At 34.7% G+C, this 72,089-nt stretch overlaps 6 protein-coding genes and 1 pseudogene across 6 annotated transcripts; all 7 read left to right on the forward strand.

The window, feature by feature from the left end:
- The first annotated feature begins 6,872 nt into the window (after positions 1-6,872).
- LOC118040812 (berberine bridge enzyme-like 14) lies at positions 6,873-8,712 on the forward strand. The gene has a single exon (XM_035047863.2). It carries the CDS (start codon positions 6,883-6,885, stop codon positions 8,485-8,487), a length of 1,605 nt encoding a protein of 534 aa, XP_034903754.1. The 5' UTR covers positions 6,873-6,882; the 3' UTR covers positions 8,488-8,712.
- Positions 8,713-14,354: 5,642 nt separating this feature from the next.
- LOC118040811 (berberine bridge enzyme-like 1) lies at positions 14,355-16,196 on the forward strand. Its single transcript, XM_035047861.2, has one exon. It carries the CDS (start codon positions 14,398-14,400, stop codon positions 16,003-16,005), a length of 1,608 nt encoding a protein of 535 aa, XP_034903752.1. The 5' UTR covers positions 14,355-14,397; the 3' UTR covers positions 16,006-16,196.
- Positions 16,197-18,780: 2,584 nt separating this feature from the next.
- Positions 18,781-20,493, forward strand: LOC118040831 (tetrahydroberberine oxidase-like). Its single transcript, XM_073412297.1, has 4 exons — positions 18,781-18,836; positions 19,493-19,658; positions 19,718-19,893; positions 20,034-20,493. Exons 1-4 carry the CDS (start codon positions 18,781-18,783, stop codon positions 20,491-20,493), a joined length of 858 nt encoding a protein of 285 aa, XP_073268398.1.
- A 10,672-nt stretch (positions 20,494-31,165) lies between these two features.
- LOC118040810 (monolignol oxidoreductase AtBBE-like 15) lies at positions 31,166-33,005 on the forward strand. Its single transcript, XM_035047860.2, has one exon. It carries the CDS (start codon positions 31,220-31,222, stop codon positions 32,855-32,857), a length of 1,638 nt encoding a protein of 545 aa, XP_034903751.1. The 5' UTR covers positions 31,166-31,219; the 3' UTR covers positions 32,858-33,005.
- A 3,888-nt stretch (positions 33,006-36,893) lies between these two features.
- LOC118040816 (monolignol oxidoreductase AtBBE-like 13) lies at positions 36,894-38,830 on the forward strand. Its single transcript, XM_035047867.2, has one exon. It carries the CDS (start codon positions 37,020-37,022, stop codon positions 38,619-38,621), a length of 1,602 nt encoding a protein of 533 aa, XP_034903758.1. The 5' UTR covers positions 36,894-37,019; the 3' UTR covers positions 38,622-38,830.
- An 8,921-nt stretch (positions 38,831-47,751) lies between these two features.
- LOC118040817 (probable polygalacturonase At1g80170) lies at positions 47,752-50,620 on the forward strand. The gene is made up of 9 exons (XM_035047868.2): positions 47,752-48,041; positions 48,241-48,369; positions 48,508-48,678; positions 48,772-48,792; positions 48,891-49,098; positions 49,238-49,319; positions 49,471-49,579; positions 49,723-49,839; positions 49,935-50,620. The coding sequence occupies exons 1-9, from the start codon at positions 47,802-47,804 to the stop codon at positions 50,286-50,288; spliced, it is 1,431 nt and encodes a 476-aa protein (XP_034903759.1). The 5' UTR covers positions 47,752-47,801; the 3' UTR covers positions 50,289-50,620.
- A 12,568-nt stretch (positions 50,621-63,188) lies between these two features.
- Positions 63,189-64,980, forward strand: LOC118040818 (monolignol oxidoreductase AtBBE-like 13; annotated as a pseudogene).
- Positions 64,981-72,089: the final 7,109 nt, after the last annotated feature.

Below are 72,089 nucleotides of genomic sequence, written 5' to 3' on the forward strand. Positions count from 1 at the left end.
TCGAAGTTGTTAACGGGACCTTTCAATTTTCTTCCGAAAAAACCCTTTGTCTCCGATGGTTCAATTATGCGTTCAGCTTTAATCCCTTGCTCTATTCTTTCCGCTATGCGTACAACATCATAGAAATGTTGAGATGAGCTACCCATTAAATGCTCATAGTAGGGTGCCTTGAATGTGTTGGCGAACAAAGTCACCATCTCCGTTTCTATCAAAGGGGGTTGCACATGTATGGCCTCGTCCCTCCACCTTTGCGCATAAGCCCTTACTGATTCTTGGCTTCTCTTTTCCATTGATATAAGACTCATTCGATCTGGAGCAATTTCCAAATTGAACTTGTATTGCTTAAGGAAAGCCTCAACTAAATCCTTCCATTTCTTGATCTTGGCATTATCCAATCTCATGTACCAACTTAGCGCCGACCCCGATAGACTATCTTGGAAAAAGTAGATCAGTAACTGATCGTCATGAATCACCTCAGCCATCTTATTGCAATAAGATCGAAGGTGAGTGTTTGGGCATTCCAACCCAGTGTACTTTATAAACTCTGGTATCCTAAATTTTTTTGGTACCGTGATGTTTGGTACCAAGCATATTTCAGATGCTCGCATGGGGTCAAACCAGTCATTTCCCTCGACTGCTCTTAACCTTTCTTCCAAGGCTGATATCTTGTCATCGTTCATAAATCTGGTGGACCTATTATCGGGAGGCCTTTCCACAGTGATGTGAGCTTGAGGGGGCTGAATGGGAATGGTAGGCGCAAAGTGCTGCCCTGTCACTGAATCTGCCCCCAAGTTTTGAGATGCCCCCGGAACATGAACTGATGGTGCTCCTATAGGTGGTTGGGTAGACGTTCCCTCCCCGTTTTTGGCTCTTAAAAGTTGCTCAAGCAGATTGGTCAGTCGAGAAACTTCATTTTTCACGGATTCGAACTCGGTCTGGTAGTGCGACTCTAAGTGAGCTCTTTCTTCGTTTTCCATTCTTGATCTGGATCGGGTTTGGTGGACTCTGGATGTGGGACCTATGTTTCACGATTTGGCGATGCATGCATAGATGTGTGAGAAAAATGTATGATTGCGATGGATACATGATTGAAAAATGCCATTTCGTGATGATTTAGTGATGATGGCCATTTCGTTCACAAGTCCTGCAATTCAAAATGCAATGGGGTTTAGATTTTGTTTGGATGCAAAAGATTGTTGGAACATACACCCTAAGGATAGGTTCTAATTTCTCTATGTGAGACATAGGGTAGGTTTACTAATGGGTCTCTAAAAGAGGGTCTCTTGCTGTTCCAGTGATCAGCCTTCGTAAAGGCGATATGGAGGTCTAGCAGATAGTGGGATGGTACATGTACCAATCACAATCAGTCTAAACACTCAGCAAAGAGTTGGGGTTTACACAAACTTAAACCTTGACTCAAGTCATAAGGCAAGCTGCTAGTCCCCCACTTAAACTTAAAGTTACATGTGTGTGCACTCCAAAATATAATAAAAATAATAAAGTGATGCATGACTATGCCATGTATGATAGAATGTAAAGATATATGCTAAAGCTTTTAAACAAAGTATCATAATAAATAATAATAAAATAAAAAAACAAAAACCAATAACACATAACACAAACAAACAAACAAATCAAGCTTAGTCCAAGGGTCCCCAGTGGAGTCGCCATCCTGTCGCACCCCAAAAAAATCAGGTCTTTGTTTTGCGACATTCGACTGGCGACTTTCGTTTTGTTCTGTTTGATTTGCTGATTTGGTTCTTTGGAGTCGCCACCTAGTATTTTGGTCACTAGGAAACCTAACTGGTCTTTCAGAGATTCTAAGGTAAGGGACTGGTTGCGTAAAGGGAAGGTATTAGCACCCCTAGTACGCCCTACCTAAGGTAAGCTGCTTGGTGTTTGGTTTGCTTTATAATTGCTATGGTGTAGGTATTTTCTAAACTTGTCAATTGATTTTGGATAGAAATCTAAGGAGATTCCATGTGCTTTGAAAGCTCATTTTTCCCTTAGTATTTCAAGAGTTTGCGACTCGTAAATCGTGAAATAAAAATTAAAATTTTGAAATGTCCTCGATTATAATCAAGGCTTCTTTCAAGCATGTGTGGATTTATTATTCCCAATAATATTTTGGATATTCATCCTTTTAAGGATTTCTTTATCCAAACATTAGTGGTGAATAATAAATAAATTCCCTCTCCAAAAATAAGATTTTTATAGTTTTTTGAATATTGGCCAATACCCTTTGGAATTTTACAAACACGTTGTAAAATCCAGAAATGCAAGAAAATAATTTGTGTTTAAGAAATCAATGCGAAAACACACTTTCAAAGCTTCCAATATATTTTTTTTTGTAAAAGGAATATTCAAAACATGTTAGAGTATTGGCCGTATGCAACACGCAAGAAAACACATTTTTTTTTTTATTACAACAATTTTTTTCTGATGAAATCGGGTATTTTTAATACTGAATTTGTATCTCCACAAAATAAAAATACAAACTAATATTAAGTCATTTTAAAAATGATGTAAAAAAAAATCAACAATATTTTTAAGGAATTTTAGAAATTTTTGAAAGTAAAAATAAATTTATCTTTGAAAATTTCGGATGTCTTGACGAAAATCAGATATTTTAAATACTGAATTTATACCTCCACAGTATATAAAAAAAATACAAACCCCCTTTAAAATATATATATATATATACATATGAAAGGAAAATAACAACATTTTTTTTTTTTTAGATTTTTCAGATTTTTTTAAAAAAATATTATATATATATATATATATATAACATATAAACACATATATATTATAATTTATAATAATATATAATATATTATAGGGCTGGGCCGGCCCACATGAATGGGCCAGACTCAGCCCCAGAAAGAAAGAAAAAAAAAGATTCGGGCCGATCTCGGCCCGAATGACATTGGGCCGACCTCGGCCCGAGAGACAAAATTTGGGCCGATATCGGCCCGAAAAACTCAAGTGGGCCGATCTCGGCCCGAAAACCCCTATGGTCTGGGCCAAGACCGGCCCAGACTTGCAAGGCTGGGCCAGCATCGGGCTGGCCCAGCAGCCCCAGGCCCAGCGGGGGAAGAATTAATTTTCTTCCCCCCGCCTCCTGCATGCAGAATGCATGCAGGAGGCAAACCTGCAGAAAACACAAAAATGGGGGGGGGGGAACGTACCTGGCGTGGAGGAGTCAGTCGCTGGCGGTGGTGTGGCTCGTGCACGGAGGCTCCTGGCGGCGGCGCTGCGGCTGTTCGGTTCGCTCTCTCTCTTCGGTCTCCTCTCTCTCTTCGGGTCTCCCGGTTTTTTCTTTCGGTTTTCTTCTCTTTTTATAGGGGCAGAACCGTGGGGGACCATCGGGTGTAACGGATGGTCGGCCAACATCTAAAGGTGGTGGGGGCGAGGAGAGAGAGAGGCGCGGGATGGTTTTTGAAAACGGTTTTCTTCTTCTGTTCCAGGTTCGGGGGGGAAAAGAAGAAGAGGAACAGTGTCGTTCAAAACGACACCGTTCCGGTCCTCTTTTTTTTTTTTTTTTTTTTTTTTTAATATATGAAACGGCGTCGTTTTGGATAAAACGCGCCGTTTCATTTAAATGGCCAAACTTCAAATCAGTCCCCCAAATTTGGTCCCCGCCCCTCTTGTTGGCCGCCTTTTTCACTTTGGTCCTTGGCCTCTGATTTAAGCAATTGAGCCCCTAATTGATCAATAAACTTTCAATTTCTTCAATTAAGCCCCTGAACCGAAAAATTGCAGCCCCTCCATTTACGCACCTCTTCCAATTTGGTCCCTGGTTTCGGATTTTCTTAATTAAATCCCTAATTGGCCCTTAAACTTCAATATTTATGCAATTGAGCCCCTGATTTGACCCAATAAATTCCTAAAAAAATATATTTTGGCCCAAGAACTTAAATTTCTCCAAATTAAAGCCCAAATTGACTTAAAAATCAATTTTTCTTGCCATCAAATCTTCTATAAATTCAATCAAAAAATCCAATTAAGTCCATAAACATTCAAATTTGGGCTTTTCTCCTCAAAATTCAAATTTTCCTTCTCAATAGGGCTTTCATCCTTCAAGAATATACTGTCAAAAATTCAATCCTTGTATTTTTAAATTCCTTGACCAATTTTCTGACTTTTTTTTCGGGCGCTTCTGCCTACGGTTATTTTCTAACCTCTTTTGGCTATTTATTTTATTTTTTTAGGGGGACCCAAAAATGGGTTACAACAATCTATATTCTTGTTTTGTTACCTCGAATTTATGAATACCAATTAGAGTATTATATCATAAAACTAGGGTTTGTTTTTTTTCTTCCTATTTTGCTTTTATCAATCCTATTATTTCATCTAGATGTCCCCTGCAATAAAAGTGATGTTGCTCGTACTACTATTTTGCATGGCAGTAAAGTGTTGACACTGACACCAGCATGAAATACAGGTATGAGAAGGTAGATGACTTCAAACACGACATAGTTTGGTTCGCCAGTTGTATCTTACTTGAAGATCAATCGAAAAAATAATAATTTGTTGTCTACTATAATTTGAATTTTTTTTTTAATACAGATAACATATTGGTAGCCTCTCAAAAAAAAAAAAGGCATATACGCCTTGTTTTTTTTTAACAAGCCCAATACTTTTTATTAAGGGCCCTTTTGATTTTTTTTTAATTTTTTAATATTGAGTTTTTTAGAACTTCATTATTTTGGGTTAATTATTAGTCAATTTTTTAAATTTTTATAATATAATAATAAGAAAAATCAATTTAGTTGAATCTATAATATGGATAGTGGGTTTGACAAATTAATTATGGTAAACCTAACATTTTTTTTTTCTTTGATTTGTTTCTTAGACCTCCCCGGTCAACAAGCTTATTTTGGAATAACTCTTACGCAATCAACAACGTGATAAATGAAGTAGTAATTCTCTACATTGTTTGGTTTTTCTTCTCGTATGAAATCATGAAATGGTAGGTGACGGGCCTAGATGTGGCACCCCTCTTTTGGGCTTAAACTGATTGTGTCATCAATGGACCCAAGACCGGGCCTAAAACATGTCCAGCCCATCACCATGAGGCCGAAGACAAGGCCTAATCTAAAACCCGGTGGGGCATCCATCCCATCCGGGCTTCTCATACATCTGTATGGAAAATAAAAAAAAATCAATTTATATGATAATAATAAATAAAAACAAGGAAATGTGCTTACTTTGTAATCACTCCGATAAAGGATGGTGGTAGCAAAGTCAAAAGGTGGCAGTTCCACAGCCGCAATAGTGCTCTTTGAAGTGAAGAAAGGAGTACCATTTCGCTTGCCTGAAAATCTCATCCACCACAGTCGCCTCTGATGTGATGCCCATATATAAATATACGCGCGCGCGCGTCTTTGTTCTATATAATTAGAAAAAGCTAGGAATATCATTATAACATAAATTAACAGTTAAATATTTAATGTTTTTTTAATTATCATGATTAATTCTTATTTATTTATTTTAAACACAAATCCAACAATAAATGAAACCTAATAAATACATTCAAATAATACTTAACGGATATTCTAAAGAATTAATCATGCTAATTAAATACATCAAATAATTTTTATTTTAAATTATAATATTTTAATTGTTTATAATAAACATAAATAAATAAATAAAAAACACGAGTTGATTAAGAACATTAAATGAATTTTAATAAGTAATCTAAGGGCACTTATTAGTCTAACCTCTTCTCTTTTTTTTATAAATATGATTTATTATTGTCTTTTTTTTCTTTTTCATAACTATAAGTCATATATCATGAAATCCCATCAAAATGGATGAAAATATATTTTATTTTTGTGAAGTTTTTTGGGTATTAATATTCTTTTAAAAATAAAAGAAAATTAAATCACTAAGAAGATCATGGGAGGACCGTATATGTAATGATTATAATTACATGGAGTTATGTGAGTCATGTGCTTAATTGGTTCATGGATGAAGAGAGTTGACTCAAATTAATTTTTTTTAAATAATTTAAATGATATAATTTTAATAAAAAAAATTAATAAATTGAGAATCGAGTTTTTTCTTAGGTTAATAGATCAATTCTAGTTTTAGCCAAGTTAATTAAATTTTTTTATTTTTTTATTTTTTTTTCAATCTAAAAAAGTGTAGATCTCGAGTCAATCGGTAATGTTCACGGTCTTGGAAAAGATTCAAGAAATATTAAGAAAAATAAATTCAATGTAATGTTGCTTTCTTTTTATATATGAATATTTTGAAGAATAATGCTAACATTTCCGAAATTTTCTTCTCAAATTCACTTGTAAAACTTCAACAATTATTAGAAGTATGCGATTCATTAGCCAAATTCACTTATCTAAAGCATAAAATTCCCATTTAATGCATAAACATTTTCGGGAACGTGAATTGGCTCAAAATATTGATAAATATAGACAAGATTAGCATCAATTACCCTATTTTGTAGTTGCTTGCACAGTTGAAAATATATTTTCCATTTTTTAGTATCAAGAGATTTTATAATCTTACAAACAATTCTAATAGAAACTAATTAATTCTCCTCTTGGTGGTTTGATTTATATAATTTTCCTTCGTATTTTATGAAAAATAATTCTAAATATTAAGAAAATAAGAAAAAATAAAAATACATATGAATAGGTGGATTAACCAGAGCTACAAGTTCCTTTTAAAAATCATAATCCAGTGGCTACTGTGTATTTTTTCTTCTTTTTTTATCATATATATATATTTTTTAATATTTAGCATTAAAAAGAATAGTTTTCTTTTTTGTTTTCCAATGAAGCCTTAATACCTTTTCCCCCCCTATAAATACACCTACAAGTACTCATATCTTGTGCTAAAATCTTAGACCAACAGAAAATGAAGAGTCCTTTTGTGTTCTTTTCAGTTCTTCTGATTTCAGTTTCATTACCAAACTCCATTGCACTTCCAGACAACTTTCTGCAATGTCTTACAGAAAATTCTCAGCCAACAAATCCCATTTCTGATGCTATCCATACTCCTGACAATCCTTCATTCACAACAGTTTTGCAGTCTTATGCCAGAAACCTCAGGTTCCTGACTCTTTCAACACCAAAACCCCTTGCTATCATAGCCGCGAAGCACGAATCCCATGTCCAAGCAACCATTATTTGCTCTAAAAAACTTGGCTTACAGATCAGAATTCGGAGTGGCGGTCACGATTACGATGGACTTTCGTATGTTTCTGATGTCCCTTTTATTATTCTTGATATGTTCAATCTTCGATCGATCAATATTGATATTGAAGATGAAAGTGCTTGGGTTCAGGCTGGAGCGACTCTTGGCGAAGTTTATTATAGAATTGCAGAGAAAAGCAATGTCCATGGATTTCCTGCAGGTGTCTGTCCTACACTAGGCGTTGGGGGACACTTTTCAGGTGGTGGATATGGCAATATGATGAGAAAATATGGCCTGTCAGTGGACAATATAGTTGATGCACAGATAATTGATGTCAGGGGCAGGATTCTTGATAGAAAATCTATGGGAGAAGATCTCTTTTGGGCCATTAGAGGAGGAGGTGCAGCAAGCTTCGGAGTCATCCTTTCCTGGAAAATAAAATTGGTTCCAGTCCCGGAAATTGTCACAGTTTTTAGTGTTGACAGAACTCTGGAGGAGGGTGTTAGTGACCTCGCTTGGAAGTGGCAACAGATTGCAGCTGATAAACTAGATAATGATCTCTTCATAAGATTGATGCTACAGCCTGTAAATGGAACTCAAGAAGGGAAGAAAACTATACAGGCATCCTTCGTCGCCATGTTTCTTGGCCGAGCAGAAAGACTCCTCTCGGTGATGAATGAAAGCTTCCCTGAATTAGGTTTACAGGCGGAGGACTGCGCTGAAATGAGATGGATCGAATCTGTCCTGTCTTGGGTCGGCACGCCTAATGGAACTCCTATTGAAGTTTTACTCGACAGGATTCCAAAGGGTGTGAGCTATCTGAAACGGAAATCAGACTATGTTAAAGAACCTATTTCAAAGGAAAGTTTGGAATCCATCTGGAAGGTTATGGCCGAGGTTGGAGAAGTGGCAATGCTCTGGAACCCTTATGGTGGAAAAATGAGTGAGATTTCGGAGACGGAAACTGCATTCCCGCATAGAGCTGGAAACATATTCAAGATCCAATATTCTGTGAACTGGAAGCAAGAAGGGATCGACACCACCAACCATTATGTCAATTTGACAAGAACTCTCTTTGAAGCCATGACTCCTTATGTCTCGAAGAACCCGAGGGAAGCATTCCTCAACTACCGTGATATCGACATTGGTAGCATTGGCAGCCATGGAAATGGGACGTTCCAGGAAGCAAGTGTTTATGGGCGTAAGTACTTCAAGGTTAACTTTGACAGATTAGTGCAAATTAAGACAAGGGTTGATCCTGATAACTTTTTCGGGTATGAGCAAAGTATTCCAACTCAATCATCATCTTACAGTAAGATCCTATGAAGATTGTAGAGAATTATTAAGAATTAGTTCATCTCCTGCTTGTCTGAGTAATGCTCAGTTTCAGGACAGAAATTGAAAGTCTCATACTCGGGAAAGAAAAAATAAAGATGTTAGTTTTTTCCCTGTAGTTTTTTAAAATGAATTTTCTAATTATGGTTTGTTGGATTTTGTTGTATACTGTGTTGAAGAATAATTAATTTGAACTTCAAGAAAAAAAAAAATCTTCGGTTGCAATTTCAATCTTTATATTTTTCTACTAATCAAGATCAGGAATGCTTATGTGACTTGACGAGAAAATTTGACCTTATTGATTTAAGAATAAATTAAAGCAAGAAGTGCATTTCACTCAAATGCACAGTTTATTTTTTTTTGCAAAAAATGATCTGATTTAATATTTCAATAAAAATATTGGATATAAACACGAACTATATAAAAAATATTTAAATGATTAAAAGAGAATTCATCACCCTAGATGAATTAAAAAAAATATTTCACATGTTTTTAAATATTATTGATTGTACATCGTTGTATAAGGCGGAATGAGATTTAAAAAGAATTTTAAATCTTAATCTATGAATCAATGATTATAAATTGAAAAAAAATATGATTTGACAAAGATAATAATTATATTGAGAAATTGATTATTAAAAGGTTAAATCAAGCTACTAATGACTTTTCTAATTTTGGAGAGATCATAACAAGTTGCTAGACATTGTACTTAATCTTTAAATATAAATCAATTAATTATTGAATTGATAATAAATTTATTTATTTAATTTCTTTAATCATATTTTATTTAGTATTACGATTTATATTTGGGTCAATTTATTAATTGAAGAACCTAATGGGCTACACACATGAAAAAACATTAGTCAGACATTGAATAAATAAATATGACGTAATTGTAAATAAAATTTAAAAATTAAGGATTAGAAAATAATTTATACACAAAATTACAATTCTAAATTTAGAAAAATCAAGTAGCGATTTATTAAATAAATTTATAAAATTATCCTAAAATAATATATGTGATATTATTATGAGAGAAAATTGATATTTTATTATTTATAACGTTTTCAGGTTTTCTTATAAATAGAATTTCATGCCTTTTATTTTTAAGTAGTACATAGTAAGTAGTATATACAATATAAAACACCTGAAAAACACCAAATAAAAAAGATAGTACTAAAAAAATATATCAATTCCTCTCTAATCCATCTCTCTTAAAGGATATAATAATTTTTATTATTAATAGTTCGTGAAAATCATAGTTAGAAATTGAACTTAAACAGCATATAATTTATAATAATTTAGTTTTGAAGTAATTATTTAAAGCTGAAAATAATTTGTGATTTTCGAGTAATATTTTTATAAGTACTAATCAACTCTTAACTCTATAGCGTGTGCGAGGCTGTATTCTCCCGTTGAAAATTGGTAACAGCACGCGTTATTGGACTCAATTATCACGTTTCTGCCATGTCCAGTTTGAAAAGGTATTTTTGGTCACGTGTTCTTAACTCTTTCTGGTGGATCGTGCAAGTGTGAATTGTTTCAATTGTCCAAAGATCCGTTTGGAAATTAAGGTTTTTTCTTTTGTTTCAATTGTGAATTTATATTTCCTGTCATTTTCTTCTTCTTTTTCTCCTTTTTATTTCTTATATTTTTTAAAACACTTGGTAATTTCAGTAACTCACGAAAATAGAACAAATCACTCCCACAATTAGTCACGCCTACACAAATTCACGCAATGAAACTCGATTTCTTTTAATGAAAAAACCATTAATTAGGTTGTATTTTTCATTAAGTTATGATTATGATTATGATGCAAATGAAAGTACAAACAAAAATATAAGAAAAAGAGATAGAATATTTGATTGAAATTCAAATTATTCTCCGCAAGATCGATGAAGCACAAACTTTTTAACGGGATGCTCCCCCGCCCAAGCGAGAAGTCACAAAGAGTAAACAAAAACAAAATATCAAAGCTAGTGAAGTAAATCAACACAAAAAATCAAATAAAAAAATATAACATTAATGTGCAAATTAATAAATATACCTTAACGTAAATGCAACAGTGAATTAGATAGTTGCTTTAATTAGTTTTTCTTAATTAATAATAATTAAAGCATCCCGTCCCCTTGATGCTGCTGGGAAGAATAGGATGGTAGTGTGGATACTGACTTTTATGTGATAGGGTCCTACGTGGTGCCTTGAAATTAATTAGTCTACTATATATTAGAAAAACTATATAAACGTCCGACGTGCTGCTTGGAAGGGAAAATATAATTGATTAAAAAAAAAAGAGAGAATATAATAAAGAGAGAATATTATGCATTGTCATGGCGACAATGCATCGTGTCCTGACAGTGGATACATGTGATTTCTTGGTGACTATGATATCAACTCAGGCCATGGATTCAATTCAAGAGCTAATTCAGTATAAAGCCTGTCTACCAGAGTGCGATGTCGCGGTGATTTTTTCTGAAGCAAGAAATTAATTTTGTGGTTTTTATTTTATAAAAAAATAAATTGTAATATAGTATTGATGGGTAAATTTGAAATAAAAAAATCAAAGCAATTTTTTTATTGATGGGTAAAATTAAAAAGAAAAATTAATTTAACAAAAAAAACCCAAGAAGAAAAAAGCAATACAAAAAAATAAGGATGCAATTGAAAACAAGTTAAAATTTCACAAATGATCAATAATAAAATTAAAAATAAAAAAAAATATGAATCAAAATTGAAATCTCAAAACACTAGGGGACAACTTTGAAATTCTACATGGCAACTTGATTTTATCGGGGAGGAGAGAGAAAAGTAAGGGAGAAGAAAAAAAACCACCGAAGATGAACCACACACCACCCTAACCACACAATTCGCTTCATAAGAAAGAAAACATGGCGGCATATCTAATGTCACGATGAAAGATGATTTCTAGTAAGCCGGAGGCATTGCACATGCTGTTTGAAAAGCATGGTCGCTTCCCACTTGCTAGCCAACCATTTTTTAATTATTTTAATATCTATATAAATATTAAATTGCCTCTTATCCCACTTTATTATAATGAAAAAAATCAATCTGAACAAATGAAAACTTTCCTAGATGTTAGTTTTTAAATTTTTTTTTTTGAAGGGTAGTTTGATTGTTTTACTGTTATTTTGAAATGAAAAAAGACTTTCTTACTTCCAAACTATATAATATTGACTAATTAATGGGTCTTCTGCAAAAATTAAGTCATAGTTATGAAATCAGCCCAAGGTTGATCCAAGACCCTAGTGACTCGATGTCTTAATTGGGTTACAAATCACAAAAACTAGGGCTTGCAATTGGCCTTGTAAAACTTGGGTGACTCGTCGGGTTAACCCAAAACCTGGGTTTTTTTTTATATAATTTTTTGTATTTTTAATAAACCCTAAAAATATAAAATTAATTTATGAATACTTAGTATTATATATCTTTTTTATATATATAATCTACATTCACATTGATTGTTTTTTAATTTTTTTATGTGGGATACTATACTACACTTCATTTTTTTTTTTTATAGCCTATACCCATATGAATTATATTTTAATTTTTTGATGTCGAATAATTATATACAATCTATATTCATATGTTCTTAATTATTATTTTTATATGAGATAGGTATACATCATATTATTTTTATATAGCTTACATTCATATTCATATGAATTATTTTTTTTTGTTTTTGATGTAGGATAATTATATTACACTTTATCTCTCATATTTTTTTTATAGCTTATATCAACAAGTATTTTTTCAAAAGTTTTTATTTTTCAATATTGACACAAGTAAATCCATGTAACTTGAGACCTAGGACTCAACCTTTAATCTAAATTAATTTTGGGGTCGAGTTTAATAAATATGGATTGTACAATTGGTAGTTTAAAAGTTTTTAATTAATTCTTTCTTTCTTTTTTTTCATTTCAAAAACAACTGTTATTATACTGTTGTAATAAACAATATTCCTGAGTATGGGTGAATATATATGAAGGGGTTTGAGTTTTTGTTAAAGCTATATTGGTATCGGAGATGCCGACTTTTACTTAGCAGAACGAAACTCCTTGCCGTGTGTTATTTGTCTTCTAATAGATAGTTGACAAAATAGATGCAGAAAACGATGGAAGGAGACTGTATAGTGTTAGATAGCCATACAAGCGCCCGTGCTTGGTAGCCAACAACCCTCATCCTCATGAAAAGTCAATCAAATATATATATATATATATATATATATATATATATATATATATATATATATATATATATATATAGAGAGAGAGAGAGAGAGAGAGAGAGAGAGGGAGAGGGAGAGGGAGTATAGGACCTATGGGATATTCTAGTATTGAGTAATCTTTTGACCAAAATATATATATAATTGAATCAAGGTACACCAACTTTATATTATTCTTTAATTATAAGTAAATTTTTATATATATTTTTCGTACTTAACACTCAGGTCAAAGATTTTGTTCTAATCTCCAAAATATTTTATTAATAATAATATATATAGTAAATGAGGTGTACATAATACTATGGACTCATTCATGGTCTTATCATTAACTGATCTTTAAGAAATCGTACCAACAACGTGCACTGAGGACCCGAAGGCCTGGGGACTCTCAAAAGAACAAAACACACAAAGATAAAGGGTTAGAAACTTCAAGTTGGTTTTTGTTTTTCTATATTCTTTTTTATATAAAAAAATATTAAATTAATAATTTTAAGTGTTTTTTTATGATTTTAATACGACAATGTTAATATATATATACCAGGCACTGAACAGTTTTTCATAACAATATAATTTTCTGTATATTTTTTTTTTTGAGGAAGAATATTGTGTTTTTTTTTCTTATGCTCTGTTTTCTTTTCCTTGAATATTTCCAAGTCAACCCTTGGCATGCTCCAAATAATTTGAATACATCCATCATTTTCTTCTCGAATATCATGTATAAGATCTTTCCCTTCTTGTTTTCCTAATCTCATCTTCAATTAAAAAACATTCCCTCTTTGATTTTTTTTAATCCATTCCTTGTTTTAATTTTTCAGTTCCTTACTTTTCTATCTTTATCTTGAGAAAAATCAATTCAAATATTCAACCATTTGTTATATACTCAATAATATATATCACATAGATCTCCACTTGTTAGATTTTAAATTTGTTTTTTAATAATTACAAGTTTGAGTCCTCTCAGCATTATTGAAGACTTACATGGTTATTAATTTTAAAACATGTAGAATTAGTCGATATACTCGTAAATTAATCCGAATACCCATGTTAATAAAATATATATATATATATATATATATATATTCTAAAATATTACAATATTTTCATAAAACACGCATTAATGCCATTAATTAGTGTCCCGTCATTGTATTTCCCATCTATTTATATACTCAAACAAAGAATTTTATAGTGGATAGAGGGTAATTAATGATATTTTAAATTTAGATTTTAAAACTAATGCTCCAATAAAATTTATTAATTTTTTTAAATGCAAAAACACAGTTTTAAAACTATCTAATATATTAATATATGAGTTAATATGAAGATCGATTATATAAAACAAAATACTTGTTTATCTTATTTATCAGGGTCAAAAGTCAGTGCACAAGATGCAATAAAATTCGGCTGCTTGCCAACATGCGCTTTGCAAAGTATTGTATAAATGATTTAACGCTAGATTAGAAAAATCCAAGCAGTGCTGACTTGCCAAACAGCACCACATGATTCTCTTTTTCTCCACCGAGTTTTCCATTTTGAATTTTCTCTGAAAAAGACGTTAATCCTTTCCAAGCATTGAAGAAGACAACATTTATTTTCATATAAATACTCTCTCTTTGCTCAACCAAAACCCACACAACGAGAATCATTCTCTTAATCTCACAATGGCAGAACCAACCCTTTTAGCCTTTCTTTTACTTCTGCTTGTCTTCAATGCACCGTCCGGTTCTTTCTCTGCCGCAACTAAAGATGAATCAGTGTATGAATCTTTCCTTCAGTGCCTAGAAAAAAATACAAATCCCCAAGACAAAATCTCGAACCTTGTTTACTCACAATCCAACGCAGCTTACACTTCAGTTTTAAGAGCTTACATAAGAAACGCACGTTACAATACTTCTGCAACACCGAAGCCACTTGTCATTGTGACTCCAACTCAAATATCCCATGTTCAAGCCACAGTTATTTGCACCAAAAAAGTTGGTTACCAGCTCAAAATCAGAAGTGGTGGGCATGATTATGATGGGATTTCTTACATTTCTGACACACCCTTTTTCATTCTTGACATGTTTAACCTAAGGTCCATTGAAGTGGATATCAAGGATGAGTCTGCTTCTGTTCAGGCAGGTGCTACTCTTGGTGAACTCTACTATAAAATCTGGGAAAGCAGCAAGGGTCATGGTTTTCCTGCTGGGGTTTGTCCTACAGTTGGTGTCGGTGGGCATTTAAGTGGTGGGGGTTATGGCAATATGTTGAGGAAATATGGGTTGGCTGTTGATAATGTGTTGGATGCACAGATTGTTGATGTTAATGGGAAACTCCTTGATAGGAAAGCAATGGGGGAGGATCTTTTCTGGGCGATTTGTGGAGGAGGCGGCGGAAGTTTCGGGGTTATAATTTCTTACAAGATCAAGCTTGTTCCGGTTCCTAAGACGGTTACTGTTTTCAGAGTTGAAAGAACACTTGATCAGAATGCTACTGATGTTGTTTACAAGTGGCAATTAGTTGCTCCTACAATAAGCAATGATCTTTTCATGAGGATGCTTTTGCAGCCTGTGACAAGGAAAGGTAAACAGACTATTAGAGCATCAATCGTGACATTGTATTTAGGGGATTCTGATAGTCTCGTGGCTTTACTGGGAAAAGAATTTCCTGAGTTGGGATTGAAGAAGGAGAACTGTAACGAAACAAGCTGGATCCAGTCTGTGTTATGGTGGGCTAATTTTGATCTTGGAACATCACCAGATATTCTTCTTGACAGGAATCCTAATGATGCCAATTTCTTGAAGAGGAAATCAGATTATGTTCAGAAACCAATTTCAAAAGATGGGTTAGAATGGTTGTGGAAAAAGATGATTGACGTAGGCAAGACTGGGTTGGTTTTCAATCCTTACGGTGGTAGAATGAGTGAAATCCCTGCGTCGGCAACGCCATTCCCTCACAGGGCAGGCAATTTGTACAAGATCCAGTACTCAGTGAACTGGCAAGAAGCTGGAAAGGAAGCAGACAAGAAATTCATGACTCAAATAAGGAGGCTTCACAGTTACATGACCTCATTTGTTTCCAAGAATCCAAGGAGTGCATTTTTGAACTACAGGGATCTTGACATTGGTGTTATGGAGCCTCATAAAGATAGTTTTGAGCAGGGTAGTGTTTATGGTTACAAGTACTTCAATGACAATTTTGATAGGTTGGTGAAGGTAAAGACCGCAGTGGATCCAGAAAATTTCTTCAGGAATGAACAGAGCATCCCTACTCTTCCAAGAAAGGCATAGAAGATTTCAATAGTGATTAACCGATCGGTTAGGTAAATGGTTTGTAATAGAAATAATTTATAGCTCTTTTGTTTTAATTTAAAGGCTACATCATTGCTTTTTGGTGGAATTATGCCCTTGTATCCTTGTTGTTCTTTTCTTTTTATTCCTATAATTTATAAAATAAATGTTCTGGGCTCCCTTTAGAGTAATGTAAATCTTGTGATCATTGCTTCACATAGTTGCCTGCTTGAAGGCTGAAAATTGAGAAATCCCTTGGTACCAAAGTGTTTGATTTTTCTTCGGTTGCTATCTCATGAATGAATGGTACTTGTTTTGCCATATAGCAACTTCATCTACGACCACAGAACACAGAAGATGAGAGAAGGTGCTTCAACCAACTCTAGAAATTCTCAAAGTCATACCCAACCTTCTCCCTTTTCACATGAGGGATGTGAAGGGAAGAGGAAACGAAGCTCATAACTTATCATTCATGTATGGAAGCTTCGAGGCTCTTGACACTCTGATTCTGATTAGAAAACTGTCGACTGCTTAAACCCCATGATTCTTGCCATGGTTTTAAGGAAGGAACATGTTCTAGCTTTATGTTCAATTCGGTACAAAAGGATTCCATATGTTCTTGCGCAAGAACTTGTCTCCGGTCTCCACATGGCTGACTAAGATAATACTCAAAAAACAATTGCTTGTGTCCACCTCCTTTAGATTCTTTTTACATCTCTTCACTTGTACAAAATTATTATTTAAGACGGTGATTATTTTTAAAGTTTTTTTTTTTTTTGGTTAAAATTTAGATAATGGATTGGTTGAGTTAATCTTATATATATATTTTAAAATCAGACAGTTTGGATGGAGTCAATAGAATCGTAACCTAACTTGGGGAGTTGATGAAATTAAATATTGTTTACAGGTAAATAAACTAATGTCACATGGCCATTACAATTATTGCCCTTCCAACTTTTCCTTTACAGATTTTTCACGATGATATTATCCTTGTTCATCAATGTTGTGTGCCCAGCCCCAGTTGCATCATCTGGCTTTATGACATCCACACGCGGCTTTTATTGATGTCGACTATAAGAGACCTCGGCCATAACTCGTGAATCAAACAAGGAGACTTTTTTATTTTTTATTTATTTATCTGTGTCCTCCTCATGCTCATTCTCTTCTTCCTGGTAGCTACCTTTGCTGGTTTATTGCAGGAGTAGACTGAGTTTAGAATGCAGGACTCGGGGGCGGCAATGAGTTCAGAATGTCTCTGGTTTTGGGCATAATAAAAATGGGTGAATAGTGGAGCATGGCTCCACTGTTTAGAAGAAAATGGATGCTCCACTGTTCATCTATTTTTCCATTTCAAGAAGCAGCCGAGAGCTACTTTTGAGACCTGTGGTTGCACCATAGTTTTTCAATGGTGGGGTCCACCACCCCACCATTGAAAAACTGTGGTGCAAAGGTTACCAAACAGAAAAAATTTGTGGTTACGGGTGAATCTCACTCACAGCCACAATACCAAACACCCACTAAGAAATAAATATAGTGGTATAGCTAGGTTATCAAATAAATAAGGATAATGAAATTTGAACTCATGACTATTTAGTTATCAAGATTTTAATACTATATCAAAGAATCATATCAACCCAAAAACTTAAACTATTAAAAAAGATTTCAGGATATAATTTATATTATTCTCTCACAGATTTGAAGATCCTAAATATAAAAATTATTAGTTATCACTAATAAATTGAGAATACAAAGGATATTATATATAATTATGAAATTTAATTTATTTAATTTTATTATCCTGATTTAAGATTCGAGATCAATTTAAACAATATTATTTTAAGATTTTTATTAAAAACAAAATTAAAACATCCCACCAATATGATTAGGCTGTGAGCTGATAAATTGTTTTAAGATTCATTTTAGTTTAGATTAGGCTATGAGCTGATAATTTTGAATCAACCGAGGTTTAAATAGATTAATTCTCTATCTAATCTAACATAAAACATAACCTAAACCGAGTTGGATCATCGAATTAACCTACATTCACTGAAATGAGTTTTACAACAATGAGAGAGACTCGTGCTATGAATTTCATCCTCCAAGTTTTCATGTATTGACTGGGCACATGGCCAGAAGTTGCCCATCTACAATTTGGTAGGTTTCCCAATACGATTGAATGTCTATTTAAATTTAATCATTCACATGTATTTTTCTTGGGATTTGTTCTTATTATATTTTCTTAATGCTTAATATTACTTTTGTTTAAATTACCCTAGCTTTTATAGAGAGCGGTATACGAGGAAAACCCAATTTATTAATGAAGATAATAACCCTTAATATAATAGCTAGTGGCTACATTATGGATCGGATCATGATGCTTAACCGCCTTGTTAGCCCAACTATGGCATAAGGATCTCGGGCTAACCCTAAAAGAGATAAGATGAGCTAGCTAGACCACCTAGGAAATCGGTCCAGTTGGGCTTGTCATTGGTGCGTTTAGTTTGTATCGAAAAAGGGAAAGCTAATTTATGATCATATAATTATTAAAATTTTAATATTATATTAAAAAAACTAATCTAATTCAAAAATTTAAATTATTATGTAAAATTTAAAATATAATTTTATATTATTTTTTAATAAAAACTTGACTATCTTAGATATTCTTTGAAGTCGAATCATCAGCATCCAAATCAAAATTCTGACTGGAATCCATTAACCCAATCGATGTTAAGTGTCAACCACGAAAGGGAAAAAAATTCGAAATTTGGATAGGCCATGGCTTTTCTTGAGGCTGACCAGAGCTCAGGACTTGTGGCTGGAATTTATACTGGGTCAGAACTACCAAGGAATCTCTAGAGCACAAAAGTTTGAAATAAGGTCCACCATTTAATTGATTTTTCCCAATACTAAGGGATATATTCAGATTTTTTAATCTATTTATTCAATTTTTTTATTAGAATTAACATTGGTTGTCATATAATCAATTTATAAGTTGCAGTCACAGATTCTGTGGCTGCATAAGGAGTTGCGGTTCAAGACATTAGCATCTCTTTCACCACTGTTGCAGCCTATTTTATACGATTCCTCTAAAATTGATCATATCTGGAATCCCATAACAACTGACTTATTTGCTACTGCATTCAAGAAAATTTAGTGTAATATATTCGACAGGACTATGATCTTTTCATTCTTTACAAGAAACGGGAGCCAACATTGGTTACTGGCTATAAATATGCAACTTCTGACCTGCTGTTAAATCTCAACCTGAAGGAAAAGAATGGAAAGAACAGTCTTCAATATGCGTTTTTTACTGCTTATATTTTTTAGCCCCGTCAGTTTGGCCTGCAAGTTCAAGTTCAGCTCATGAGAAGTTTTTGCAATGTTTTTCATCTCGTATACAGCCTTCCAATCCAGTTTCAGAAGTTATCCTTACCAAAAATAGCTCCGATTACTCGTCTGTTCTCCGGTCATCCATTCGAAACTACAGATTCTTGAACACTTCAATTGTGAAACCTCAATTTATCATCACTCCATTTGATGAGTCTCACATTGAAGCAGCCATTGTTTGTGCCAAGGAATATGGCATGCAAATAAGAGTCCGGAGTGGAGGTCACGACTACGAGGGCCTGTCTTTTGAGTCTTATCAAGAATTTGTACTTGTTGATCTAGCTAAACTTAGCAAACTGTTTTTAATATCAAAAGGACCTTGTAGCAAGGTGCAAGCAATCTTCTTCAGAAGTGGCAAAGCATTGGACATAAGTTCCATGAAGACCTTTTCCTCCATGCTGCCATAGAAGTTGCTACCTCTAGCCCCAATGGCAACAAGACTATTCGAGTTTCGTTTGTGTCGTTGTTTCTGGGAAGGGCTGAAGAACTTCTACCAATGATGCAAGATAGCTTTCCTGAGTTGGGCTTAATGCGTGAAAACTGCAGCGAAATGAGTTGGATCCAATCTGTCCTCTACTTTGGTGGTTTCTCACCAAGAGACTCCTTAGATGTTCTGCTTAGCCGGACAGCTCAATTTAAAGGATTCTTCAAAGGAAATCGGATTACGTGAAGGAGCCTATTTCAGAAACTGGTTTGGAAGGGTTGTACAGAAGGCTCCTTGAAGAGGAGGCATCAATGTTGATCCTGACACCTTATGGAGGAAGAATGAGTGAGATGTCGGACTCGGAGATACCTTTTCCCCATAGAAGTGGAAATATTTTCAAAATCCAGTACCTTATAACTTGGGATGTGGCGGGGGAAACAGAGAGACATCTAAAATGGATGAGAAGACTGTATGCCTACATGGCCCCCTATGTTTCAAACTCGCCAAGAGCTGCCTATCTCAACTATAGAGATCTTGATCTGGGAAGGAATAATAATGGAAATACCAGCTTTGCAAAGGCAAGTGTTTGGGGCCTGAAATATTTTAAGAACAACTTTAAGAGGCTAGTGCAGGTTAAGACCGCAACAGATCCTTCCAATTTCTTCAGGAATGAATAAAGCATTCCTGTGCTTCCATCATGGGGGCAAAGAAAGATGAACCTGATATAAATTTACCAGGATTTTGTGTAACAGCAGAATAAATATTTGTAATGGTCAAAAACCTCGAAGAACCACCAAATCTAAATCTATTTTTTGCTTCCAGTTGTAGTTTTGCCCTTTGAGCTAGAATTCTGTAATGGCCTGTTTTCAGCTTCCCAATTTAGGGTTAGGCTTAAGATTTTGCAAGTCCTTGTGCACAATTGGGCCTCTTTTAATATGCCTTAAAGAAAACATCCCAGGCTTTCTGCTAGATCCACAGCCGAAGTACAGAGTTTGGACTGGACCACCTGAAAGCCTATATTCCTTTGTTCAAGTTACTTGAACAAGAGTTCTTGGCAGAAAACCACCTTGGTAGCCATAGCTCACAGGACTGAATGCATTTACATACGATCTTATCTGCAATATTTCTTTGCTTGATTTGTCAAACAAGTGCATGAAATTCAAGAAACTAAAAACAATTCTTAACCAAAAACATTCATCAACCAAGAGCAGCAGAGTCAACTAAAATCCCATTGAAAAAGGCTGCTGTCTCAGACTCTTAGCTCGTATTTTCTAACCATTCTGAAATTCCTCGCCTACTTGAATTGGACAGACAAAACTTTGAAATTCAGAAATAAACCATGTGATTGCTTTATTTTTCTACTATTCAACTTCAGTTTTCAATCACTATCTGAATGCTACATGTTCCACTATTTATTGCATCAAATCAGGGACAATTACTGGGTACAACGATAAGAGTTTCAGTTTATTTCTCTCCTAGAGTGTGACATTTCATGGAAATATATCAAAAATGCCCCCCCCATGATTCCTTTTGGTGAGATATCTCATGATGGATTCACAGAACTTCGTATAAGTACTGCAATCTGCAGTTCAGACGACTGCATTTCACTATCTTGACTGCTACTGTTAAAAAAAAAAATAGAGAGTTGGTGAATATGATTGCTGGGGTTTCAAGAAAGAAAAATATGATAAAATATATATTTTCCAAAGACCTTGTGAGGGGAAAAAAATATTGTAGAAACAAGGAAAACGATATTGGTGAAAGATCTTACATGCAAGGATCCTCTCTTCCCCAAGAATTCGGCCCACAATACATGAAGACTAATTCAAAGTTGAAAAGGGAAATGGATGCTAACTTCAACGCACCACTAAAGCTCCAAAATGGACTTCTTCCACAATGACCTTTTTTTAGTTTTCCCATTGTTTAGGCTCCTCCTCTAGCGATAGCTAATCAAGCTAAGTGCTTTGTTAAATTCTCCGATCCTTTACACATTAGATTTGCCAAACCCGTGACAGTATGACTGCAGATGTGACATGGGAACTGGGCTAGGAGAACTAAACAATTTCTTTTGTATCTATTTTCTTTTTTATTAAGTAATTAAGAAACTAACATTAATAGTTGATAGTTGAACAGAGATGGAATTCAAATTTCTTTGACAAATTAATTAGGACATCAACGCTAATAATTAGGACATAAACGCTAAGATTGTCTTTCGGATTCGAGACGAACAGATTCGTCAACGCTACAGATAGAAAAAGAAACATGTTTGATTAAAGAGATAAATACAAAATCATAAAATAAATAATTATTTGGAACAGTTATTGCATCTTTAGCATCCATACTCTATATACCAGCTTATTATGACGTCTTTTTTTTGCTACAACTTGGTAAACCCAACGTAATCCAGGAGAAAAATTTAGTGAAAAGGATAAATACAAAATCATAAAATAAATAAATATTTGGAACAGTTATTGTATCTTTAGCATGCACACTCGATATACAATCTTATTATAATGTCTCTTTTTTGGGCTACAACTTGGTAAACCCAACGTAATCCGGGAGAAAAAACTTCTGAAGCGCACCATTGTATGCTCTTTGACAGCGTTATCTTGCTCGGCGAACATTCTTCTTAGTGGAATGGAAGCTATCAGCACTGAGAATTACAAGTAAAATAAGCAATCCACTGAGCATATACACAGCTCCTCGTATGTATCCGAAGTAGTGGCCATGATTTAAAGAGATCGAGCTTAGAAAAATATTCATCCTTGTAAAATTAATATAGGGTTGAATAAATGCACATACCGAGATGTTAGACTTTAAGTATAAAGAGTTTTGAACATTGACCACTAAATGCAATGGAAAGTGGCACACCAACCCTAGGGTGAAGTTATGGTGCGGTGTATTTCCCTGTATTTAATGCTTCCTGATAGGTAGTTTGAGTTGAAATATTTGACGCTCATTAATCACAAAGGTTGGCGAGGGATTTTTTTTTTTTTTTTGGAGATTAAACAATGATTTATTTTTTGTTTTTTTGTGCTTGTATTAAATGTATTTGATAACATGGTGTAGAGTATCTTTATAATATGGTGTAGAGTATTTCATATTAGCATATTAAAATTATAAATAAATGTCTAAAAAACATAAGTTTAATGTTTTTAGATGAAATAAAGTTTGAAAACCACGTTAAACGGTGAAAACAAACCGACAATTAATTAAAACCTAGCTAGCTAGTGCAATTAATATATGCCTCTAGCCCTAAAATAATCATCATTACTTCTAATATTAGAAGAATTATTGGAGTTGAGAGTTCTTATCAAATAAATGAATCTAGCCCTAAAATTCCATTTCTGTGATTATATTTATGAGAAATTTGACAAAAACCCATGGTAGATGTTGCCATTTTTTCAGAACTCAACCTAATTTTCTATAAGTGAATCAACATGTGATTTATTGATACTTCATTGATCTATTTGTGTCAGAACCCCTCACGTCTTATAAACTCTTAATGATATTAAGAATAATTTTTTAAAAAAATAATATTATTTTAAAAATCAACTTCGTCTTCCTACCACCTATAGAGAAGCTCGGAAGGAGCCGGGAGTAGACTAATTAAGCGTCGGCAATCTCCTTGTGAATGCACAGTTAAACAAATGGAAAGATAGCTTTGAAAAATCTGAATAAGAATGAAGGCAGATGATCCTGTTCCTATGAACATGGAACATATCTGTTCCTTTCAGCAAGGGAGACCAGATCTTCAATTTTCTAATCATGTCATTATCATCTTGATTGATGCTCCCATTTCTGATCAATTACTTCTTCAAGATCGTAATTTTTCAATGCCCTATGATTTTTTTTTCTCTTGGGTCACGCCATTTTTTTTAACTGTTATATGTGCGGTTTTTTTTTTTAAATTATTTTTTATTATTTTAATGTATTATATTAAAAATAATTTTTTAAAAATATATTATTTTAATATATTTTAAAATAAAAATTTATTATTTTATACTTTCAAATAAGCAATAAAATTTAAATTTTGGTAACTCATAAAAAAATTGTTTTTTTTTTCACTCAGATGTGTCATTCACTCATGAATGAGTGAAATTGCTAGGGATATTAGAATTTATTTGACAGTGTAGTTATGGTTGTTTTTTTTCAAATAATTTTTCGTATTAAAATACATGCTAATGATTTTTTTTTATTTTTTAAAAATTATTTTTAACATCAACACATCAAAAATGATTTGAAAACATTAAAAACATATTAATTTTAAGTTAATAAAAAAAAATTAATTATTTTAAAAATACTTTTAATATATAGAAAGAAAGAGTCATTCTGCTGAAGATGGGCTCCCTTTCTCTCTTTCTTTTATCTTTTTTGAATGGGGCATTATGTACAGGAATGTCAAAGAAGCTCTATAACAACATAAAATTTCAGCACGAGGCTCTAAATTATTGGACTAATGAAATAAAGGGCACAAATGTGTGAAGGATTAGGGTGTTTGGGAGTGTGGTAGTGGTTGCTTTTCAAATAGCTTTTCGTGCCGAAAAGCATGCCAATAATTTTTTTTTATTTTTTAAAAATTATTTTTGATATCAAACACATCAAAACGATCCAAAAAGTATAAATCACACTTAATTTTAATAAAAAATAAATTTAAAATTTTTAAAAAATCAGTTGCACCGCAGTGTCAAACAGGCATTTAAGGCTGACACTGCTGGGGACATTAGGAGCTGAAGATAGGCCCCCTTTCTTTTTCTTTTTTTCTTTTTCTTTTTTGAATGGGGCATTACAGAAATGTCGAAGAAGCTCTATAACAACATAAAATTTCAGCACGAGGCTCGAAATTATTGGACTAATGAAATAAAGGGCACGAATGTGTGAAGGATATTAAGGCTTACACTGTTAAAATATAAAATTTTCGAACTTATTTAAAAGTTTTGGTTATAATTGTTTTTAAAATAATTTTTATTTAATTAGAAATGTATTAAATAATATATTTTTTAAAATTTTAAAAAAATATTTTTGACACCAGCACATTAAAATGATCTGAAAATAAAAAATAATAATAATTTTAAAGTAAAAAAAAATAAAATTCAATTTTTTTTAAAACCACTTTTGAAACACAAAAATAAACATAGTCGAAAGCTTTAAAACCTAGTTATAAAACTTGTATATGCCTTTAGGTTGATTTAGAATTCACTTATATGAGGTCTGGACCGGTGTAGGTTAAAAGAAAAATAAAAAAAGACCTGATTCAATTAAAAATTCAAGTTAACATATGACCCAATCAATTTGAGTTAAAGTTCAATCAAAATGGGGTCATTAATTCATTGATATTTTAAAAAAAAATTGATTAAAATAATATTATTTTAATTATTTAAAAAAATAAAAAACAGAATCAATCTAGATTAATTCTCTCAACTTGTAATCAAAACCTTATCCTGGGTACCTTATTCTAGGTTGATTTTTAGATGAAGTTTTTATAATTTATAATTTTAATAAAATAATGTTAAAATATGAATGTTATAAGCAACATTCGCCAATAATTTCTTTTGTTACATTATATAGATGAATCTAGGCAGTTTAAAGTTTATCCACCTATGCTAAAAATATTTAAAAAAAATATTATGGTGCTTCATTGTTTATAAAAACAATAAAGAAGTTTAATTTTAAAAAAATATATCTAATTTTTTTTCTTCCAATTAGACATTTCTACAACTTAATTTGATGAAATTAGGCATGCAATTATGATAAAATTATCAAATTAAATACAAGATTCATCTTAAAATACAATATAATTAAATAAAATACGATCTCCTTTGATTTTTTTTTCTTTTTCATTTTCCCCCTTGTTTTTTATTTCATTTTTGTTCCTTTCAGCAAGGTAGACCAGAGCTTCAATTTTCTAGTCATATCATTCTCATCTTGATTGACGCTCCCATTTCTAATCAATCACTTCTTTAAGATCTTAATTTTCAATGCCCTAGGAACTTTTTTTTCTTTAGGGTCACGCCATTTTTTTAACTGTTAGATGCGTGGTATAAATATATATTTTTAAAAATTAATTTTTTTAATTATAAATTATTTTAATATACTACTATTAAAAAAAAATTAAAAATTACTTTCAAAAAAAATTATTTAAAAAAATAATATTAATCATACTTTTAAATAAACAAAATTTAAATCCTCTTACTCATTTAAAAAAAAACTGCATGCTACCACGGTGAAGTAGGTCCTTTCTTAACCCTTTTTCTTTTTTTATTTTATCTTTTTTATTATTTTTTTTATTTACGTAGGTGTCTGGGCTAGCTTGCGTGTACCACAACTAATCTCACGGCTCACTGAACATCCTGCAAACCCAGTGAGCATGTAAGGCACCGCGGGGGTGAGAGGCGTGCACGGTGAGATTTGAACCCAGGATGCAGAGGAAGGGAACAAGTCCCTTTAACCGCTAGACTAAGATCTCAAATGCATCTTTTCTATTTTTTTAATTTCACATGTGAATGTTGTTTTATATTTATAATTTCTTTTGGTTTCTCGTGTGGCTGAGGTTGATTGAATATATCAGTATTTTAATATTAAAAAAAATATTATATTTAATTTATTTTAAATTTATACCAAGTTTTTTTATTAGTTATTTAGGTTGATTTTAAACTTATCAAGTTAACTGGAATGCTTCATGATAATTTTTATATAATTTAATTTTAAATATAAACTAAATAAATAATTAAATTAGGATATTTTAAATTTTAAATATAAATTTAATAATAATTTCAAATAATTTTTTATAAGCTGATTGTTGATTTTTTTTTAAATCCAGATCATAGCTCGCCCTATAAACTAATATTACCTAGCTATCAAATAATAATAAAAAAACTAATAATCATAAGCTCAAATTTAATGCGAGATGTCCCAACTTGATATTTCTATTCAAATCAATTCTCAAAAGATTGATACTCAATTATGGTCTTATACATTAAATAAGAGTAAAGCATTATATATATTAATATAAAATTACAGGACAGAAGACTTGCGATGTCTACTTTTTCTCGATAAAGCTGATAACAACTACTTCTTTTGTTGTTTTGTTACGCTGCTGAACTCTTGATATCATTAAAACTAAAATAATAAAAATAAAAATAAAGAATATTAACTACATAAGGTTGACGTGTTGCTTACATAGTTATCATTCTACCAAAAATTTTAAATTTTTCTATAGAGTTCCTTGATTTAAATAAAACTTGAAATACCATCAATTTATTTTAATATTTTTTTTTAATTTTTATTCAAAATAATGTTTTGTTTTTCTAATTATTTTTCAGACGAATTCCTTCGTTTAAAAGAAACCTAAAACAATGTTTTTATTAAAATTAATATAGGTTAATTGTTGATTTAAAAAAATATTAAATTTTTATACAAAATTAAATTTTGTTTATTTTTTTAATTTTTTTTAAAGAATTCCTTTATTTAAACAAAACTTGAAATAGAGCCGAACTCTGATGGGATATGATTAGGTTATTTTTAATAATTTTTAATTTTTATTTTTCAAACGAGCTCATTTATTAAAAAACACCTTGAAATAGTATTATTTTAAAATTAACTTAAATTAATTCACTTATTTATTAGTTGGATCAACCAACCCATGATCCCAGCAATGGGTTAAGTTAGATAACTATGGTTTAATAGGATGGATAATTCCCTAAAGAAATTACGCAATCAATCATTCTGGTAGGTAGAGAGTTTTCTAAAATATAACTACTGAATCTCTTTTAGACCCATCCTTTTCCAGTCTTCAAGATGTTCACATAGCCAAAGTAATCTAATTAATAACAAAATTCACACTTTCTGTGACCACGCAATGTCATCCCTAATAAATAATTAACCATCTTTATCATGGAGGAGGTGTGCAAATTCCAGTTCTAGCCCCTCCTGCTCTCCATAGATAGATGCCATCATGCCACTGCTAATAATCTCACATGGTCCTCTTACTTTGTATATTTGTTAAATCAAATCTCTTACTCTGCATTTTATCAAATCAGTCCTTCTACTTCCGATCAAAGGCTATTTAAGAATCCTTCAGCCAATACACACGTAAAATCTGGCTGATCAGTTCGTAACGAGGTGGATACCATAGAGGGGCTCAGATAACCTTCAATTGAAAGTACAGGGGTAAATTTGAAAAACATAAAAGATAAGGGACCGAATTGACTGAGAGTTTAAAGTGGAGGTACCATAATGTGTTTATTCACTCACCAGTCTTACTTAAAATAGAGTCACTTTAATTAACTGATGGAGATTTCTTGCCTGGACATATCAGGCATAATGGAAGTGATTTTATATACATATTTATTGAGCATTAAATTCCCCTAATTAATGTTTTCTCCTTCAATTAAACATGTATAATCTGAAAGGATAAAAGAAATAAATAAAAATTGTGGCTAGAGGTGTTTTGTTTTTGCGTTTTAAAAATATTTTTCAAAAAAAAATATATTTTTTTATTTTTTTTCTTTGCTTCACATTAATATTTTTAATGTTTTTAGATCATTTTGATGTGCTAATATTAAAAATATTTTTTTAAAAAATAAAAAAATATATTATTTTAATGTATTTTCAAATAAAAAACATTTTAAAAAACAACTGTAACCACGTTCAAACAGGTTAACGAGTAGTTACTTTCCATGTTCATTTTTATAAGAGAGATAAATAAATAATAAAAAAAATTAAATCTGATAATAACAAAAAAATGATAAAAATATTTGCACTTAAATCGAGAAAAATATATATTTTATTATTATTTTTCTTGTCCTTTTTCTCCTTCTTGTTACTTACTCCTTGAATATTATAAAAATTTCTGATAGATCAAGTATAATCATTAAACAAAAAGAAAATTCACATTAGACACAAATATGCAAATCATCAAGGCAAGAATGAAGAGACTTCACCTTCCTCGCATGCTTTAGCTTTATTAATTAACATGTCTTTTTTTTCCTTCTTTCTTTGTAATATTTCTAATCTTTCTTTTCAACTGCGTGTCTTATAGCAATAATTTCTTATTCTTCTAGATGAACAGACCATGTTGCTAATGCCTTAAGTAAAAAGGCAATCAATTTGGTCCTAAGAAAATCTATAACCAGAAGTACTTCAAAGACAAAATAAATTAATAAATAAATGAAATAGTAATTTGCATATTGAAAATTATTATCGGAGTCTAAGACGGGTTTTTTTGGCTGCAAAAATTGGAGAAAAGTAGCCATTAAAAAATCAACTTGATTTTTTTTTTTTTTGGTGAGAAGTCAACTTGATTTTCTTTTTTGGCTGCTGCTGTAGTAAAGAGCATAGAAATCAAATGTTTCTTGAAGCAATCTTGGGCAGAATTGATTGGGTTATTTATTTATTTTTTATTATTTTTAATATTTTCAGTTCATGTCCACTCAGTGGATAAATAACAACTTGGGAGATGGGGCAATATTTTCTTCGCTAGCATGTTCAAGAAGTCTACATTTAACACAATACTCACTTAACTTTTTTGATTTCTACTTCAAATTGCAAATGGGACCAATTCTAAACCACTACAAATGTTAAGAGTATGGATTCATACAACTAATTGCTTCAAGCAACAAATGTTTAAGAGTGACAGCAACAAATTGCTTCAAGCTATAGAGGTTAAAGACTAAGCAATATGAAACAGTAATAGTTAAACTTTCGAAGAAAAAGAAAAGTACTTAAGTCTAACAAAATTTAATGCTTTAGTGTTTTTTTTCAACTAGAACATGAGAGAGAACCTGACCATTGAAGTTTGAACTGACTAGTATTAGTTGATTGCAAGATAAAACTCTTTTTAGGCACTGATGAAACACAGTGGAAGCTAAATCTCCCTTGTATAATCAGGCAAAGCTGTAGAAGATTAATCTAACAACTGGGCTCTACTTTGTCTTGATAGCAAGAAAAGACTAACCATGTGTAAATGCTTAGTTTAATTACTCAAATTGCTAGAGTTAAATTAGTAGACATTATCTGAGAAAAAGAAAATTGAGATGATGAATCTTAGGCTGCATAAACCAAAATCAAACAAGGGCTACGATAATTTATTCACATTCATAATTAAATTTTAATTAATCACTAATCAATTAGAAAAACAGAAAATATCATACAGCATTAACTGAAATCCAACATGGGCTAAGATATTTCCTTCAAATTTAAAGTCATCAATGAAAAGCATATCTACTTGTGCTCTGCATGTTGCCTTCCTGCATGCTTCGATAAATAGGGTATAGCCAAAATGGACCATATGGCAAACTCTTGTACTTTAATTTAGGTAGAGTTACATGTCGGTAGTTGATAATATCATAAAAATCTTTGTCAACATTAATTGTTCGATTCACATAGCCTTATGTTCAGGGTAAATTCAATGTATAGTCCCCTTGTATAATTCTTGCTTCTGAGATGTAAATCAATCCAGTATTTAGTTGAATTACATAGTGATATTAAACCCGACTTAGCCTAACAGATTACTTGAATATTATTAATTAATCAGATCTTGATTTAATTTGATTTTCAAATTAAATTAAATGAAAGTTGACTCAGTGTAATTGTATTGGCTTGACTGATTAACTTGTGATTTGATCTACCTAATCACAACTTAATCAAAACTTAATTTTATTTTTTTAATTTTTTTTAAGATAAAGTTATTTTAATTATTTTAAAAAATACTGAAACAATATCGTTTTAGATTAGTTTGGATCAACCTGCTTAACTTGTGATCGAGTCTTACATTGAGTCATGAAGTAATACTATATTTAATAACTTTAAAATTACCTATGATCTGGTTTTTAGATTGAATCATAGTTCTAACCGGGTTTAATAACTTTAGAATTAACTCATGTATTTTGATTTTTGACAAGCTAACTTTCATGTATCCATGCTTTCAAATCTAGTCACATTTACTCCACACAACTCCTGCTTATTAGATGTACATCACGCGTTGCCAAGTGTGTACACAGCCAAATGCATGAGATATCCACATTTGACCACATGGACTCAAAAGGTAAGGGTCGGCATGCTAAAAATCAAAGTAGAGGGGCTAATTTAACCAATTGTTGAGACTTGAGGGATCGCACAATGAATTTAACCTTAAATTTAATTGCCTCTTGACCAACCTATGCAAATTACATTACATTACCCCCCCTCTTCGTGTGGAAACCTGTAGTTGTGGCTACGGAATCTATGAGTCTGGTCAGGGGCATTTACCTATCAGTCCTAAGGCGCAATTGGAGCTTCTTTAACGTGACGTTAGGATTAGATCAAGGAGAGTCATCAACACGTTGTAACCCTTCTATAAGAGAGGTCTAGTGACTTTCAATTCTTGAACACAAGCCTAAGCAGCAGGGGAAAAAAGAAGGCAAAATGGTGCCTTCAAGTTTTTGTATTTTTTCAACTCTTGTAGTTCTGCTGCTATCTTCTTCAGTGGCAGTTTCACTTTCAATTAAAGATAATTTTGTCCAATGCTTCTTACAAAATTCAGAAATGGCCGTTCCTACCTCAAGTTTTTACACCCCAGACAATAGTTCTTCATTCAGTGCTGTTTTACAATCTACTGCTCAAAACCTGAGGTACTTGTTGCCTTCAGTGCCAAAACCTGTGTTTATCTTCACACCTTTGTATGAAGCCCATGTCCAAGCATCTGTTATCTGCTGCAGACAACTTGGACTTCACCTTAGAGTCCGTAGTGGAGGCCATGACTATGAGGGTCTCTCTTATGCTTCGGAAATTGAGTCACCTTTCATTGTTGTAGACCTTGCCAAGCTTCGAGCTATCCAAGTTAACATTGAAGATAACAGTGCTTGGGTTCAGGCAGGTGCTACAATCGGTGAGCTTTACTATAGAATTGCTGAAAAAAGCAAAACTCATGGCTTCCCAGCTGGCCTTTGCAGCAGTTTAGGCATTGGTGGGCACATTACAGGAGGTGCTTACGGTTCCATGATGAGAAAGTATGGCCTTGGTGCTGACAATGTCATTGATGCTCGTATAATTGATGCTAGTGGCAGGGTTCTTGAAAGACAGTCCATGGGAGAGGATGTTTTTTGGGCAATTAGAGGAGGTGGAGGAGCCAGCTTTGGTATCATTACTGCATGGAAAGTAAAACTGGTTCCAGTTCCATCAACTGTGACTGTTTTTACAGTCACTAAGACACTGGAACAGGGTGGCACTAAGCTTCTCTACAGATGGCAGCAAGTTGCTGATAAACTTGATGAGGATCTCTTCATCAGAGTCATCATACAAGCAGCTAATGGTACGAAAAAGGGTCAAAGAACTGTTACAACTTCTTACAATGCCTTGTTTCTTGGTGATGCCAGCAGATTACTCGATGTCATGAAGACTGGCTTCCCTGAATTGGGCTTGACACGAAACGATTGCGTCGAAACTACCTGGCTGAAATCTGTGTTATACATCGCAGGCTACCCAGCCAATACACCTCCTGAAGTTCTGCTTCAAGGAAAGTCAACATTCAAGAACTACTTCAAAGCCAAGTCAGATTTTGTCCAACATCCCATACCTGAAACCGCACTGGAGGGGATATGGAAAAGGTATTTTCAAGAAGTGACTCCTTTCATGATATGGAATCCTTACGGTGGAATGATGAGCAAGATTTCAGAGTCATCAATTCCTTTCCCACATAGAAAAGGTATCCTCTTCAAGATCCAGTACTTGACCAGCTGGCAAACTCCTTCAGAGGATGCTTCAAAGCATATAAATTGGATCAGGAAGCTTTACAAGTACATGGCACCTTATGTTTCCATGTTTCCAAGGCAAGCATATGTCAATTACAGGGACCTTGATCTGGGGATGAACAAGAAGAGGAACACAAGCGTTAAAGAAGCAAGTGTCTGGGGTACCAAGTACTTCAAGAACAACTTCAACAGGTTGGTACAAGCCAAGACCAAAGTTGATCCCGACAACTTCTTCAGGCATGAGCAGAGCATCCCACCTCTTCCACTCTCCTCGAGAAAAGGGAAAGGAAAGGGACACCATGGGATTAATTAGCTAGAGATATGTAATTGGTTTGAGCATCATATATCCATGTCTTTATTGGACCAATATTGTACTGAATTTGATTTTATTAAGAACTATGATAATGTTTTCTAGTTATTCATACAAGTTATGCAATAAAATAGCTTTTGTGTTTTCTAAATGTAGTAGAAAGTTGATGAAATGTTCCTTTCTATGCAAATGACATTTTGCTTAATGTTTTGATTAAAAGAAACCCAGCAAGTAATGTACTTGCTTCGATAGTTCATAATACAAAAGTAAATAAAAACATAATTATTTAAGCTAGAGTTTAGTGAGTACAAGATCATTCATTAAATCTAATTTAACATCAACAAATTATAATTAAAATCTTGAATTGAACACCCTCCATCACTTTTTTCTAGAAAAAACTAAATTAGCACACGTGTTGACAAGGCCAAAACGTTAGGTCGATCCTTTGTCGACATGTTAGAAATGCATGGACCTTCATCTGGCCACTGAAAAAAAAAACAAAACCAAGAATGGGACGTGATTTACGAGTCAAGACTAGGATAGTTAAGTTTCAATCAATTAATGGATTGAAGGGAGGAATAAGAGTGTGTTTGGTTGAGCCGTCAGGTTTGTATTCGAGGCCCAATAAAAAACGCAATAAAAGCATCAAAAAATATGTTTTTTTGCTGTTTGTGTTCTTGTGCTTATAGGGACAGCATCCAATAGCAAACGCAACCTTTAGATCAAACAGGGAAAATTTACTTGAATTGACAAGAATTTTACTTGGAGATTTGAAGATTAACCGTGAATGAATAGGACAATTGATGAACACTTGTAGACAATTGTTGTCCTTCAATTGTGCAATTTTTTGTTTTTTTTTGTTTTTGCCCTTCCTATCACGAGATTAACAGCTGTTGCAAAAGATAACATGGTGTTAATGAGAAGATGGTTTCGAGATTTTGACGTTCATCTTTCTAAGGTAATTATTTATTGATGAAGCGTTCATAAATTTAAATTTTAGTATTTTTATTTTATTTTATAAAAATTAAAAACAATATAATATGCAACCAAATTATGTGCTTGTAGTTTAGAATTTAAAAGATATTCTATCTTTATATATTTATACACTCTACATGATGCATGTTATTCTACGGTGCTAAATTATTATTTTCTTTTTAAAATATATATTAAGGTGTTGTAAACATATTTTTTTTAAATATAATTCATGAATCGAGTTATAAACCTAATTAGATCAACTAAGTTTGTTTTATTTTTAATTAGATGATATAAAAAGCAATAATAGTAAATAAATCATTTACAAAAAATAATCATGATAACTTGAAAAAAAATAATACATCTCAATTCTTAGTCAATAAATATGGAAGGACGTAATTGGGTAAAAAAATGATGCATCTCAATTCTTAATCAAAGCGAGTTAGTATAAAAAACTTGTAATTTAGATAACAAGAGGTGAGTTGAATAAGGTTCACCCGTCAAATATAAAGTCAACATTATGAAATTGGGATAATTTAATAAAAAAAATGAAAAAAAAAATCACAAAGCTTATTTTTTAAAAATGTAAATGAAATTGAAAAAAAATAAAGGCAAATAAAAATTGCACAAAAAGGTCAATAAAAAAATTAAAAGAATAAGCATCAAATTGAAAAAAAATATTACATAACAAATTAGAATTAAAGAATGAAACTTTATAAAAGGAACAAGACAAAAAATTAAAAAAAATAAATATTAATATTAAAATATAATAACTAAAAGGACAACTTTGAAAATTTTAATAACCAATATGATTTTTGACAGAGAAGAGAAAAAAAAAAAAAAAACTGTCTTGTGCCGCCTTCACCTTCATTTGTTGCTCTAATTGGTGAAAGGGAGTCTTTGGCCGCTAAAGGCATCATACAAGCTGTTAAAAAAGCATGAATGCTTTTTCACATGCTAACATATGAGTTGTACATATCAATAATTTTTTTATTAAAATATTATTTTATATTTATTAAAATAAAAAATTTCTTTTAATCAACTTTGTAATAAAAAAAAAGCCTATAATAAAAAGACAAAAAAGCTATAGTACTTAGGCTTTAAAAGAGAGACACCACATGTAGGAATGTCATAGGGCAGGGGTCTTCCTGTTTTTGTGTCCTAGATGCGACGAATTTGATTAGATTGATCAAGAAGCCCAGACTCATGAGATGCACGGCCTTGACTTTTCTAGGCCTTTTATCCTTGTCTTTTAGCCCAATTCTCAGTTCCTAATAGTTTATTCAAAATTCCCATGTTCACACTTCACAGTGCAAGAGGGGTGTGACCTAAATACCCTTGAAAAGTTTGGGAAGTTCTTCTCTCTTCTTCTTCTTCTTCTTTTTAAATGTAGTGTGGAATGGTGCCATATGTGTTTTATCCTAATTGTAGATTAAAAAAAATATAATTTACAATTTTTTAAATATATTCTTTTAAATTATAACCATAAAAATTATCACAGTGCCAATAACTATTTTAATTGAAGGGTATTTTTTTTATTCATTTAAAAATATATTTTTGTCCAATTAATCAAGTGTTGCACTGTGACTATATATCAAGTTTAATAAAATTATTGTTAGTGTACGTGAGAATAAAAACAATTAAAGGTTTCAATTCATTAATTATTTTTTATAAAATGGTATGATAGAGAAGTGATGTCATATACAATGATATATTGATTTAACGAAAAGCAATTAATATAAATAAAACGCAAATATGGAAAAATATCTTTTATTAGTTATTTATCAGTTAAGGGAAGAATTAAAACTTCTTAAGAACTATTAGGTAAAATTGAGAGGTTTTAACCATATGAGGACCGAAAGTGAACATTGTTTCAATTTTTTTCCCAGCACGAAATCGACCATACTTGAACTTGAGGTAGAATTCGGTAAAGCTGATCAAGGAGGCCAGGCTTCAGAGAGGCCTGGCCTGGTGAGGTGTCCCATTAATTGAACCTTGTGAAGCCCATTTTTCAAATTATGACTCCAATTTCGTCACTCAAATTTATATCCCGAGTCAAATCAACCCTTTAGAAGATTCAAACCAATTCCAAAAATACTATTTTGTATCCTTGGCTGTTTCTTCTCTGCCAAGTAGAGGATAGTAAAAGATTTAAAAAAACTGAAAAAATTAGAAAAAAAAAACAGAATTATATATAAAAAAACTTATTATTTTTTTTTTAAAAATCAACCGGTTTGGTTTGGTTTTATAAGCCTGAAACTAAAAAAATTGAATCGAGCCAAACTGGAAAAAAACCGAGCCAAACCAAAACAGGTCGGTTTAAACCAGTTTTGTTTTGTTTTTTTTTTTAAATGTAGTTTGATTTTTTTTTTATAAAAACTAAACTGAACCGAAAATAAACATTATTATCAAGATAGGTGTGGTTGCACACATTAAACTATTTCTGTTTTCTACTCTTTTTTCTTGGTTTTAAGCTAAGAAATTCTAAGGGTCAGGTTGTTTTTAGGGTTAAGTTCGGTGTAATTATGTTTTATTGAAAACTCTCTCTTGAATATGTTTTAAAAAAACACTCGTAGTTTTATTTTATAATTGTAAAATGTATCACAGTACCAAACAGGTATTAAGTAACATATTAAATAACATGGGAGGATGTAATATTCTATTACAAAACTGTCTGTTTGTTTTTTTTAAGGGTTTTATAGGCTCGATATACGTGGTATTTTCTAGCTAGTTTTCAAACATTAAGATTAAAAATATATCTATGATGAAATGGTCAAAGACGGGGATATCCAGACTGCGTCCAGGAGAGGAGTTATTTGAAGAGTGAATAATTAAATAATTTGATGACCCAAATGTCCTTAGAACGTATTAAATGTGAGTAAAAAATCTATCAATGACAATTATAATTATATTTTTAACAAGCTATTAGTCAACATTTTACAGTTATTATGCAGGAAAAAAGAAATCTAATTAAAGTTAATAAAATTATATATAGTCCTTGACAAACTCATCTGTATTCCCTAAAAACTGATTATTCAATAGATTTTTGAGCAAATGATGCAAGTTGTGCCAAGTAGAGACGTTAAGATAAGAATCCCAGCAGATCACAGCTCTCTATAAGAGAAATCTCGCTACACACGAATTCTTGAAAACACACACCTAAGCCTAAGCAGCTGGAAAAAAAAGAAGCAAAATGGCCTGTTCTGGCTCTTCTATTCTGTTATTTTTTGTTTTTCTATTTTTACATCCTTCATTTCTACTCTCACTTCCAGTTCAGGATAGCTTTCTGCAATGTCTCTCACAAAATTCTGAACTCTCCTTTCCCTTTTCCACCATACTGTACACTCCAAAAAACTCTTCATACACTACTATTCTGCAATCTTCTGCTCAAAACCCCAGATTCACAGCGCCTTCACTACCAAAACCAGAGTTTATATTCACTCCATTACAGGAATCTCACATCCAAGCTGCTGTTATTTGCTCCAAGCAGCTTGGAATTCATCTTAGAGTTCTTAGCGGAGGCCATGATTATGAGGGACTCTCTTATGTCTCTGAAATTGAAAAACCATTCATTGTTGTAAACCTTGCCAACCTTCGATCCATTAGTGTCGATATCGATGATAATAGCGCATGGGTTGAAGTGGGTGCCACGAATGGTGAGCTTTACTATAGAATTGCTGAGAAAAGCAAAACTCATGGTTTCCCAGCTGGTCTTTGCACCACCATAGGTATTGGTGGGCACATCACAGGAGGAGCTTATGGTTATCTGATGAGGAAATATGGCCTAGCAGCAGACAACGTGATCGACGTTCGCATAGTTGATGTTCATGGAAGGGTTCTTGACAGGAAAGCCATGGGGAGAGATCTTTTCTGGGCAATTAGAGGAGGTGGAGGAGGCAGCTTTGGAATCATTACTGCCTGGAAAGTAAAATTGGTTCCAGTTCCATCAACTGTGACTGTTTTTCGGATTACTAAGACCCTGGAACAAGGTGCTATCAAAATCCTTAATAGATGGCAACAAGTTGCTGATAAACTTGATGAGGATCTCTTCATCAGAGTCAGCTTACAATTGGCTGGTGCTGGTAACGGAGGAAAAAGAACAGTATCAACCACTTACATCTCCTTGTTTCTTGGTGATGCCACAAGACTCCTCCAAGTAATGCAAGACAGCTTCCCTGAATTGGGTTTGACAAGACAGGATTGTATTGAAACAAGCTGGATCAATTCTGTGCTCTTTGTAGCTGGATACTCCAATGATACAACACCTGAATTTCTACTTGAAAGGAAGAATTTATACAAGGGTTACTTCAAAGCCAAGTCAGACTATGCAAAAGAACCCATACCTGAAACCATACTCGAAGGTTTATGGGAAAGATTGTTAGAAGAAGAGATCCCTAATATAGCATTGACTCCTTATGGTGGAATGATGAGCAAAATTTCAGAAAATCAGACTCCTTTCCCTCATAGAAAGGGTACCCTGTTCATGATCCGCTACATGACCAGCTGGGATCATCCTTCAGAGAATGATGCAAAGCATCTAGATTGGATTAGGAACGTTTATGAGTACATGAAACCTTATGTTCAACCACGGACTGCATATGTCAATTATAGGGACCTTGATTTGGGCATGAACAAGAAGGCTAACACAAGCTTTAAGGAAGCAAGTGTTTGGGGCACCAAATACTTCAAGGATAACTTTAAGAGATTGGTACTGGTGAAGACCAAGGTTGATCCTGACAACTTCTTCAGGCATGAACAGAGCATCCCACCTCTCCAACTTTCCATGAGAAACTGAAGAAGAATTCATGGCTACAGATCATGTGTGGTAGGTGCACCATACTCGTCTCCATCAGATCACAGCCAGGAATATATAGTTTAAAGTTTGGTATAAACAGGAATAAGAAATTTTAAAGAAATGCACCAACATGTCTAAGGTGTTGTAGTAAAAAAATAGTGTTCCCTTATCAATTTTTACTTTTCAATAAATTTATATTTTATAGTATAGTTAGGGTTGCTTTTTAAAATATTTTTTATGTTGAATACATCAAAATAATATTTTTATATTTTTTAAAAATTATTTTCGAAATCAAAAGATTAAAATAATTCAAAACATTAAAAAAATTAATTTTTAACAAAAAAAAATAATATATTTTTTTTTTTGAAAACGTGCGGGTTGACACAATCCTAACAGCATCACAGGATTCGGTGCCGAAATAATTGACCAGTCAGCAAATTATTTCCTTGGCAAGATGTTAGAAATCTTGATGTCTTATGTCTATAGTTTTCTGGAATTCTTGACTTCGACACAGGGGTAATAAAAAGATTGCACGGCAAGTATTTTAACTGTCATGTTTTTCAAAGATAAATCCAACTCATTGATGCAAGTGAAGATAAAGTTCAACTATATATATATATATATATATATATATATATATATATATGTCTTTTTCTAAATTACGAAAGAAAAATTTACCACGTGGTTATAGATAGGTATGTGTCATTAATTCTAGCTATAAAATCTATACCGGTGGTTAGCTCGAGATCTAATTGATCCAAGGGATAGATTGGTTTAGGTTGAAGACTAAATAGACTCATCCTAACTCATTTAAAATCCGGGTAGACAAGCAATAACTAAATCGGGTTAAGTCTAATAAAAAAAAATTATTATTTTCTTTAGAAAGAATAAATTGTTTTAATAAAAACGATATTATTTTTACTTTTCATTTTTTTTTAGATGAACCTCTTTACTCGTGAACTAGACTTTGCTCTCGATCGATTCCATCTTGTTTTAAAACTATAATTTCAATTAGAAAAGTAGGGGAAAAAAAAAATTACACGTACGCGTAGCATCACTTTTCAAAGCAATGAGGATCTTTAGCGTGCACAACTTTTTGTTTTTTGAAACGCAGAGAATGTCTTATAGAAGAACACAGACATCAGATAGACAATTCCGAGATTAGCACATGAATTACTTATAAAATCTGCAAACCAATCCACTTGTTAGGTTTTCCATCGCACACGCATATATCGATGCCTAATAAACTCGACATTCAGAGTATTTCCGGACTAATTTTCATACATCCAGACTAAGCATATCTGGACTAAACTTAGCTAGATACATACCTTTGGTCAAGCTAAAGCTGCAACAGTCAGAATTCCATCTTTCATTCTCGAAAGAAGAAATTCCGACTTTGCTTGTTCATATCAATCAGAACCTATTCTTAGAACCTTGCTAGTTAAGGAATCCAAAGGGTTTATGCTCCTCTTCAGCCTTCTCAAAGAAAAACAAGCCAACAAAAAGTTAAAAGAGACTCTTGACTAAATGATACTGGCTGAGCTAAAGTGATGTTTGGATTCGTAGAAGTAGAGGAATGCTCAGACCAATTGTAAAATGCAAAGCAGAGAAGCAAGAAAGGCAACAGTATGGTTCCTTCTTTCTCTTTCATTACTCAATACTTCTGGTTCTTCTGTTATCACCATCGATAGTTTCATTGCTTTCAATCCAAAATAGTTTTCTACAATGTCTCTCAAGAAACTCTAACAATTCCATCTCATTTCCACTACTTCTTACACCCTAAACAACCCTTCATTCACCACTATTTTGCACTCTACTTCTCAAAACTTGAGGTTCACCTTGCCATTAGTTCCGAGACCTGAGTTTATCTTCCCACCTTTGCATTGTTAAGACCATCAAGTGAGCAGTAATCATGCACTGATTCCAGAATTACCAAATCTGCAGCAAACATAGCAAGGAGCACTTTCAAAGATTCTGCACTTTGACAGTGTTCCTCGCTATGTTTGCTCAGATTTGATTCTGGAATCAGTGCATGTTTGCTGCTCACTTGATGGTGTCTTAACATGCATCAATATCATGTGAAAGCTGTTGTTATTTTCTCAAAACAGCTTGGATATGCTGCAAATGTCAGCTGGTTTTCCAGAAGAGGAGAAAGATATCAGAATCTCATCTTCACTTCCCTCATAGGAAAGGTAATCTGTTTATGATCGGCTACTTCACCATCTGGCTTAATCCTTCTGAGGATAGGGAAAAGCATAAATAGATTTGACTAGGAAGCTTCGTTTACAAGTACATGACACCTTTCCGTGGGGACCTTGTTGTGAATGGAGATAAATTAGGCTCAATACCAGCTGCAAATCAAGCTGAAAAGGAATGGATTTTCAGGGAAGAGATTTAGGGGTATGTCTACCAAATAAAAGGGAAAGAATCCAGGTGTGTGCTCCCCATTTCAACTATAAATATAGGGGTTTGTAAGAGCCATAGACACCGAACAAGAAACACAGAGTGATAGAGATAAGTGAGGTGAAAGTTACAGAGGGCTTGTGAGCTGAGTTGAGATAGTCTCTTTCTCTATTGATGTAATTTTCTGTTTTATCTTTTGTGAGTAAAATTAATAGTTTTGTGGATGTAAGTAATCTGCCGTTACCTGTGTTTTCTTAAATGTAGGCATTGATCTTAGGTATAACATGCCTTGATTTGGGGATGAACAAGAAGACTAACACAAGCTTCATAGAAGCAAGCGTTTGGGGTGCCAATTTCTTCAAGTGTAACCTCAAAAGATTAGTAAAAGTGAAGACACAGCAGATCCTGAGAACTTCTTCAGGCATGAACAGAGCATTCCACCACTTCCACCTTCCATGAGAAATAGAGATTGAAGAGTAATTTTATATGCATGCCTAGGAAATATTTATAGCCAGAAGTAATTTGTAGGAAAGTGATACATATGATGCCATAGTTACGCCCTCTTGTGAGCTAAAATCTGCGTAGAAAGTTGATATTGTGGTCATATGCTGCAAATGTCAGCTGGTTTGCCTTTAGTTAATTAAGGCATGCTTGCTTCTGCAATATTGCATACACAATAACAAACCACATCACAATGTCAGGAATAATACGAAAAATTAACTGAAAATAGGACATGAAAGGTTAAGGCCAGAACCTAGAAGAACAAAAGATCAGGTCAGTAGTTGATGTCCTTTCGCAAGATGTTAGAAATGTATAGCTAATTATGTCTTCATCACAAGTCCATTTAAAGCACTAAGCATTTGGCTAGTACAGAGACAAACACAGCGGAGACAAAGGGTACATGCCCCTATATTATTTTCAAATGACAGAAATTCACTACAAAACTGTCTTAAAAACAGATTTATTTTATGTTTTTTATTTTTATCTTTGCAACTAAACATGTTTTTGTCTTTTCTATAACTATTCTTGGGCACTAACAAAAAACAAAAATTCTATAATGCTGTTGAGTCGGAATTAGTCAGAAAGAAATAAAAAATCCGCCTTCAAAGCCACCTTTTTGTTAGAGCCAGAATCCTTTTAAACACACAAATGAAAAGAATGAAATTGCTTGTATTATTCAATGAAGCAGATGTAGGGACTACAGACACCACCTATCTCCACATTGGTATGATATTGTCCACTTTGGGCCTAAGCCCTCATGGATTTGCTCTTGGGCTATACCCCAAAAGGCCTCATACCAATGGAGATATTTGTCCATCTTTATATACCCTTGATCCTCCCCATTTCTAGCCAATGTGGGACTTTGGTTGCATACCCAACAATCCTCCCCTCAAACAAAGGACCACCGAGCCTCCCCTCAAACGATCATTCATCCGTCCACTTTCTATCAACCATGATTCTTCATTCTCCACTTCACCGTGTTGGGGTCAGGACACGTCCATGAAGCATCCGGAGAGCACTACCTGATTTGAGAGTTTGCTCTTTCTAGGTCAACTCCTCTTCACCGTGTTGGAGCCAGGACACGTCCGTGAAGCACCTGGAGCACACCGCCTATCCAAGAGCTGATCCACGGATTACACGTGATTTGCTTGGGGGGCCCACCACCTTTTGTTCGGCATTCCGAGGATTCATCCATCATGGCTAACTCCCGGGCAAGGCTCTGATACCAATTGAAGGGAATTCCGACCGGTGATGTACTGATAATTGCTCATCGGAGGGCAAGCACACTGACACAATATTTAACGTGGTTCGGCAAACCGCCTACATCCACGGGAGAAGCCATTTGATTATATAGGGAGAGAACAAGATTTGCAACAATAGAGGAGGAGGAATCATCTCCTCTTTGGCAACTCTCAACCTCACTCTATTTCTCTCTTCTCAGTGCTGCAATGGCAGCTACTGCTGGCTGCCTTGGCAGCCCACTCTCTCCTACATTTCTCACATCTTTCTTTCTCTCAACTCTCTCTCATTTAGCTCTCTACACTTAGTGCCTATTTATAGCAGGAATGGTGGCTTCTCTTCTTCATTTTCCAGCAGCTGCAGCTGCAGTCAATGGTGGCTGCCATCTTCTTCAACAAAGGCTGCTGGTCAATGGTAATGTTAGGCACATTAAATGGCAACACACCTAACAAACCTAACAATCACCCCCTTTGACATTTATATGGGCAATTTTCCTCTTGCTTCTTCAGCACAATCTTGCATCCTGCAGCTCTTCCAAGCTTACCATTCCAAGAGCGTCTCCGGCCAAGTTTACAGGTACTCGCCAAACCTTTCAATCACCAGAGTCAACTAAGCACCCCTTTGCTCACTCCAAAGGATCACTTCAACCAGATGGTTTGTTACATCTCATCTGAAGAGTGTTTAATGTTTGTCTCTGGAACAACATTCCCTTCAAGCATATCAACCATGCTTGGCCCGGATCAAGCCTTACATCAAGGCTTACAACACCCCCTCAAACGGAAATTTCCATTTCCAAGTGCGACAGTCATTATCTGAGTATCTCAATATGATCACTAGCTCACCACTCTTCCAAGAGTCTACTCATCCAGGAGTTGCGTCTGCCCTCTGTTCCTCCTTAGGAACCACGCCTTACTTCTCCATGAGTCTCCCACTCTTAGTCTCAAGAGTCCGGGTAGCTATCCACCTTTAACCATGGGGGCAGCCCATTAAAGGTTGATCTATATTTGTCTTCATACTCTGAGTATTACAATGCCTTCACCGAGCTCACCACCTTGACAAGAGTCAACTTGTTCCTGGAACCTGCGCATGCCCTCTGCTCCTTCATAGCAGTCGCGTCTTAATGCTCCACAAGTCACCCACTTATTGTCAAGGCAAATGTCTTCTAGCTCATTGATCTTTAGCATGGGGGCAATATCCATGAAAATCAATCCTGCATTTGTCTTCATACTCATCATAGCCACTTCATTGGCTATACACTTGTCCACTCATATCTGGCCATCACATCGGCTCTGGGGCGTTCTGAATTGGGGCTTCTATCCTGGCCCCCACACCTTCTCCTCGGGTGTCTCCGCTCGTCGTCATGTGGCGGTCTAAATCTGGGCTCATATTGCGGCCCTCACACCTTCTCCTGAGGTGTCTCCGCTCGTCGTCATGCAACGGTCTAAATCTGGGCTCTTATTATGGCCCCCACACCTTCTTCTGAGGTGTCTCCGCTCGTCGTCATGCGGCGGTCTGAAATAGACACATATCATGGTCCTCACACCTTCTGTCTGAGGTGTCTCCGTCTGTCGTCATGAGACGGTCTAAATATGGACTCATATCATGGTCCTCACACCTTCTATCTGAGGTGTCTCCACTCGTCGTGGAGCGGTCTCATCCTCCTTCATCTAGGATGTCTCCAGTGGTTCCAAGATTCTCTACCACCATGTGGACTTGGGAGAGATCACTGCCACTGATCACATAGAAAGAGAAAGTTGCGGTGCACTCTTCGCAATTTTCCATCTTATTTTCTATGTTTGGAGCTTCTATGCCTTTCTGTTTGATAGCTCCACCCACACCAACTCTCTTTGGTGTCTTCGCCTTTCATCATAGGCGGTCGCCTTTTGTCACAGGCGTTTGCACCCCCTCAATTAGGTGCCTTTGCAACAGCTCATCTTTCCATCCTTGCATGCATTGGAAAGGTCCTCGCTTGTTGCCTTTATCAAGAGCACAAGAGACTTCCTGTTGTACAACTTTTTTCTCATAGTCTCTGCTCTAAGCTTCATCTGGGAACTCTTCTTCTCCTTGCACCTATTGTCTCATAACAGTACCTCGTTGGATCCTCCGGGTACTTCTGCACAATCTCCGTGTGCTCTCGTGCAATTTCAGTTCTCCAGATTTCTCCCTATTCTTTGCTTTTATGTTTGACAGCAGCTCATCCTGTCACAACATCTGTCCAAGTCAAAATAGGGTGCCAATCTTTATCCCCTTGCTGTATTTCTCTTCCATTATCAGGGTCTTCATCAATTCTCCCTTCAAGAAATCACAGTCACCAAATCTAACTTCTTTGGAGAAATCACCACTCCATCAGATCCTTGATCATACGGAACCCACTTGTTCCCCTTGTGCCGTCATCCTGCTAGTCTTCAACAGTTTCATAACAAACTGTCACATATACAAAAATAGTACTGTGTGGATGATCCTTCAACTAAGCAAGTTCCCAGGAAAGATTTGGAGGGGTCACACTGGTCCCGCTTAAAACCCAATCTCCTAGACAGAACTTCTTAGAACGTATCTATCCACCGTACTGCCTTTTTGTATATACAACCATTTGCTAGCTTTGTTGCGGCTTTCCTTTACAAGTGATCTGGAATATACTGGTTTTATACCTGATTTCTCAACATCTGGCGAGACTACTAGTGCTTAGATTCGTCAAGATTGGTCTTCATCAGTTTTCACTCTACACCTCTAAATGTCCACATAACCGGGTGTCTAGAGTGTCCCAATTTTACCTTCCATCAAGGCATTACATTTTCCCACTTAATAGTTCAGCACATATAATTGGGTAAACATGTGCACCTTCTTCTTCTTCATCTCCATATACCACCATGATGACCTTCAGATGTCTCCTAATCGGGCAATCTCTCTTTAATAATTCACCACCGCCATTTTGGTCTCGAATCTCAACGATCGGACCGTACCATTGCATCCGGAATGATCAAATTAGCTGGAAACATGTCTTGAATCGTCCAAATCGCACATCAGACGGCTACGATTTGATCAAAACAATTCTGGCCTAATTAACGGCTCAGAATCAATCTTAGATCCGGTTGCACGTAGGATCAGCTACACTGGATCCTATCCCTCGGCTCACGGCTCGGCTCCAATTCGGCTCGGCTCAATTTGGCTCGGCTCGTGGCTGATGACGTGGCAGGTGGGCCCCCTATGCTGACATGTCCGTTGACTAGTCAATGCTTTTGCTGACTGTGTATGCTGATGTCATCCTTGCATCATGCTGATGTCATCCTTTACATGGCACGTCACTGTTCATGTCTACTGTTCACATGGGTCGGGTCACTGGTATTCGGGTCGGGTCAACTCATCCGGGTGAAGAAGACGCGTGGGCGCGTCTGCGCGCGTGGCCCGCCACCTCACCGGAGAGTGATGGAGAGTGCGGCCATGTCCGACGTCCGATTTTGACGCCGTTTTCACCAGTGGCTTCGTATCGTCCTCCTCTACACGATGGTATGGTCAAAACATAATTTTGACAACTTTCATTTTTGAGCAAAAATCAAACACCACGTCAAACCATAAGCTCTGATACCACTTGTAGGGACTACGGACACCACTTATCTCCACATTGGTATGATATTGTCCACTTTGGGCCTAAGCCCTCATGGATTTGCTCTTGGGCTATACCCCAAAAGGCCTCATACCAATGTAGATATTTGTCCATCTTTATATACCCTTGATCCTCCCCGTTTCTAGCCAATGTGGGACTTTGGTTGCATACCCAACAGCAGAGCTGTTATATAAATCCAGCTATTACAACAGAAAACAGAAAAATATGCAACCCACATTTAGCACTCCTACAAACATGGTTTAGTAAACAAGGAATAAATCAAATCTTATCTCTTAATCCTAAAAACTAGGACATTTATTAACTGACTTAGTTGCAACAGTTTTTGTTAGCAATATTTAATTTTGCCACTGTTAGGTCCCGAATATAGATTTTTTAGAGGCAAATTATATTCAAACCACTAAAACAAGAAATCGTGTTGAATTTTGGAAGGCAAGACTAAGTGTATTAAGCGTTTAAAGAATGGATCCAGTTGCGCTTGATATAAGTGAAGATCAAAGTTAAATTCATAACCCTCTTAATTATGAATGCAGATTGTAAAAACAAAGATAAATCCAAGGCACTTGATATAAATGTGATAAATACTATAGATAAAATATTTAAATATAAATATATATTAGATATAAAATTAATTAAATATCTTTTTTGGTTTCTAATTAAATAATTTAAAATATAAATTTCTATGTTTTTCAGATTTTTATTAAACTAATTAAGCATCGTTTTTTCACTAACTTTCCTTAGTAAATAATTTTAGTAAAATAATAAAAAAATAATGATATATAATTTTGGTCCCATTAAATTTTGATATTTATTCCTGGAGACTGAGTGTTAAACAGGTCATTCTTCTCAGCCAAGGGATCCAGGCTGCACTGTTGACTGTAAGATTATATCACTCGCATCCTTAGAGCTACAGGATCAACAGCAGAACCTAACAGTCATACATGGGGGCTCAGGCAGGGGCTGTAATCAGTGAACTTTACAATATACAGAACTGGAAGTGCATACAGCTCCATGTTGAGAGAAAAAATGCCTTGCTGCACACAATGTCCTTGGTGCTCGTAGAAGTGAAGTTCATGGAAGAGCTGAGCATGGCAGACAAAGTTCTTTTTGGACCACTAGAGGAGGTGAGGAGCAAGCTATGGAGGCATTAGTCATTACTCCTTGGAAACTAAGACAGGGCAAAGGCAGAAAGTGAACTTGTGTTTATTGGTTGAAGAGTAAAGCAAAGAACTCTTATTTCCCTTGTACTTTAAGTCCGAGGCTTGTAAAAAAGGTAGCCTTCATGAACTTTTAAGCCAAGACATAACCCCCATAACCCTTCATTTCCAAATCTAATATGCACATATAAATTAAAATCCAATGTTTGGAAAAATTTATATGAACCAATCATTCAAGTACAATATCCACATTACACAATCATGGATAAATTATTCATCATTACCTTGCTTGGTTTGCTGATATTGGTTAATGGAGTTGCTGAAAACTTGGTGTACAGCAACTTTGCCATGCTTGAGGAGCTTGAAAGCTTTGAGATAGACGATGAAGATGATGTGGAACTTTTCGATATCCCGTCATGGACTAGTGAACGAGGTGGCAAGGTTCTTGTGAATGTTGATAGCTTTGGTGCTGTTGGAGATGGAATTTCTGATGACACCCAGGTGCATATTAGAAATCTTGAAATTATTTTAAAGGTTTTCAGTACTGTGGCACTTACTTTAATGATTGATCTTTCTAGGTTAAAGTCCACTTTTTGAATCTCACATATTCCCCAAATTATATATCTGCTAGCCTAAAGCTAAATAAACAACATTGACTATAGTCCTAATCAGGTTACATGTTCTGTTCTGATATTACCAGGCATTTGTAAAAGCTTGGGGCACCGCCTGTGCTATCCCAAAATCAGTATTCTTGGTTCCCTCCGGGCGCCGTTATTTAGTTAATGCAACAAGATTTAAGGGCCCTTGTGAAGATAAGTTGATCATCCAGGTAATTTTCTACGTTGCTTCAAGTGAAATATATCCAAATTTATATTTCAGAAATTGTTGTCACTTTCTTGGCAGATGTTGTCGAACAGTTGCATTATAATCTCACCTTTTACAATTTGTTGTCATCACGACTTTGCAGATAGATGGAACGATTGTGGCACCTGATGAACCTAAGAACTGGGACCCCGATCTTGCTCGACTATGGCTTGATTTCTCTAAGCTGAACGGAGCCCTGTTCCAAGGGAATGGAGTTATTGATGGATCAGGCAGCAAATGGTGGGCGTCATCTTGCAAAAAGAACAAGTCCAATGTGATTATTCAAAAATTCTAGTCTCTATAGTTTAATCCATGCTTTGCTACTTGAATAGGTCAGAATTTAACACTCTTTTTTCTTTCTTTACAGCCTTGCAGAGGTGCACCATCAGTAAGGATCTTTTTCCCTTCATTATATAATTCATCCTTCCGGGGAGAAAAAAGAAACTATGCAGATTGTCAGGGATTTAACCAATGAGACCTTTGCAGGCATTGACCATTGATTCAAGCTCAGCAGTGAAAGTAAAAGGTCTTACTATAAAGAACAGCCAGCAGATGAATTTTGTGATTTCCAAGTCAGCATCCGTGAGAATATCTAAAGTTACTGTCTCATCGCCTGGAGACAGTCCTAACACTGATGGAATCCATATTACTCAATCAACTAATGTGGTTCTCCAGGATTGCAAAATCGGAACAGGTTTTCAGACCTTGACCCCATTATTTTCCTCATCTATTCTCCAAGTAAAGAATATCATAATTAGAATGGAGATCTTGGGGATATTATTGGCAAACATTCTGACAGGTTGCATATTTTGTTGATTCTATGGTATATTCAGGTGACGATTGCATCTCGATTGTCAACGGTAGCTCTGCGATAAAGATGAAGGGAATATATTGTGGACCGGGACATGGAGTCAGGTTGAGTTAAATATGAGATTCTAGCCATCATGTCATATCCCATAAAGGAAGATGTTATAGGCCAAATTTTACCATTATCTATACAGAAGAGCTGGGACTGAAATTCTAAGTTTTCATTATTAACCCTTTTCTTTTAAATTCTGTCACTCAGCATTGGAAGTCTAGGGAAGGACAACTCAACAGGCATAGTCACAAAGGTGGTCCTGGATACTGCACTTATCAGGGAGACAACGAATGGCGTCAGGATTAAGACTTGGCAGGTAATACTCTAGGTAGTTAAAGCTGTTCGGATCCTAATGGAAGTGCATAAATTATTTTCTCATACAAGACTTGAGGAATGTTCGATGGAGTATGCATCTAAAATGCCCTGATGACATCCTCTCTGGATCTCTATATGCTGCAGGGAGGTAATGGTTATGTTCGCGGGGTACGTTTTGAAAACGTCAGGATGGACAATGTTGATAACCCCATCATCATTGATCAATTCTACTGTGATTCCCCGAAATCGTGCCAAAACCAGGTACGTATCCATTTTTTGTGCTAGATTCATACTTGACAATCTACTCTTTAATAACTATCCTAGTCATCTGATCAGAATTTTGCTCCTTTTTTTAGACATCAGCTGTAAGAATTAGCGAGATCATGTACCGCAATATTAGTGGGACTACAAAGAGTGCAAAAGCGATGAAGTTTTCCTGCAGTGACACAGCTCCTTGCAGCACCATAGTCCTGAGCAACGTAAACTTGGAGAAGGAGGATGGCACAGTAGAGACCTACTGCAATTCTGCCGAAGGCTTTGGATATGGCGTTGTTCACCCATCAGCTGATTGCTTAACTTCCCATGACAAAGACTATAGTTTCTTCGACCAGAGAGAAGTTTCCCAAGACTACATTCTCAACGACGTGACAGAAGAAAAGGTTGAGCTTGCAGATTCCAACAACGACCGCATTGTTCATACTGAACTTTGACATGGCCTCTTATTGTAATTAAACTATCCTTATTAACTATAGTAATATACTAAATTGGGTAAATGGAATGTATAGAATACCAATAGTATTTCTTGGAGGAGGATTGAGGTGCCCATGTTCTATTTTTTGGGAAGTTACAGGTATTCATATATAGTTAGAGACCAGCTACAGCAGAAAGCAATTATGCAGCTGGGATTTTAAATATTGTGTATATTTTGATTACATGTGCCTGCATTATTTGAAGGTTTGTCATAATTGCAAGCTGGTACATTTGTAATGATTTTTTGTTGTTTCGGGTTTCAAATTCTATAATTTAAGTCTTTTTATTTCTAGATTTGTTATATGAGCAGCGAGCTTGCCTAAAGCTACAATGATGCAGGTAAAAGCTACAATTTAAGTCCCAAGGCTATATCATGCAGGTAAAAGCTACAATTACAACAACAACGTAGAAAACACATACATTTAAAAGAGTGGCAAATGAACTCTAAATTCACAAAGAAAATAATAATAAAATTGGCTCAAATAACATCTTTAAAGTTTAATTTAAAATTTAAAAGTATTCTAGAGCTTGACTTCAGATAGACTTTCTATAGAGCTAAACTTACAGAATCATGTTTTATGTCAAATAATTAATCTGGCACGACTAAATATCTTTTTGTGCTTACTTCTGTCTCACTAATCTATCATAAGTATGTTAAGCTTTCTCATGATTCATAATTGATAAAAGATTCCCATTTAACTATTCAAAACCTTCATACTTCATGTTCATAAAATATGGCCTTGCTGTAGACAATGTCAACGATGCTCGTATAACTGATGCTTATGGAAGAGTTCTTCACAGGGAAGCCATAGGACACGATTTTATTCTCTTTTTTTTTTCTGGGCAATTAGAGGAGGTGGAGAAGGAAGCTTTCGAATTATTACTTCCTGGAAAGTAAAACTAGTTGCAGTACCATCAAATGTGACAGTTTTTAGAATTGCTAGGATCTTGGAACAAGTAGGAACTAAGATCCTTTACGGATTCCTACAAGTTTCAGATAAATTCGAGTCTTCGACAAGAACATTATACTGGGCTTTTTTTGTATTGGGTCAGGCATTCTAAGCCTAGGTTCCTAGCTTTTTATTTATTTATTGTTCTTTAGGTTTTTATCTTCAAAAATATATTTTTAAATATTTTGATTAAAATGAACTCTAAATAAAGTAATTAAAATTATATTTTAATTAATTATTACTCTATTTTAACATATGTTTTAAATATAATTATAGGTTTTTATGATAATATATCTAATATGCAGAAATAAAGTTGATGAATACTCAATACAGTTTTTATTTCAAGAATGTGCTCATGAATATTTAATGAAGTTTTTTTTTTCATATATTTTAACTTGAATCTATAACATTAGTTGATTTTTTGTCCTCCAATCAAACATAAAATATTGTGTCTTTATTTAAATATTTTTAAATTTTTTAAATTATGATATGTTTTTTATTTAAAAAATAGTGCTTTTGATAAAAAAAAATATATATTTTTGATAACTGTTTTTATTTTAATAAGAAAATGGAGTTTAGATTGAAGAGATATATTCTTAATACTTGTTTTAAATGATTAAAACTTTAAAAACATTTATTTTAATTATCATTGTTTTTTATTAAAAAAAAATATGTACAGCAAATAAAAAAATGTATTTTTCTTCTGGAATTTAAATTGTTATCTTTTACGTAAAAGAACTGAAAAAGAAGATTTCAAAAAAGGGTTCATTGGTGAATAATTAGTATAACACTATACCAATTGAAATGAAATTTTAGGAAACAAGAAATTAATTAGAAATTGAGAGATCAATCTAATAGCTATGGGATTTTATTTATTTCTTAGTTATCATACACCACCAGAAATTCGCTAAATACCAACGGACATACCGACGAAATTTTTTCTGTCGGTATTTTTCGGCCGAAATCACCGATGGACAATATTCGTCGGTAATTACCGACCGAATTACCGACAGAAAATTCAGAATTAATGAAAAAAGGGCGGGTAGGTGGCGCAGAGGTTTTGGCAGGTGATTTTTCCGACGGAATCATCGACGGATTTGAAATGCCAGATCCGTACCGGTGACGTGACCGGTGCACCGTTAAAAATACCAACGGAATCACCGAGGGATTTGAATAGCAGGTCCGTGCGGTGACGTGTCGATTTCCCGTCAGAAGTACCGACGGTTTCGTTGACGGATTCACCGACAGGATCAAAACCGTCGGTAAGTCCGTCGGTAAAAGTGAATATATGACCACTCTGCCATCACTCTCCTCCCCCATTTCTCCTTCTTCTTCCTAATCCTAACCCTCCCCATCTGCAAAATAACCAGCCCCCCCTCGCCCAAAACAAAAATCTTCCTCATCTCAGCACAACAAGTTGTATTTCTTGAAGTTTTGTGGTCATAACATCCGTGTTCTGATTTACCGACGGATTTTATCATTTTTTGTAAGCAATTCTATCTTTCAAAATTTTAACATTTAAATGTCAATTTTTTTTATTTTAGTATATGTATTTTTTTTTAGTAGATGTACATGTTTTATTGTTATTTCTCAAACAAACTTGTAGTATATGAATGTATAATTTTATACTTGTTATGGTTTGTTTTAGATTTTGTAAGATTGTATTTGTTTGAAAATTCTTAAAACTTAATTTGTAGAATTACCGAATTACATGTTATGTTTTGAAATAATTAAGAGCTTGCTTAATGGGTCCTTTTTATAGAGGTTCAATAGAAGTCATGGATGATCGTTCATGGATGTATCTAGATTCACCCCAAGGATTGCGGAGGATGAATTATTGTAACGGGGTTCAGGGTTTTATTAATTTCGCAACATCTATTCCCAGAAATTTTACTGGAGGCGGTATTAAGTGTCCATGCAGGAAGTGTCAAAATAAAAAGTATCTGCATCCAGATGTTGTAATGATGCATCTTCTACACAAAGGGTTTGTGGAGGATTACGAGTGTTGGTATGCACATGGAGAGGTATTTGTTAGTAATAGGAGAATGGGAGAAACGGTGGTTGGGTCAACTTCTAGTGTTAGCAACGTGCATGAAGCGGCAAATAACAACACTAATCCTTACAGAAACATGGTTATGGATGCAATGAGAATGAATCAAGATAATGTCAATCAATGTCCAATCGTAGAAGAAGAACCTAATGCAGAGGCAGTTAGGTTTTTTGATTTGTTGAAAGATTCTGATGAACCATTATGGGATGGCTGCACAAACCACAGTAAATTATCGACTATGGCACAAGTGTTCACCATCAAGTCAGATCACGGGTTGAGTGAGGCCGGGTATGACAAAATTATTGATTGGGCAAGAAGCATTTTACCTGAAGGGAACAGGCTCAAAGAGAACTTCTATGCTGCGAAGTCCATGATGAAACCCCTCGGTTTAGTATACCAGAAAATTGACATGCGCCCTAACTTCTGCATGTTATACTACCTTGAAAATGCTGAGATGACCGAGTGCATGACATGCGGGCATTCCCGTTACAAACCCAAAACTGGTAAGGGGAAGACTCTAGTGGCATATAAAAAACTTAGATATTTCCCGATCACACCTAGACTGCATAGGTTATTTATGTCACCAAGGACTGCTGAGCACATGACATGACACCAAACACACGATGCCGTTGATGGTGTGATGGTGCATCTTTCTGACGGCGAAGCGTGGAAACGCTTTAACAGTGTTCATCCTGACTTTTCTGCTGAATCTAGGAATGTTCGACTTGGGTTGTGTACAGACGGGTTCAACCCATTTGGGTCATTTGCTGCTCCCTATTCTTGTTGGCCGGTCATTCTCACAGTTTATAACTTGCCACCGGGAATGTGTATAAGGCCGGAGTTCATGTTTCTATCTATTGTCATACCCGGTCCAAGCAGCCCGGGGCGGAATATAGATGTTTGTCTTCGACCGTTGATAGATGAGCTGGCGCAGTTGTGGTCCTCCGGATCTCTGACTTATGATATATCGAGGAAACAAAATTTCCTTGTGAGGGCGGCTTTGATGTGGACTATCAGTGATTTTCCAGCTTATGGAATGCTTTCTGGTTGGAGCACGCATGAGAAACTCGCATGTCCATACTGCATGGAAAACAACAAGGCATTCACGCTAGCAAACTGAGGTAAAGCTTCTTTTTTTGACTGTCACCGTCGCTTCTTGCCACTTAATCACAGGTTCAGAAAGAACAAAAAAGATTTCTTTGTTGGTAGAGTTGAAAAAGATGTTGCATCCCCGCATCTTTCTGGTGAAGAATTGCATCATGTTGTATCAGAGTACGGTGACATTGTGTTTGGCCTTCAATCAGGTAAGCAAAAGTTTCCTAGTTTTGGTTTGACCCATAATTGGGTAAAACTAAGTATCTTTTGGGAGCTTCCGTATTGGAAGACTAATCTTCTCCGCCATAACCTTGACGTCATGCACATCGAAAAGAACATGTTTGAGAATATTTTCAACACCGTCATGGATGTGAAGGGGAAGACAAAGGACAACATGAAGGCTAGATTGGATATAGCTTTATACTGTAACCGTAAAAATATGGAGTTGGTTTATGACGAGTCACGGGTTGCAAAACCAAGGGCAAGCTTCGTGTTAGAGAAAAACACACAACTGCTAGTCTACAAATGGCTTAAGAGTCTGCGTTTCCCGGATGGACATGCATCGAACATATCAAGGCTTGTTAACATAGAGGACTGCAGATTGTATGGAATGAAGAGCCATGACTGCCACGTGTTTATGCAAACACTCATCCCATTAGCTTTTCGTGATTTGTTGCCAAAGGGAATATGGGATGCACTAACGGAGATCAGTCATTTCTTCAGAGATATATGCTCTAGCAAGATGAATGTTGAGCACATTGAGATGCTTCAAACAAATATCATCGAGACACTATGCAAACTTGATATGATATTCCCTCCTTCATTTTTTGACTCAATGGAGCATCTCCCTATACATCTACCATTCGAGACAAAAGCTGGAGGACCAGTCCAGTATAGATGGATGTACCCATTCGAATGGTGAGATATTACAGTTGCAATGGAATTCATATCTTAAAGTATTTTCTATGTTTTTCTTATTTGAAAATACTTGAATTGTACTTCAATGCAGGTACTTGTTTGATCTAGAAAAAAAGGTTAAGAACAAGGCGCATGTTGAGGCTTCCATATCTGAGGCCTATATTGTTGAAGAGATATCAACATTTATCTCGTACTATTTCGAACCTCATCTGAGAACAAGAATCAATCGCGTTCCACGGCATGACGATGGCGGTGAAGTGCCTTCCAGTGGGAACTTGTCAATATTCTCCAATACTGGACGACCCACACCTAAAAATGCCGTAAGAGGAAGATATTTGTCGGAAATAGAATTCAAACAAGCACACAACTATGTTCTATTTAACTGTGATGAGCTGAGACCATTTATTCAGTAAGTCTATATATGTGTAATACTAATTAAACTTTGTCAGTAATATATTGTTAATTATATATTGTAATATCATACACTCATTATCACTTGCAGGCAACATCGACAATATTTGCTCTCCAATAACTCGCAGCTGACCGAATCCCAGATCTTTCAATTACAAGATGAACAATTTGCCACATGGTTCAGAACACATGTAAGCACTATCACAAACTCATTCTAACGTATGCATGTCATTACGAGATTCTCGTTCATTTACCGTGTATTGATGTACATTTAATTACATATATTTACAAGGTTTATCAAATGGGAAGGAGTGCGCCCAAGTCATTGTCTTCACTAAGCCTCGGCCCTGAAAGAAAAGTTAGGTGCTACAACGGGTATTTTGTCAATGGATATGTTTTCCATACTGAAGAATACGGGCAAGGAAGAAAGACATACAACTGCGGTGTTTGTGTTAAGGGATCCACAAGTAGCCAGTTAGAAGTTGACTACTATGGTAGATTAGAAGAGGTCGTCGAACTGCAATATCATAGCAAGCAGAATAAAGTGTTTTTATTCAAATGCTATTGGTATGACACGACGGACAGAGGAATCAGAGTTGATCCGCACCATGGTCTAGTCGAAATCAACTCAAAAGCTAGACTCCGCAACATAAACGATGTCTTTGTTTTCGCAAAGCAATGTCAACAAGTTTATTACACATACACCCCATCATTTAGAAAGGATCGTTCAAGAGTTGATTGGTTTTTTGTTTTAAAAACAAAACCACGGGGTCGTGTCGAGGTTGTTCAGGATGAGAACAAAGACACAAGTGTGCGAGATGAAGTCTTTCAAGTTCGTGAGTTGGTTGAACCATATCGAGTTGCTCCTTCGATTAAATTGGAAGAAAATTCAAATTTTCGAGTTCTCGATGATAGTCTTGTTGATATTGACGGAGAGGAGTTGAATGTTGTTCTCAGCTCTAGCGGAGAAGCAAATGTCGATGAAGAAGATGATATCCATATTGAAGATTGCGATGAAGATGATGACAATTCAACTGATGAGGAAGAAGAAGAAAATTCTGACTAATTATGAAAATGAAGCCCTATGTAAAAACATTTGTCTCATGTAATTTAGATTATAGATGATGTATTTTGTAAAACAAAATATTTACTGTTTAAGCAATGTGGTTATTGTGTTTATGTGATGGACAGTTTATCAGTTAAGTTTCTGCAGGAAGGTAAACAGGCAATACAAAGACAACCTTTCCTGCATCATGCAATCTTACCGACGTCCATACCGACGGACAGTGATCCGTCGGTATCTCATAGAGAGTTCGAAATTAATTACGCGAAATGCCACCAACACCGACGACATTACCGACGGCTTCACCGACACATACACCGACGGATTATATCCATCGGTATCTCACAGAGAGTTCGAAAATATTTACAACAAAATGCCACAATCAGCGCCGGTAATACCGACGAATTATAGTCCGTCGGTATCTCACAGAGAGTTCGAAAATATTTACAACAAAATGCCACAATGACCGACGGATTCACCGACAGATTTTTCGATGCTAATACCGACGGAATAGGTCCGTCGGTAATTTGTCTGTCACACATATTACCGACAGAAATACCGACGGACAGCGCGATTTCCAAAGTGTGTGAATTAATGTGCCTCTGAACTTGTCATATTACCGACGGAATCATCGACAGACTGCGAAAAATATGGAGGGCTTTTAAAAATTCGGGGCGAAATTCAAAAAATACCGACGGATTTTTGACCTGTTACCGACGGATTTTTGACCTGTTACCGACGGAATTTTTTACCTTTTACCGACGGATATTAATTCCGTCGGTGAGTCCGTCGGTAAAACTGCCCTATAAGTTCCAGCCCCCGCCGCTTCGCTTCTCCTCCGTTTTTCACCTCAGATTTTTCATTTTTTTCCCCTCAATCCTTAAACACTTTCACCTTTAATCTCTAGCAAGATTTGGTGTTGTAAATCTTCATCATATTAAAAGGTATGTGTTTTTTTTCTAATTTATTTTATTTTATTTTATTTTTAGTTGTTTTTATTTTTGTTGTTTTGGTGTTTTTTGTTGCAATGTAGATAAAATTTTGAATTTGACACATTATTAAGGTATGTATATTTCGTTCCTTTTTCTTGATGTAGGTTGTTTTTTTTGAATTTTTTGAATATTTTTTGTTGTTGTGTTGTTAGAATTGTTATTAGTTAATTTAACTTAGAATTAGTTAAAGCTGAATATTTGAATTTTTTTTGAATTTTTTGAATTTGTTGAATATTTGTTAATTTAATTGTTAGTCTATATTTTTTTTAAATTTATTGAATATAATTTATTGTTGTATTGCCTATATAATTATTGATTAATTTATTGAATTAATATTGTTAATGTTGAATTTACCTTAGAATTAATAATTGCGTTTGTTGGAATAATTATCGATTTCCAATTTAATTTATTTACTTTTAATTTATTTTTAGTTGTTTTTATTTTTGTTATTTTGTTGTTTTGGTGTTTTTTTTTTTGGTAATGTAGATAAAGTTTTGAATTTGTCATATTATTAAGGTATGTATAGTTTCGTTTCTTTTATTGATGTAGTTTTTTTTTTTGAATTTTTTGAATATTTTTTATTTTTTTTGTTGTCATAATTATAATGATTAATTTGTTGAATTATAATTGTTAATGTTGAATTATAATGATTAATTTGTTGAATTTATTGAATTTATTTTTTGTCAGATTTTTTATTGTTTTGAATATAATTATTGATTAATTTGTTGAATTATAATTGTTAATGTTGAATTGTAATGATTAATTTGTTGAATTTATTGAATTTATTTTTTTGTCATATTTTTTATTGTTTTGAATATAATTATTGATTAATTTGTTGAATTATAATTGTTAATGTTGAATTCTAATGATTAATTTGTTGAATTATAATTTGTTGAATTTATTGAATTTATTTTTTGTCATATTTTTTATTGTTTTGAATATAATTATTGATTAATTTGTGAATTGTAATTGTTAACGTTGAATTTATCTTAGGATTAATAGTTGAATATGTTGGAATAATTAGTATAGATTGGTTCAATTGGTTGTGGCTATTGTTAATATTTGCAGGTTTGTAGATTTGGGTGGTATCCAGTATAGGGGAGGTGCTGCCGATTTTTTTTTTAACTTTTGAATTTTATTATACAATTATTAATATAAAATTGTTTAGATGTGCAAAATGAAAACCAGAGCTGGTCGTTCACGTCCAGTCGAATCAAGTTCGTCTAGCAGCGATGATGATGTTTCCTTAGGTGCCTCTCAAGAAGAGGCACCTACATCACCTGCGCCGTCAACCGATGCTGCCTCTTCTAGCGATGTTTCACATCGCAGAAGCGGCGTGCCTTCGAAGCGGAATCAATTTACCCGCCAGTACGAGGCACAGTGGAAGGACGATCTTTCAATGTAAGTTTGTTAAGGTTTTAGTTTTTTTTATATATAAAAAAACAAATTTAAAACATAATTTATGAAGTAATCACAAATTAATTTCATTTCTTTTCAGGTTCACAAACATTGAGGCCGCTCGAGTAATATCATCGGCGTTTAAAGCGTCGATGAAGATTCCATTGTTTCAATGAAGTCAGATATCCAGACATCCTAAATGGATGCCTCAAATCAATGCATGGTTTCGTAGATTTGAGGTTCGTGTTAATATATAATTTTCAGTTTATTTTTAATAAATTCTAGTTATAATTGTAAATAAATTATTAACATTTTAAAAAATTATTTTTTTATATACAGCATCGATTCTACTAGGACAATGAACATGACACTGTTGTGAGGAGGGTGTGGGAAAATCACGCGGCAATTAGGTAACATCGAAAACAATACGACTTTTTTTTACATAATTATTTATGTTTCGAAATGTAATTTTTTCGTGCGTGAATTAGGTTGTGTGATTTTTGGTATGACACCCAGAAAAAAGCAAAAAAAACAGCGAGGGATAAGGGGTTCCAAGGCTGGAACGATGTTGTGGTTTGAAGGGATTTCAAACCAATATACATCTCGGAATATATATGGCCGCACTATCTTCAGCACGTGACGTCTGAGCGGTTCACTCAACGCTCACAGTCCGGTGCTGGCAACCGGAATCAGCCAATTCATGGCTCGGTGACAACGCACACCGGCGGCTCCATTCCGTTTTCTGCACATGCGAAACGGATGGTAAGATTAATTTAACTGAAATATATCGTTCAATTAATTTGTTGTTAATACATTTTTTTCATTATAGGCTACGTCTCTTGGACGTGAGCCGAGCCCTATGGAGCTATTTGTGGAGACGCACGTGCGAAGTCATGACTGCCAAAAGGGGACGCAGCAGTTCGTTGACAACCGTGCTCAACATTTTGTGGTATGTTTGTTCAACCATTTTATTTTGTAAGTTATTATTATGTTTATTGAATTGAATATGATGATTTTTTTTTTCAGGAGACCTATAATAATCGGTTGAGGGAGAGATACGGGGACGATCCATCGACCCATCCGGAATTCGATCCGGATTTGTGGATGGAGGCTGGATCGTCAGGTGGACCCGATAAAAATCAGGTTTACGGGCTCTCCAACACTACCACGCCCAACTTGCGGTCGACCGGTACTGCTTCAACCGCTGGGAGCTCCCAATCTGTATCGAGCTCCCAATCTAAGGAGTTTGTGGCCTTGCAGCAAAGGTGCGACCACCTATCAGAGGCATACACACAACTCAAAGAAGAGCAAAGATTGGCGAACGAACAACACAAACCAGAGTCTGAACAACAAAGAGCGGCTTATAGAGAGCTTCGGCAAATGGTCATGAACATGACACAAGGTGGAACATGTGCGCCTAATCCTTTTTGGCCGCCTAACCCCCATCCTCCTCCTCCTCCTCCTCCTCCAACTTATATTAATTTTTAATAAACATTATTTACATTTAAAATTTTGTTTAATGTTTTTTTGAAACACATTCATTTTGTAATGAATATTATTTCACTTTGAGTTTTTGTTGCTTAATATAAATTTTATTTGCATAATTGGTTTGTATTACCATTAATTTATATTATTTTTTCAAAATAATTAAAAAACAATTAAAAAAAAAACAATTACACAGGGATTTACCGACAAAAAAACTCCGTCGGCATTGGACAGCGTTTGCCACCATCACCGACGGAACAAATCTGTCGGTATACATTTACCGATGTATTTACCGACGGCAATATTCGGTCGGTATAAAATATCACCGACACTTTTGCCGGCGGAGTTAGTCCGTCGGTATTTTTATAATACCGACGGAAAATATTCCGTCGGTATATTCCAAGCGGGAAACTTTTTTTTTTTGGCGCGCACTGTCCGTCGGTAAAAGTTTTTTTTGTATTTCCGACCGATATAGCGACAGAATGTGGAATCACCAACAAAAGGTATTCCGACGGGAGTATTCTGTCGGTAATATAGTCGGTAAATACTTTACCGACGAAAGTTCTATCACACACCGACGGAATATGTCCGTCAATAAAACTGTGAAATCTTGTTGTGATAATTCACATTAATTTCAAGTTAGGTTATTAAAACTAAAATTCTCATTAAACTCTTAAGAGCATGTTTTTTTTAGCTTAAAATCAACTAAAAAAACACAACAAAAAAAAAATAAATTGTAAGAATCTTGATTGTACGAATTGTGTTTTTCTATAGATGGAAGGTCCCATCGCATGTAAAAGAATTGCTATACAAATTAGAATTGAATTTGAGAACGTGATTTGATGGTTCCTTTGTAGACAATGTTCCCTACTAGTAGGGGCTTAATTAGAGGTTACGGCTTCATTTGAGAACGTGATTGCACCTGCGGTAGTGTGTTTTTTAAAAATTAAAAGCATCAAACTAGCATTGAATTAAAAATAAAAAATAAAAAAATGGGGCCAGCCATGATCTAATTAATCCAGTTAATTCCTTTAAGTTAACCTTTTTTTTTTTGTTTCCGTGATTCATGAACTTAAAATGTGTAGCACACACTAGAATACATGCAAGTATTGGTAGGTTTTGGGAAAAAATAGAATGCGTTTACAAATTTAAACTTTTATTTATTGATATATATTTTTTGAAACATAAGGTATATTGTGTCATTTTTCACTTATGAGACCAATCTCTACGCACATCCTGAGATCAGTCTTTATATAGGATGCTTTGAACTCTACACTCATGACCCCAAAAGTTTTTAGTGGTATGAAGATTTGAATTTGAGACCTTGAGTGATCAAATTCCCAACATTCTTTCATCAAATTCAAAATCAAAAGACAAATTTTGATTAATTAGCTTGTAGTGAATTTATTTATTCTTTTTTGATCAATATCACGACCAAAATATATTCTGTGGGACATTTTGCTTAATCAAAACAAGTTCATCTAATTCTATAAATTAACGGGAAAAAAAAATCTAAATTCAAAGTTGAAAATTCCAATATTTTGAATTCAAAACCGGAACGATAACTCAAGGAAATAAGTCTACAATGCCAACACTTTGAGACTCTTCTCCTCTGTCATTTCACCCGAATAGAAATCTTGTGTCTCCCTCTCTCTTTATTGATGAACTTACATTACGGGGGCTCTCTTTTACGTTGCTATACTGCTAAACGAAGAAAGTTCGCAATAAAGGAGGCAAGGAAGGAAAACTTTTGGCGAGGATTATCATGCAGACAGCATATATTTCTCGCCTTCAAACTTTGGAGACACATGTTGTGGACAAACAACGTGAGATGAATTCATTATAGTTCTAAAGTTGTTAGAATCTGACTCAGGGAATGCTTCAGAAAGAATTTAAGTAATTGAGTAATCTGATTACCGTTGGTTATATAGTCAAATCAGGTTAATAATTTTTATTAAAAAAAGAAATTCTTTGATATAGAATAAGTTTAATTTTGAATGAATTAAGTCATAAAAAATTAGTTGAATTAACCTGGTTTTTTTTTTTATTAATGTAATGCAGGTGTCCGGGTTAGCTTGCACATACCTTAACTAATCCCACCATGTAAGTTTTTAGTAGCCATCATATGAGTAACCACATGATTCGAACTGGAGAACACAGAGGAAACAAACCTTTTAATTCCAAGTTCTTACCATTGAATCACCTTTTAAATGGTTGAATTAACTAGGTTTAACAGATTTAATTGTATTAGTGTTAGTTGTGATTTAACTTAAATGTCGAGTCGATTGGGTTGTAAGTCGTGATTTTCTATATTTACCTACCAAATTTAAAAGATATGGATAGTTAAACGTTGACATCAATATGTATAATTCTACTATTAAAATATTAGTTAAACGTTCACATCAATATTAAACGTCAGGATTACCCAATTAATTGAAGGGTCATCAAAATATTATAGGTCCTCTATAAGAGCAATCATGATGAAGCCAAAATAGCAACAAAACAGGCAAAATGGTTTTTCCAAGTTTTTCTTGTCTTTCGAAGCTTGTACGTCTGCTTCTACTTCCAACATTGATAGTTTCACTACCAATTCAGGATAATTTTCTGCACTGTCTGTCAAGGAATCCTGAATTTTCCTTCCCTTTCTCCTCTCTGTTGTACTCTCCAAAAAATTCTTCATTCACTAGTGTCTTACAGTCTTCGGCGCAAAATCTGAGGTTCACATTGCCATCAATACCGAAGCCTGAATTTATTTTCACACCTTTGCAAGAATCCCATATCCAAGGTGCGGTTATTTGTTCAAGACAGCTTGGAATTCACCTTAGAGTGCGTAGTGGAGGCCATGATTATGAGGGAGTCTCTTATGTCTCTGAAATTGAGACGCCTTATATTGTTGTAGACCTTGCCAAGCTTCGTTCCATTACTGTTGATATTGATGATAACAGTGCTTGGGCTCAGGCAGGTGCCACAAATGGTGAACTTTACTACAGGATTTCAGAGAAAAGCAATTCCCATGGATTTCCAGCTGGGATCTGCACGAGTTTAGGCATTGGTGGGCACATTACCGGCGGTGGATATGGTTCATTGCTACGAAAATATGGCCTTTGCTGCAGACAATGTCATCGATGCTCGCATAATTGATGCTTACGGAAGAGTTCTCGATCGAGATGCGATGGGAGAAGATCTGTTTTGGGCCATTAGAGGAGGTGGAGGAGGTAGTTTTGGGATAATTACTTCTTGGAAAGTAAGATTGGTTCCTGTACCACCAATTGTGACAGTTTTTCTGGTCCCTAGGACTTTAGAACAAGGTGCTATGAAGCTCCTAATTAAATGGCAACAAATTGCTGACAAACTTGATGAAGATCTCTTCCTCAGAGCCATCATCAGATTGGCAAATACGTCTGACACCGGTAAGAAAACTGTATCAGTTTCGTTTAATGCCTTGTTTCTTGGTGATGCCAGCAGACTCCTCCAGGTAATGCAAAAAAGCTTCCCTGAATTGGGTTTGATACGACAAGATTGTACTGAAACAAGCTGGATTAAATCCGTGCCAAGTCTGGCTTTCTTCCCCAACAATACAGCTCCTGAAATTTTACTTCGAAGAACTAATTCGGTCTTGAACTACTTCAAATCTAAGTCGGACTATGTTAAGGAACCCATACCTGAAACAGCCCTTGAAGGGTTATGGAAACTGTTGCTCGAAGAAAATTCTCCAGGCGTATTGTGGACTCCTTATGGTGGAAAGATGAGCACAATTCCAGAATCCGAGACACCTTTTCCTCATAGAAAGGGTAACCTGTTCATGATCCAGTACTTGGCCAACTGGAATGATGCTAAAGAAGATGCAGCAAAACATATAGATTGGAGTAGGAGAGTTTACAATTACATGACACCTCATGTGTCTCCAAGGACTGCATATGTCAATTACAGGGATTTTGATTTGGGGATGAACAAGAAGAGTAGCACAAGCTTCGCAGAAGCAAGTGCTTGGGGTTTCAAGTACTTCAAGGGCAACTTTAAAAGATTGGTAAAAGTGAAAACCAAAGTTGATCCTGAAAACTTCTTTAGACATGAACAGAGTATCCCACCCTTAACATTTTCCAAAAGGAATTGAAGTGGAATCCATGGCAAGAGATAGGCTGGTGTCCTGGTTGGTGTTAAATAATATTTATGTAGTCTTATTTACTAAGGGTAGAATAGTACTTTCAGTTTAACCTATATATACTTTATTTGTATTTAGGTTAAGACTATGCATTCATAATAAACAGATTATTCAGAATTGTAGCTTTCTTTTTGTGTTTGATCTCAATAAGTTTAACATGGTATCAGAGCTAGTTTTATGAAACGAAGCTTAATCCCAAATACAGCTTCTGCAATTATTAGGTATTTCGACAGTTTTTACAATTATTTTGGTATTTCGACAGTTTCTGCAATTATTTTGGTATTTCGTCTTCCCTTCAGCTTCTGCAATTTGGTATTTGCGTTCAGTTTTTGCAAATTTATTTTGTGTTTTGGAGTAATCGTATAATTTCAAGAAGATATTTGTTTAGTTTTCTGCAATCTCTATTCAGTTTCTGCAAATTGGTATTTAGTTTCCGTTGCTTTTGCATTCTGGTTCTTTGTGACTGTTGATTATGGCTACTGAAAGAGATGATTCGCTTCAGTCTGTGAGTGTGAGGTTGGATGGGAAGAACTATTCGTATTGGAGTTATGTAATGCGAAATTTCCTTAAGGGTAAGAAGATGTGGGGGTATGTTAGTGGAACTTATATAATACCTAAGAATATTGAAGAGGGGGATGCTGTTTTAATAGATACATGGGAAGCAAATAATGCAAAAATTATTACTTGGATCAACAATTCTGTTGAGCATTCGATAGGTATGCAGTTGGTGAAGTATGAGACAACAAAAGAGGTTTGGGATCATCTGCAAAGGTTATTCACACAATCAAATTTTGCAAAACAGTATCAATTAGAGAATGACATACGAGCTCTTTATCAAAAGAATATGAGTATTCAAGAGTTTTATTCTGCTATGACAGATCTTTGGGATCAATTAGCTCTTACAGAATCGGCAGAATTAAAGGCATGTGGTGCCTATATTGAGCATAGAGAGTAGCAGCGATTGGTATAGTTTTTAACAGCATTTCACAGTCATTTTGAAGGACTTAGAGGTTCAATTATGCATCATTCTCCACTGCCTTGTGTTGACTCTATTGTTAGTGAGTTATTGGATGAAGAAATACGTCTTCAGTCTTATTCTGAAAAGGGAATTCTTTATGCTTCAAATCCTTCAGTATTAGCAGTGCCTTCTAAGCCATTCTCTAATCATCAGAATAAGCCTTACACAAGGGTTGGCTTTAATGAGTGCAGTTTCTGTAAGCAGAAAGGTCATTGGAAAGCTTAGTGTCCTAAGTTGAAACAGCAGAATCAAACTTGGAAGTCTGGCAATCAGTCACAATCTAATGCTCATAGACCACCTCAGGGCTATAAACCACCACACCACAATACTACAGCAATAGCTTCCTCAAGCTCTAGTACCGATCCTAATATTCTGGCTGAGCAATTTTAGAAGTTTCTCTCCTTGCAACTGCAAGCAATGTTCGCTTCTTCTTCCATAGGTCAGTTGCCTCATAGTTCCTCAGGTATGTCACACTCTAAATGGGTCTTGGATTCTGGTGCTTCTCATCATATGTCTCCAGATTCCTCATCTTTTACTTCTGTGTCCCCTTTGTCCTCCATTCCTGTTATGACTGCTGATGGCACTCCTATGCCCTTAGCAGGTGTTGGTTCTGTTATCACACCTCACTTGTCTCTCCCTAATGTTTATCTTATTCCAAAACTCAAATTAAATCTTGCGTCTGTTGGTTAAATATGTGATTCTGGTGATTGTTTAGTCATGTTTTCTGGTTCGTTTTGTTGTATACAGGATCTGCAGTCTCAGAAGCTGATTGGGACAAGCCGTAGAGAGAATGGACTATATATTTTGGATGAGTTAAAAGTGCTAGTTGTTGCTGCTGCCGCTGCTACTACTACCGTTGATTTGTTTTCCTTTCGTTTGAGTCTTTCATCTTCTAGTTTTTATTTATAGCATTCCCGTCTAGGTCATGTTTCATGTTCTCGTTTGAGATTTTGGGCATCCACAGGAGCTTTAGGAAATTTGAAAACTTGTGACATTTCTGATTGTAGTGGATGTAAATTGGCAAAATTTTCCGCCTTACCTTTTAATCAAAGTATTTCTGTTTCTTCTTCACCATTTGATTTGATTCATTCTGATGTATGGGGACCTTCTCCTGTTGCCACAAAAGGAGGGTCTCGATATTATGTCTCTTTTATTGATGATCATACTCGTTATTGTTGGGTTTATTTAATGAAACATCGTTCTGAATTCTTTGAGATATATGCAGCTTTTCGAGCTCTTATCAAAACTCAATATTCTGCTGTGATTAAATGTTTTAGGTGTGATTTGGGTGGGGAATACACCTCTAATAAATTTTTTCAATTGCTTGCCTTAGATGGAACCATCCACCAAACTTCTTGTACAGATACTCTTGAGCAAAATGGTGTTGCTGAAAGAAAACATAGGCACATTGTTGAAACTGCTCGTTCTCTCTTGTTGTCTGCCTTTGTTCCTAGTGAGTTTTGGGGAGAAGTTGTTCTTACTGCTGTAAGTTTAATTAATACAATTCCATCTTCTCATAGTTCGAGTCTATCTCCTTTTGAAAAGTTATATGGGTATGTTCCTGATTATTCCTCATTTAGAGTCTTTGGTTGTACTTGTTTCGTTCTTCGTCTTCATGTCGAACAAAGTAAGTTATCCTCTTGATCCGCTATTTTTGTTTTTCTAGGCTATGGTGAAGGTAAAAAGGGTTATTGTTTTTTTGATCCAATAACTCAGAAACTTTATGTGTCTCGTCATGTTGTCTTCCTTGAGCATATACCTTTTTTTTTATTCCATTCACTACTCATAACCTGACTAAATCTGATGTTACTAGTATAGATCCATTTTCTGAGGATTCTGATAATGATATCTCTCCCCATGTTCGATCAATTGGTACTCATAACTCTGCAGGTACTGGTACTTTACTCTCTGGCACACCTGAAGCTCCATTCTCATCTACAGCCCCTCAAGCTTCATCTGAGATTGTGGATCCACCTCCACGTCAGTCCATCAGTATTCGTAAGTCTACAAAACTACCAGATTTTTGCTTATTCTTGTTATTCTTCATCATTTACTTCCTTTTTAGCTTCTATTCATTGTCTCTTTGAGCCCTCTTCCTATAAAGAGGCAATTTTTGATCCGCTTTGGCAGCAAGCTATAGATGAGGAACTTTCTGCTTTGCATAAGACAAATACTTGGGATCTGGTTCCTCTACCTCCTGGTAAGAGTGTTGTTGGTTGTCGTTGGGTGTATAAGATCAAGACTAATTCTGATGGGTCTTATTGAGCGATACAAAGCTAGGTTGGTTGCAAAAGGATACTCTCAACAGTATGGTATGGACTATGAGGAGATATTTGCCCCGGTTGCAAAAATGACTACTATTCGTACTCTTATTGTTGTAGCTTCGATTTGTCAATGGCATATTTCTCAGCTTGATGTTAAAAATGCCTTTTTGAATGAAGATCTTCAAGAAGAAGTTTATATGGCACCCCCTCCTGGTATTTCACATGACTCTGGATATGTTTGTAAGCTTAAGAAAGCATTATATGGTCTCAAACAAGCACCCCGTGCTTGGTTTCAGAAATTCTCTATTGTGATCTCGTCTCTTGGCTTTGTTTCTAGCAGTCATGATTATGCTCTTTTTATCAAGTGCACTAATGCAGGTTGTATCATTCTGTCCTTATATGTTGATGACATGATTATTACTGGGTGATGACATTGATGGTATTTCAATTTTGAAACAGAGTTGGCTAGACGGTTTGAAATGAAGGATTTGGGTCATCTTTGATATTTCCTGGGTATTAGGTAGCATATTCACCTAGAGGTTACCTTCTTTCTCAGTCGAAATATGTTGCAGATATTCTTGAGCGGGCTAGACTTACTGATAACAAGACTGTTGATACTCCTATTGAGGTTAATGCAAGGTACTCTTCTTCTGATGGTTTACCTTTGATAGATCATACTTTATACCGCACTATTGTTGGGAGTTTGGTATATCTCACCATTACTCGTCCAGATATTGTATATGTTGTTCATGTTGTTAGTCAGTTTGTTGCTTCTCCTACTACTGTTCACTGGGCAGCTGTTCTTCGTATTTTGCGATATCTTCGGGGTACAGTTTTTCAGAGTCTTTTACTCTCATCCACCTCTTCCTTGGAGTTGCGTGCATACTCTGATGTTGATCATGGTAGTGATCCCACAAATCGCAAGTCTGTTACCGGGTTTTGTATCTGTTTAGGTGGTTCTCTTATTTCTTGGAAGAGCAAGAAACAATCTATTGTTTCTCAATCATCCACCGAAGCAGAATATCGTGCCATGGCATCTACCACCAAAGAGATTGTTTGGTTACGTTGGTTACTTGCTGATATGGGAGTTTCCTTTTCTCATCCTACTCCTATGTATTGTGACAACCAGAGTTTTATTCAGATTGCTCACAACTCGGTTTTTCATGAGCGAACTAAGCACATTGAGATCGATTGTCATCTTACTTGTCATCATCTCAAGCATGAACACCATTACTTTTGTCTTTTGTTCCTTCTTCCTTGCAGATTGCAGATTTCTTTACCAAGGCGCATTCCATCTCTCGTTTTTGTTTTCTGTTGGCAAACTCTCGATGCTTGTAGCTGCCGCATCGTGAGTTTGAGGGGAGATGTTAAATAATATTTATGTAGTTTTATTTATTAAGGGTAGAATAGTACTTTCAGTTTAACCTATATATACTTTATTTGTATTTAGGTTAAGACTATGCATTCATAATAAACAGATTATTCAGAATTATAGCCTTCTTTTTGTGTTTGATCTCAATAAGTTTAACAGTTGGGACATCATGTCAACGTGTATTAATATGACAAGTTACTTCCATTTGTTGTAGTAGTTAAGTTTGCCAAGTGCTAAACAAGAATAACCAGAAACTACATAGAGGTGCATATTTATGCTCTTCTGCTTGGCTTAATTTCTACTGTAAAAAGTTGATGTAATGGCGATCCCCATGCTGCAAATCACAAATCTGATATCCTTTATGAAGTTTTGATCTCTTACATAGGGTATTGTACCCTTGGTCTTGTTTAAACTTTGACATTGAATAGGATGGGGATGAATAAATCCCCATAGTAAAGATGGATACTGCTTGTCCTTGATACTCTTGACAGTACAAAATCTATAGTATTGAAAGGAAATTGAACCTGTAATAGATCCTTCTCTGTGTATTGTGCGCTTGTGCCAAAGAAGAAGAATTAAGAAGGCATTGTAGACATTTTCCTTGTTACACAAACAAGAATTGGTTGTTATTCTCAGACTATGATTGTCAGCAAATATCTCCAGTGACTCAAAAACCTAAAATTAGATTACAAGATTTCATAGATATGCATATGATTATATCATGGTTTTTTCTTGAATGACAATCCTTTAGCTCCAAATGGTCAGTGAATTCTTTCTTAGTGATGCCAGCAGGTTCCTCCCTGAAAAGGAAAGGGTGAGATTTAGGGACGGAGAAGACCTTTCAGTATTATGTCGTCCAAGACTTGTAAATCATCCAAACTGAATTTTAAACAAAAATCTAATGAAAATTAAACACTACTGGAATTTGTATATTTACTGGCGAAATTGTTTATCCATATTTATACTTACAGTTCATCAGCATAAAATTTTACCAATAGGTTATATAGACAGAAATAATCTGTTGGAAAAACTATCATTAGTGATTTGTGATATGTTTGTGAGTTTATCGATAATAATTTTATTACCAATGTATTTATTAATGGAAAAAAGCACACCGATTTTTTTTTTCTCACTTAATGTTGTTGGTATTTCCATAGATGAATAAAAAATATCACTAATAGAAAAACCATATGTCATTCTATCGGTGATTTTTTTTTATTTGTTGGTATTTCTTTCGATGAATTTGACATATAGCTACCAAACATATTGTTTGTTATGTCATTGGTGAGAAAACAATGACAATAACATTAACAATAATTCTTTTCTAAGTATTTGAAATATACCAACGAACTTAGGCTATTGATAACCCCATTAGTAATAATTTAAAAAACTTTATTAAATAGGAATGGAAAATCAGTGGCATTTGTAGTAATTATTCTTCAACTCTTTGAAATATACTAAATAGAAATTTTTCATTGATAAACCTGTTAGTAATAATTTAAAAATATATTTTTTTAAAAAAAATCCATAAAGAAAAAAATAGAGAATAATTAAATTAAATTAAATTAATATAAAAATCAAATATTTATTACAAATTTAAACATTTATAAATTCAAATACAATTAATCTATAATAGAGGCACTATAGGAGGAGGAGGAGACATGTCATTATCGGGATTGTGGGGCACATAAGAGAGAGCAGTACATGTTACCACCCATTTGTGATCTCATCTCCATACTAATCGGTGGAGTTTGGTCATCTAAACACCGAGTTATTTATAATCAACAACAAGATGGGTCTTGAAGCTTGAACTTGCTGGTCTAAAATCACCTCGAACTCCAGAGTTTAAGTTCTCATATTCAATTACAAGCACCCAATAGTTGGAACATTGTGGGTCGTCCATAAAGTCCTTAGTTGTAGTATTAGAAAAACCATACACTCATTTTTTATCGAGTTCACTATACGATCTTGCCTCCAATCACAAATCCAGATTGAGATCTGGATGGATCAAAGGACCTATCTTCTCATTCAACCAGGTGTTATATGTATCCTGGAAAATTCAACCAAATGTTATATGTATCCTGAAAAAAGTCATCAAATTATAAAAAATAATAACTTAAGAAAAAAATAGTTGAAAACAATATACCATAAAGTGCTAAGCTCATCTATCTACAAGTTGTTGAACCCTTTTTGGTGGTCATTAATTCGCATATGCATTTCCACAAAAAACTTAATCGGGCTTGGTTTGCATCTAAGAACCATAACCTGCAAGAGAAAGTTCTTGTTAGTTAAATATATTTATAACAAAAATAAAAAGAATGGATGTAATTACAAAAGAATCTTATCATTTGTTTCGCATGCGAAACGAATAGAAAGAAGTCGACTGTGTGCGTGATAACGAAACTGTGAACTCGTCGATTTTGGTTCTTTGCTCCAGAGTGTGATCGTTGCACAAAAATGTTCAAACATCATATGCCGTATATATTTTGCCTACATGGCCTCCAAGACGTACGATTGTTTGAAATCCTTCAAAACTACCACCTCTTTCTAGCATGAAAGCTCTTTTTTTTTTTTTTTTTTTTT

Source organism: Populus alba, chromosome 11 (assembly GCF_005239225.2).
Source record: "Populus alba chromosome 11, ASM523922v2, whole genome shotgun sequence".
In the NCBI taxonomy this organism is placed as follows: Eukaryota; Viridiplantae; Streptophyta; class Magnoliopsida; order Malpighiales; family Salicaceae; genus Populus; species Populus alba.

What these genes read in the sequence shown, in the direction of transcription:
- LOC118040812 (XM_035047863.2), top strand. Translation starts at nt 6,883, where the DNA reads ATGAAGAGTCCTTTTGTGTTCTTTTCAGTTCTTCTGATTTCAGTTTCA.
- LOC118040811 (XM_035047861.2), top strand. Translation starts at nt 14,398, where the DNA reads ATGGCAGAACCAACCCTTTTAGCCTTTCTTTTACTTCTGCTTGTCTTC.
- LOC118040831 (XM_073412297.1), top strand. Translation starts at nt 18,781, where the DNA reads ATGGCTTTTCTTGAGGCTGACCAGAGCTCAGGACTTGTGGCTGGAATT. An exon ending in TTGAGTCTTATCAAGAATTT is followed by an intron (nt 19,659 to 19,717) that starts GTACTTGTTGAT and finishes AGGACCTTGTAG; the next exon opens with CAAGGTGCAAGCAATCTTCT. An exon ending in GAAGAACTTCTACCAATGAT is followed by an intron (nt 19,894 to 20,033) that starts GCAAGATAGCTT and finishes CTCAATTTAAAG; the next exon opens with GATTCTTCAAAGGAAATCGG.
- LOC118040810 (XM_035047860.2), top strand. Translation starts at nt 31,220, where the DNA reads ATGGTGCCTTCAAGTTTTTGTATTTTTTCAACTCTTGTAGTTCTGCTG.
- LOC118040816 (XM_035047867.2), top strand. Translation starts at nt 37,020, where the DNA reads ATGGCCTGTTCTGGCTCTTCTATTCTGTTATTTTTTGTTTTTCTATTT.
- LOC118040817 (XM_035047868.2), top strand. Translation starts at nt 47,802, where the DNA reads ATGGATAAATTATTCATCATTACCTTGCTTGGTTTGCTGATATTGGTT. An exon ending in GAATTTCTGATGACACCCAG is followed by an intron (nt 48,042 to 48,240) that starts GTGCATATTAGA and finishes TGATATTACCAG; the next exon opens with GCATTTGTAAAAGCTTGGGG. An exon ending in CGAAATCGTGCCAAAACCAG is followed by an intron (nt 49,840 to 49,934) that starts GTACGTATCCAT and finishes TCCTTTTTTTAG; the next exon opens with ACATCAGCTGTAAGAATTAG.